This window comes from Vombatus ursinus, unplaced genomic scaffold (genome assembly GCF_900497805.2).
Source record: "Vombatus ursinus unplaced genomic scaffold, bare-nosed wombat genome assembly UNPS02014825.1, whole genome shotgun sequence".
Lineage (NCBI taxonomy): Eukaryota > Metazoa > Chordata > Mammalia > Diprotodontia > Vombatidae > Vombatus > Vombatus ursinus.
Window position 1 is genome coordinate 1,590,493 of NW_020954603.1, and position 72,089 is coordinate 1,662,581.

General features: G+C 42.6%; 1 protein-coding gene across 1 annotated transcript; it reads right to left on the minus strand.

Moving 5' to 3' along the window:
- Window positions 1-1,979: 1,979 nt before the first annotated feature.
- Window positions 1,980-31,896, minus strand: LOC114024849 (cytochrome P450 4B1-like). Its single transcript, XM_027838052.1, has 12 exons — window positions 31,658-31,896; window positions 19,345-19,486; window positions 18,919-18,963; window positions 18,383-18,510; window positions 16,913-17,037; window positions 16,474-16,625; window positions 14,633-14,736; window positions 11,442-11,632; window positions 8,980-9,113; window positions 6,294-6,358; window positions 3,771-3,853; window positions 1,980-2,261 (listed from the first exon to the last, which is right to left on the minus strand). Exons 1-12 carry the CDS (start codon window positions 31,847-31,849, stop codon window positions 2,093-2,095), a joined length of 1,530 nt encoding a protein of 509 aa, XP_027693853.1. The 5' UTR covers window positions 31,850-31,896; the 3' UTR covers window positions 1,980-2,092.
- Window positions 31,897-72,089: the final 40,193 nt, after the last annotated feature.

Consider the following 72,089-nt stretch of genomic DNA (forward strand, 5'->3'; position numbering starts at 1 on the left):
TTCCTAGGAGTTTTCCTTTGGGGATCTCTTTCAGGAGGAGATCGGTGGATTCTTTTAATTTCTGTTTTGCCCTCTGGTTCTGAAATATCAGGGCAGTTTTCCCGGATAATTTCTTTAAAGATGATGTCTAGCCTCTTTTTTTGATCCTGATTTTCAGATAGTCCAGTAATTTTTAGATTCTCTCTCCTGGATCTATTTTCCAGGTCAGTTGTTTTTCCAATGAGATATTTCACATTGTTTTCTAATGTTTCATTCTTTTGGATTTGTTTTACAGTGTCTTGATTTCTCATAAAGTCACTAGCTTCCAATTGCTCTATTCTAATTTTTAAGGAAGTATTTTCTTCAGTAATCTTTTGGACTTCCTTTTCCATTTGGCCAATTTGCTTTTTAGGGCATTCTTCTCCTCATTGGCTTTTTGGACCTCTTCTGCCATTTGGGTTAGCCTATTTTTTAAGGTGTTATTTTCTTCAGTGTTTTTTTGGGTCTCCTTTAGCAAGCTGTTGACTTGTTTTTCATGATTTTCTTGCATCACTCTCAGTTTTTCCTCTACTTCTCTTACTTGCTTCTCAAAATCCCTTTTGAGCTCTTCCAAGACCTGGGACTGATTCATATTTTTCTTGGAGGCTTTGGATGTAGGAGCTTTGACTTTGTTGTCTTCTTCTGGTTGTATGTTTTGATCTTCTTTGTCACCAAAGTAAGATAATATAGTCTGACTCTTTTTGCGCTGCTTACTCATGATCCCAGCCAATTACTTGAGTTTTAAACTCTTTGTTAAGGTAAGAGTCTGTTTCCAATGTGAAGAATATACTGTCCCAAGCTTCAGGGCTTTGTACAGCTGTTTTCAGAGATACTTCTAGGGACCTGAAAATTTTCAGTTCTTCCAAGGTGGTATGTTTCCTCTCCACCACCACAACAAGCTCTACCACGCCAGTGCTCCTCCTCGCCCCAGGACCACCCCTCAGAATTGTGACCCAGATCCAAGCACGGGCAAAGCAAGAGATTCCTGCCTCAGCACTGGCAAGGAGATCCCTGCAATCTCCCTCTGATCAGTCACTCAATTCCCTCTCAGTCTGTGGGCTGGAAGCTCAGGAAACAGTTGCGGTCCTGGGCCGTGCTCGAGACTGGTGGCTGAGACTTAGCTCCTCTCTCACCGCAGTCACAGACTTTTCCCACTGACCTTCCAAGTTGTCTTTGGTGTTTGCAGGTTGAGAAGTCTGGAAACCTCCACAGCTGCCTGCGATTCAGTCCTCTGAGGCCTGTGCACTCACGCCGAACTGTGCTCCTCTCCCCGCCTGGCGCAGTATGCCTTTCTGATCAACCATCCAGGTTATCTTGGGCTGGAAATTTGTTTTGCTCTGTCTTTTTGTGGGTTCTGCTGCTTTAGAATTTGTTTAGAGCCACTTTTTATAGGTATTTGGAGGAGTTTGGGGAGAGAGCTCAAGCAAGTCACTGCTTTCCCTCTGCCATCTTGGCTCCGCCCCCCCAGAAATATTTTTTGATGAAGAACTGTGAAAGACTTAGCTATTCTCCACAATACCATGATCCCAGAGAATCCTAAAGGACTCATGATGAAGCATACTATTTGCCTCCAGAGGAAGAACTGATATTGATTGAATACAGATGGGAGCAAGCTATTTTTCACTTTCTTTCTTTCATTTTTTCTTTTATTCAAGTCTTCTTGTACAAAATAACTAATATGGAAGTGTTTTACATGATTGCACATGTATTACCTATATCTGATTGCTTACTGTCTCAGGGAGAGGGGAGGAAAGGGAGAGAGAAAATTTAGAAATCAAAATTTTAAATAAAAATGTTAAAAAATTGAAAAACATATAGTATATATAGATCTAGCTAGTGTACCTCCTTAAAGACCACAAAGCTCCCCACTATTCCTCTATTTCCTTTCCTAAGTGCTCTGAATGCTTATATACACCCAACATATATTCTCTTAAATTCCTATGTCTGTCTTTCTTTCTGCTCTTGTGAGTTCCTATGGGGTAGGGATGGGTGGGCAGGAACTCTGCCTTTTCTTCCCCATCCACTGTCCCAAATTTCCCCTTGGAGGTCCAGGAAGGTGCTCTGGTCTCCATCACTAGGTCAGCCTCTTCAGGTGGAGGTGAATGCCATTCTTGGAACGCAGAACCAGCTGTAGCTGCTTGATGGGTGGCTGAGTGGGGCTTGGGGAGAATTCAAAGTGTAGCAGGCAGAGGGCTGTGACCACCTTCATCTCTGTCATGGCAAACTGCTGTCCAATGAAATTCCTGTAGTCCAAGTCAAGAGAAAAATAGCCTCAGTCCTAAGTTCAGAAAGGCAGGAACAAGCTCATGCCTGAAGAGTCTGGCTTCACGGGAGTCACAAGAGCTGGCAAAATACTCCATACCCACACACTCACACACACACACACACACACACAATCTCATTGGAGCTACTCAGCAATGTCATGATTTGCATCCTATAGGAATTATTATACCCATTTTAAGGGTGAGGAAGCCAAGACCCCATGGTCACCCACCTTAAAGGTATGATTTGAACTGACTCTAGTCCCACCCTTTATCCATGAAACTATAATACTACTTTAATAAAAACTGAAGAAGGTTGAATGAAAATGGGGTGGACACCTTCATGAAAAGAAGTCAGTGGGTGTAGCAGCAAAAGGGGAATTACACCCTGCTTTGGGGATGCAATCAGCCAGCCACTGAGTCAGTAAGTATTAAGTGCCTACTAAGTGCCAAGCATTGTACCAAGTGCTGGAGATACAGAGAGAGGTCAAAGATGGTTCCTGCCCTCAAGGATCTCCTGATCTAATAAGAGAGACAACATGCCAACACAAACAAGAAATATATGGTGATTCTCATAGAAATCAGCATCTGCCCTGACTAGGAACAGGGGGTCTAGACAGTAGCGATCCTCCTGCTCCCAAACTGGACCCCAACGTAATAACAGTAATAAGAGCTGGCATAGATAGAACCCTTTAAGGTTTACACAGTCCTTTATAAGTGTCATCTCATTAGAGCCAACCCTGTGAGGTAGGAGCTATTATTATCCCCATTTATACAGGTGAGGAAACTGAGACAGAGGTCAAATGACTTACCCAAGGTCACACAGCTAGTTTTGAACTCAGGGCTTCCTGATTTTACTGTACTGACCTAGATCAGAATATACTGCCTGGGTAGTCAAGTCAAGTCAAGTCAAGTAGTATTTCTTAAAAATCAACTAGATGTCAGGCACTGGTCTGGTGCTTAAACTGAGCACAGTGCCTGGAACAAAGCAAGGGCTTAATAAATGCTGGTTGACTTGACTTGACTTGTCTGGCTCAGCCCACTAAACTCCATTCCTTCACTTGTTCCTATAATCCAACCTTATTCTCCTCTCTGACATATCTCCACCTACATAAGGGTGGGAAGCAGGCTGATTGCAAAGCTGGCTTCTCTCCACCCTGCACTTCTGAAGGAAGGAAAAAAAGAACTTTTGGGGGAGAGACTTAGATGGCCTAATCTAGTTAGGTGATGTAGTGAATGGAACATGGAACCTAGAGTGATCCTGGACAATTCACTTAACCTCTTTCTGCCTCAGTTTCCTCAACTGTAAAATGGGGGTGATAATAGCATCTGCCTTCTAGGGTTGTTTCGAGGATCAAAAAAGATAATATTTGTAAAGTGCTTAGAACAGTACATAGTAAGTGCTTAATAAATGATTGTTCCTTTCTTCCTTCCTAATGCTGGGATTCCCTGCAATTTCCCACTTCCAGCACACTGAGGGTCATCACTGACCTGGGCCCAGCTGAGAAGGGCATGAAGGCAAAGGGATGACGTCCTGAGGAATTCTCGGGAGTGAAACGCTGGGGGTCAAATACCTGCAACAGAAGAGGGGAGTTGGCTTAGACATCTCCTTAGCACCCCAGTCCAGGGAACAGGAGGTGAAAGACTGAATCCCAGCTCTGACCCTGGAGAATCACCTCCTTGTGGATTTCAACACCTACTTATTAGGCACCTAATGTGTATAAAGCACTGTTTTAGAGGGAGAGGGGACAGAGAGATAATCGAAAGAGGAGGCAGAAGTGTTGGCTGACTTCTTCACTGCCAGTGACATCTGACAGATCTTGGGGAGGAGGAGACACATTACACCCATCAAAGGACAAATCACACAACCACTTTCTTTCTTTCTTTCTTTCTTTTTTTTGGCGAGGCAATGGGGTTAAGTGACTTGCCCAGGGTCACACAGCTAGTAATTGCTATGTGTCTGAGGCCAGATTTGAACTCATGTCTTCCTGAATCCAGGGCCGGTGCTCTATCCATTGTACCACCTAGCTGCCCCTATATGTCCACTTTCAAAAAAAGAAAGAGAGAAGGATTCACAAACTATAGTTTGTAGCGAGTTGACTTCTGTACCTGGTTAATTCTAGATTCTATTATCAAAGGGATGGTTGTTCAATGTCTAGAAAAGGAAGCAATGATCACAAAGAGCAACTTGATTTCAGCAAGATCTGACCCTTCCTTCCTTTCTTTTTCTCTTTTTTCTTCCCTCCCTTCTCCCTTCTTTCCTTCCTCCTCTTCCTCCCTCCCTCCTTCATTCCTTTCCTCCCTCCCTCCTTCCTTTCTCTTTCTTTTTCTTCCTTTCTTTCTTCCTTCTTTCCTTCCTTCCTCCCTTTCCTTCCTTTCTTTACTTCTTTTCCTTTCTTTCTCTTCTTTCCTACTTTCTTTCTCCCTCCTTCCCTTTCTTCATTTCTTTCTTCCTCTTCCTCCTTGTCATCCTCATCTTCATCCTTGTTTTCATCTCTCTTCTTCTTCTTCTTCTTCTTCTTCTCTTCCTCCTCCACTTCCTCCTCCTCCCTCTTCTTTTCAAGGTTACTAAATTGGTAGGTCAAAGGAATTCTGTAGACATTTAAATTTTATTGAGATCTTAGTAAATCATTTCTAAAGTGTCTCTGTTCTTATAACTAGATGAAGTTGGATGTGATTATAAGGCTGGGCCCAGAGTGAATTATCATTAGCTTGATGTTGACTTGGCAGGAGGCCTTCAATGTAGCATCTTGGGGGTTGATATTTGATCCTGGGTCATTTAACAGTTTTATTATAGATGAAGGCATAAATGGCATGATTTCCAAATTTGTGGATGATAAAACTTTGGGAGGGAAGGGTTAACACATTGAATGACTGAGAATAAAAAAAATCCTGATGGGGTAGAAAGTTAAGTTGAAGCTAGTAAGTTGAAATTCATGGGGGAAATTGCAAAGTCTTCCATGCAGACCAAACAAAGCAACTTCATAAGAACATCAAGGAGGGTTTTCTCAGCAAGAGTCTTCCTGAAAAATGCCTGTGTGTGCTTCAGTGCCTGGACACACTAGAGTAGGCATCTGGGCATCAGCAGTGTGCTGTGGCAGCCACACAAACTAAGGTGACCTTGGCCTACATTGCAATGCAAGACTGCCATGAATAAGGAGTTTACCCTCCACACTCTGCCCTGAACAAACCAGATACATACCATTCTGGGCATCTCATTTTAAGGACATTGGTCAACTGAAGAAATGTCCAGAGGAGAGTGACTGGGGTGGTGAAGGATCTAAGATCATGCCATATGAAGACCATTGAAAGGAAGTAAGCATATGCAGCCTGGAGTAGAGAAGATTCAGGGAAACATGAAAGCTGCCTTCAAGTATTAGAAGGGATGTCATATGGGAGGGAGGATTAGCCTTGGTCTGTTTGGTTCCAGATGGAATAACCAAGAGAAGACCTAGGCTCAAGGCTAGGAAGACCTTCCTGACAATGACTGCTGCCTCAAAGCAAAATGAGCAGCCTCAGGCCGGCTCCATTGGAGCATTCCTCTTGGGAAGTCAGCCTTCAAGCAGAGTCTATGTGGAAGCTTGTGAGAGATGGTGCAGAAGGGGTTTTCATTCAGATAGCAGTTGGATTTGAAGATCTCTGATCCTCTGTAGCTTGGGGGTTCTGTGGTTCTGATAGCTGAATGGACCTGAGTAGTGAGGTTTGGGAAAGCGTCCAAGCTCAGAGTGTCAGAGGAGATCTGGTGAATGGTTTGGGAAGAGATTGGGAAGTCAGCAGGAGGAGCAAAGCAAAGAGATACTTTCCTTTCCCTGGACTCGCTGCCTCTCAGTCTCTGCCCTGTCTCCCTGTATCCCTGGAGTGGCATTAGGAAATGGCAGCCTCCTTCAGTCCTTCTCCTTCCCCCCATCTTCCACCCTCTGCCTCTGCCTTGTCCAGAGACAAACATCTTCTCTGGGAACAGCCACCCTTGGTCTATGTGGAACCTCCCCTTAGGGACACAGAAAACAGAGGTACCTCAGGATCAGTCCAGACAGTGGGGTTCCTGTGGAGAGCATAAATGTGCAAAGAAACCAGGCTTCCTATAGAACAGGGAGAGAAGCAGAAGATTAGTGCCAACAATCTTGGTAATACCCTCACATGTGTCCGTCATTTAGCAGGCCAACCCCCCCAACCATTCCCTGCATACAATAGCCCCGTTGCCTACCTTCCCAAGCCATTTCCACTCCTCCTTTCTATGGAGGGAACCACCATGCATCCCCAGCATCTCCCAGGCTTGAAATATCAGCATCATCCCTTGGAGCTCTCCCTCCCTATCCCCATCCTCAAGCTTAGAAGTCTTCAAGTCTTGTTGATTCTACTTCCCCTTCTCTCTACTCACATAGCCACTCCCCTAACCTTATCATCTCTTCTTGACTGTTGCCTCCTAATTGTCTCCTTGCTTCTAATTTCTTTCCTCTCCCATCTATCTTCCTTCCCTTGCTGATAACACAAGTAAGGTCATGCTACTCCTCTGCTCAAAACCTTTCAATGACTCCCAGTTGTGAAATCTTTGACCTGGCATTCAAGGCCTTCCACAATCTGCCTCCCACCTCTCCTAGCTTTGTGTCATTCTGTTCCCCTTCATGTATTCTAGGTTTAGCTGAACTGGAGTACTCACTGTTCTGCCCCCCCAGACACTTGGACAAGCCATCCCCGAGGCCTGAGATGCATGCCTTCTTCAGGAGGAACCTCTTGGAATTCTTGTATTCTTTCAAAACTCAGCCCTGGTACTACTAACTCTGCGATCATCCCACCTCCCAGCCTCAGGTATTATGCTTTTTCATACCTTTATCTTCTGTCTAATATATTTTATTTCTGTGCATGTTGTTTTCCTCTGTAAAACAGAAGCTACATGAAGGCAGGGGCTGACTCCCATCTTGCCTTTGTACCCCTAGAACATAGTACAGTGCCTGGCATATACTAGGTGTTTAATAAATGCTCTTTGGATTGTGGGTTAGTTAGAACCTGTTATCACACAGGGCTGTGAGGGAGGAGTTATTGGCCCCTTTTTATGGGAGAGGAAATTGAAGCCCAGAGAAGATGTGGACTGTCCAAGTGTCATGGAATGAGCCGAGGGAATCAGAAATAGGAAACACCAGTTTCGATAGTCTTTGCCACAGACGCTATATTCAGTCAATCAGTCAGTCAGTTTATAAACATTTATTATTAAGCACCTACTATGTGTTAGGCACTGTGCTAAGCACTGGGGATACAAAGAAAGGCAAAAACACTATAGATTTTCTTCAATGACCTCACAGGCTAAATGGGAGACAACTTTCAAGCAATTATGTACATATAGAATAAGTGCTGTTGTACATACAGGATAAGTGTGGTTGTTGTTTGTCCTTTGTTCTCAAAGAGGATCATGACGTCAGGAAGGTGGTGCCATGACATGCAAGTGAATTGGATTTAAGTGAGGGAGGACTGGGCAAAGTCACCAGCCTGGAGCCATCTGGGTCCAGTGGCCAGATACGGATCAAGATGACTGGAGATGGCCCTGGATACAGTGGGGGACCCAGATGCAAAGTCAAGGTAAGTGGAAAGTAAGATCAGGGGGAGGCACTAGCAGAGGCGGGAGCAGGATTGGGAAACGCTTCTCAAAAAAGATAGGCTTCGAGCTGAGATGTGAAGGAAGCCAGGGGAGCTATGAGGTAGAAGTGAGAAAGGAGAGCACTTCAGGCATGGGGCACATCCGGGACAAAGACATAGAGGGGAGAGGGTCATACAGGGTCATACAGCTAGTAAGTGCCTGAGGAGTATCAGGGGTGTGCAGTAGCAAGTAAGCCAGTGTAATAGGAACAAATGTGTAGATGAGGGTCTAGTGTGAGACCGGAAAGATGGGAAGGGTTTGGGTTATGAATAGCTTTACATTCCAAATAGTGGATTTTATATTTGATCCTGAGGTAATAGGGAATTAAACCGAATAAAGTTATCAAGCATTTATTAAGGGCTTACTAGGTGCCAGGCACTATGCTAAGCTCTGAGGATACATATACGGGAAGAAAACAAAAAGCTTGTTACTGTATCTTTAAGATACTATGGAATTTTTGAGTATGAAGTCATTTTCTAGGTGTCTGTGCAAGCACTGAGACTTTGTTATTCAGGAAAGACTGCAAAATGACAGCTGAAAGGTGGACAGAAGAAAAGGACTAAGAAAAGTGAGTTAACACATGGTGTAAAGAAACATAAAGACAATTTTTGAGCAGAGATTTTTATATAAGCATCATGAGAAAATTAAGTAATAAGAATTGGCTTCCGGAAGTGAGAAGTCAGGAGCTGTAGTGGTGGTGAAAGGTGATCTTTTTTTTTTTTTTATAAATGATAGAATGTAAATAAATCATTTATCTTTGTTTTATTGCCACAGTCTCAACAAAAAGTAATAATGATAACAATCACTAGCTTATAGCACCTTAAGGTTTGCAAGGTTTATCCATATTATCTCATTTTATCCTCACAGCAACATTGAGAGGGATATGCATCCCCATTTTAGAGATGAGGAAAGTGAGGCACAGGAGAAGTCAGGTTCTTTGCTCAGGGTCACACAGTTAGTAAGTGCCTGAGGCTGGATTTGAACCTAGACCTTCTGGTGATAAAGTCAGCATTTTGTCCATTATGCCAGTACAGGCTATGACTCCTAGGGTCTGGGTCACCCTCAGCCTACCTTCAGGCAATGACCTTCCATCTGTGAAGGTGACAGGTTTGCTGAGCTGGCGGTAGACCTGGGGCACAGTGGGATACAGGCGGAAACTTTCTTTGATGCAATAGGTGAGGTAGGTCATTTTTGCAAGGTCTTCCCTGTGGAGTACATGGTTTCCCTTTTAAGAGGGGTTCAGAAAAGACAGAGGGCGCTGTAAAGAATCTCCCGCTCCAACTCTATAGCACCTTTTTGCTCCCTATAGCCCCATGTTCTAGCTTCCTTGGGGATTCAAGGCAGGGATGGGGATGCTCAGGGATGCTCAGGCTGGGACCCTTCCCAGTTATTCAGCCCCAGCCCTATCTCTATTGTTCCTCCCACCCCTCCACCCCTCTACCTCAGCCCCTAAGGTCTCCCGGCCCTCCTGGGTACACATTAGACTAAGTCTGACCTCTGTATTTGCTCAGGTCAATAATCCACCCCGAGTGCCTCCACCTTCTCTCTGCCTCCATATGTCCTGCCTGTTCTCCAGGACCCAGCCTGAAGCCTCTTGGTGGACACCTTCTCTGACCTTCCGAGCTTCCAGTCTATGAGTTTCTGACATCTTCACTTCCTGAGCCATCCAGGTCAGCCCCTGATCACACACTATCCCATCCCCTGTGGGTGAGCATTGCCCTCCCAGCCTAAGGGCTGCCTGAGCACAGGGGAGTTCTCCTCTGTACCTGCCTCCCCCATAGGGCTGGGAATTCAGGAGAGACTGGGAGAGCCTGGCTAACTGATACAGAGGGGTGGTTGCACTTTCATATTTCAAATTCAACAGACATTTATTAAGCACTTATTCTATCCAGGGCTCCACCTGCAAACACAAAGTTGACATGATTTAGTTCCTGCCTTCCAGCCTGGATTTTAAATTCAAGGACATGAAATGGGTAAAAATGCTCCTTGACTTTGGCCAGGTCTCTAACCTTCTCTGGGCCTTGGTTTCCCCATTTGTAAAGTGAAAGGGTTAGAGTAGATGATCTCTAGGGTTGGTATAGCTTGAAAACCGGTGACCTTAAGGAAATGACAATTTAATGTAGGTGAGGAGAGGGAAGGAAGGTGTAAGACGCCTTAAGAGAAAAAGTCAGTACACATTTGGGGTTCCAAAAGGGAATAAGGTGACAGGCCCAGGAGGTTCAAAGGCAAAGCTTTGGGGCCTTCTCAGTAGCTTAAATCAACAACTGGGGAAGCAAACATTTCAGTCCTTTAAGTTTTTTCCAAGCCCTCCACCAGTGCAGAGAAAGAAGAAATGACTTTGGATTTATAGAATCCAGGGTTCCGATGCTGCCTATGATTTACTACCTACACCTGTGTGACCTTGGGTAAGTCACTTCTCTCTGGGACTCAGCTTCCTCATCTGTAAAATGAGGGGGTTAGACTCAGTGGCCTTTAAGTTTCCATGCAATTCTAAAGCTAGGAGCCTTGTGCCTAAGCCCTTTTCCAGGCTACACTGGGAGGAGGGTGAAGGGAGATGAAACCAGAAGGAAGAGAAGGAGACAGGTACATTTCAGAATGTCAGAGCTGGGTGGGGGGAAGCCTAGATAGGGGTCACCTAGTTAAATACCCTCACTCTACAGATGGGAAAATGGAGGCCCAAAGGCGTTAAGCTCACGTGACAAGTTAGTGGCAGACCTGCTACTATGATTTGATCCCTGACCTAAGGCCAGGACAGTGTCCAGGCTTCCTGGGCAGTCTTCCCCCAAGGCAACACCCTCATTATTTGCTCTTGATTTCCTTTCACCTGAGTGTCCCAAGCCTAAGGCAGATCATTGCTGGCTTTCCATAGGGAGGCATACACCTCCTTCCTGCTGAAATTGAGGACTGTCCTCTGATGGCCCCTCATTGTGGCCCTGGGCAGAGTCAGGCCCAGCATGATGGATATAGAATTAGGGTTAGGGGGTCTAATGGGTCAGTGTCCAGTGGGACTAATTCAAGAGGGTTTGGGCCTGACCATCATCCTGCATTCTACTGGCCATGTTGTCTATTTGGAATCCACATATCTATCCTATCGGCTGGATAGGAATTAGTTGGAGCCAAGCTGAACTGCCATTGCTTCCCTGACTGCCAGGGAATTCTCCATGTCCACACATACCTGGCCCTGTGCCTGGAATGGGCCATTCTTCATTCTTGCCTATTAAAATCCTTCCCTTCCTCCAATTGAATTCAGTAGAATATAGATTAATTTCCTACCTGGTACAAAGCCCTTCTGGGTGCTGAGGGCACAGAAGACAGAAAGGAAAATCACTTGTCCTCAAGGCGTTTATATTTGAAATCTTCCTTCAAGGCACACCGTCTCCAAGAAGCCCTTACTGAGCCTCCATCTGCACCCCACCAGGGACCCCAGAGAGAATGGAGCAGGAGCAGGAGAAGGCTGGTTCCTGTAGCCCCTGGGACACTCCAAGCCAGAAGTGTGTGTGTGGGGTGGGGGGAGATGGGGAGGTTTCCCTCACCACTGGAAGGTGTCACGACCCTGTAGAATTTCCTGGATCTCCTTCCGGCAGAGGCGCTGGTGCTCTGGGTAGAGGGCCATACAGTACAGGAACCAGGAGATGCTGGTGGTGGTGGTGTCATGGCCTTCAAACATGAACGTGTCCACTTCAGCCCGTAGGTCCATGTCTGACAGGTTGGTCTTGTTCTCATCCTTCAGGGGCAGGGAAGGGATGGATGGAAGAGGAACACAGACAGAGCTCAATTTTCCATTTTATGAACTATTTGTACCTAAAAAGTTTCCTTCAAGGTCAGCTTCCTTTCAGGCCCCTCCTTCAGCTCTGGGATCCCTCCTCATCCCCTTCTTAGCCCCTTCCTCTCGATCTCCCTCAGTATCCCTGCACACCATCTCCAGAGACCCTCTCACAGACCTCCCACACTCAGGCCCTCAGTGAACTCGGCCTCAAGCTTGGCATGTCTGGCGTTTCCTCATTGCCTCACCAGGTCCCAAGTCCTGATTTCACCTCCACAACATCCCCACCTGGTTGCCCCCTCCTCTCCCTTCCCTCAGCCAGCCACCACCTTGTTTCTGGTCTCCTTATAACCTGCCTCCACTATTCTTGCCAAGGCTTCTGACTGATCTATCCCCTCCCACGCCCTAGTTACAAGCTACCTGGGCCACTTCACAGTGCCCCTCCCCCCTCCCAAGGCCCTTAAGTAGCCCTCCATTGTGTGGGGGATAAAGGACAAACTCCTGGCCCTGGCTTTCCCTGCCTTTCACAATCAGCCCCCAGTCAACATTTTTAGCTTTATTTTACATTTCCACATTTTTATGCCTATTTTTACAGGTAAGAAAACTGAGGCTCAGAATGGCCTAAGGCCATACAGCCAACAAGTATAGGAGTAAAGATGGAACATAGATCTCAGGAGACGTTGTCCAGTTTGTTTGTTTGCACCACACTGTGCTGCCTTTCTCCTGACTTCTTTATTCATTGAAATCTCTCCCTTCCTTCCATGCTCATCAAGTAACTCCTTGTGAGAAGCTTTTCTTGATCCCCTCCCTTTCCCAGGTAGCAGCAATCTTTCCCTTCATGAATCTCTTTCTTCAAAATCTGCCTTCTCACCTCCCATTCTCCCTTTCATCATAATTATCTCAGTACAGAGCTCTCCCTCCCCCAGCTACACAGTAAGCTCTTTCTGGGCAGGGACTATTTTGATTAACATCTTTGTGTGCCCAGGTCTGAGCACAGGATGCCAGCTTTACTTCTAAGAGTTGAGACTCCAGCAGGAGTCTTCCCTCCACATCTTAAAATTGTCTTCACTGGTCTTTAGTCACAAGTATTCAGCCCCTGCGGACAAACTTTCTGGAAAGGACCCTTTCCATTCATAGCCAGGATGGGCCTCAGACAAGAGACATAGGATTGTCATGAGGACAGAGGGCACCAAAGCTTGGCAGGACCTGCCAAGAGTGTGCCCTACTGGCAGAGACCTCAAGAGCTAAAGGCCCCTCCATCACAGGAGGGATCAAGTGGGGGAATTCCACACCATATACACTTCAATGACTGCTTACGAAATTGATCTAACATCCAATGGTGTCAAAGGGAATTGGGAAGTTATCACTGACTTCAACACTTAATAAAGTTGACATTTTATTTTGGTGGCCAGTGCCTCAACCACAGCTGATCACAATTAGCCCCGGGGCTCCTCCTATACCTGCTTTTGTATCCTCAGTGACTTTCACATTGCCTGGCACTTTGGGCCTTAATTCATGCTTTTTGACTGATTGGATGACCAATCCTGCCCATTTCCCATCATCATCTACCGGTAGACATCTTTTAGACCTCTTATAACGAACAAAGCATCTTCAGTCATGCACTTCAACCTACATACACTGACTATGTGCCCCGCTTTGCCATTTGAATTCTTTGGAGATAGTGGTCTTCCATGATTCACAGCTTTAGAAGAGTACCCAGAATGTTGGTGTTCAAGAAGGAGCTTAGTCTGGGAGAAGCTTGGCATCCTTTGGAAGCCCTGGGCACTTTCTAAGTGTGCTCCACTCCTTTACTTCTGGCTCCTGTTCCCTTCTTGACCCAGCTCTTTATTCATCCAGAGGGCCTGTCCCCAAATATATGTGTTAGTGGGTTAACTTAGCTGCCAATACAAATGCTTACCATAGTCTGCACAAGAGTCACTGTTCATTTGACCACTATCTCTCAGAATACTTCAATGCTCAACCCAGGTACCAACTCTTTTTTATAGCATTTGCTGGTCCTCCCAGGTGATAGGTCTCCCTCCCTACTCTAATTACCTTGTATTTACTTAGGATCACCAATATGGGACTGGAAAAGACCTTTTTGGAGTCTTATGTGCATGTAGGTTCCCATTAGTGGAATGTAAGTTTCTTGACCGCATGGTCTGTTTCATTTTCACCATTGCATCTCTAGCCCTAGTCAAGGGCCCTACTTCTATGAAGGGTTTGCTGAGTTTGAATTGGTTTTTCCCTATGTATATTAGACAGATGGTCCCTTCTCCACTCCCTATATAAACACAACAAGGAGGCTCTTTACTATTCCAGTCATGATGCTCTTAGTACAACCCATAACCTGTCATCTGCAGTCAATCATCTGCAACCTGGACTGACTGGAGAACTTTGCTGTTTATAGGGAATCCTTCCCCGCTTTGGAATCTGGGAAGAATCTTCTTCACGCCAGTGGAAGACCCTTGGTGAGCCGCCACCTCTTTATTTTATGCCTTACTTAATATTAGTCACCAGAGAATCATTGGATAAAGTTAACAATGTTAACAAAGTTAACAATCTAATATTGTGTAGGAAGTGGGGTGGAGGGTGGGCTAGATGAGCTGACTCCTGAAGTCTCTTCTGGGTTTGAAGCTCTCCATTTCCAAAAATTCTTTCTAGCTTTCCAGGAGCTGAAAGTCAATGAGGTGATAGGGCACCATTTAGGCTTATTTTGATAAAAGGTTTTGAAGGCAGAGAAAGGTCCAGAGATGAGAATTCTGCCCATTGAGAATAGGCTGAGAGGGATAGTGGGAAGCTGGGGTATAATGAAGGCCTGAATGTCAAGGGAAGGGGAGAGGACAGAGACAGGAACATTGGAGAGGAAAAGGTTCAGAGCTGGCACGGAGAAAATCCCTGAGGGCAAATATTGGCTCCTTCCTCCAGATGGTCCTTCCCACAGAGGCCTCCCTGACTCACCTTGACTCCAAGCAGAATGTCCAGGAAATCCAAATGTCTCTTCTTTTGTATCTTCTCCAGTTCCTCCCCCTTCAGGGCAGCTTTTCTTTCCCTAATCACTTTGTCTGTGTCAGGGAATTATAAAATCACAAAATGTTAATCCCAGAAGGAACTTTATAGACAACATAGTCCAACTCCCCATTTCTAATTTCATAGAGGAGAAACTAAGGCCTAGAGAGGGAAAGTGACTGGCTGACAGTCACATAGCACATCAACGGCAAAGCAAAATTAGAATGTGGTCTCCTGAAAGTGCCCACCCTGGACACCTTCCACTATAGCAACTTGTCACCTCAGACTTAACGTTATTGATGCCCAGCCCCAATCAATTTCCCACTAGTAGCCATATGTCCAACCTTGGTCCAATATCTACATTAGCTTCCTAGAATTCCAATCTCTGGAATTACTGATTAGGAGAAAAAGAGTTTATAGAATGAAAGGATCATGAGGTTTAGAGAAGCCAGGGGGAGTTGGGAGGGGATTCTTTCCTGAGAAACTAATTCCTTAGAGGAGTTCTTTCAAAGTGGCTGACTGAGTAGAAATGATTATGCCCAGCTCTCATTTAGCATCTCAAAACAGTAAACACTTCTTGGGAAAGGGAAGTGTTGGGGAAAAAAAAAGGTAGGGGAAAGAATGAAACCTTTATTGGAAAAATCTTACAGAAAATCTGAGATTGAGTAACTGAGTAGGTCATAAAAGAGGCCTCAGTGTATGGAATAAATACTGTGGAGAAAATAAAGCTAGAAGAACTCTCTGCAAGGAAATAAAAAGATGATAACAATCAGCCCGCTTGGGCAGAGGGAGGAGATTCCCTCAGAAAGTTGTTTGGAAAGTTAGTCAAAGACACATGGAAAGGTATGGTATTGATGAAAATGAGAATAAGATATTAGAAGGGAGAATGCAGGAAAACAAAGAGCAGAATCAACAGGGTAGAAATTAGTGGTAAATTGTGTCAAAGCAGTGAGCTCTCATTGAGAAGTGGAGAGAGAGTTCATGGAACACAGCGAGTACTCCCACCACCAGGTCCAGGAAAACTCCATCCTTGAAGGATGTCATTGCTGAGTCCTGGTCAGTGATCACCAAAAGACCCTGGAGAACTTAAGGGGTGCTACAGACCTAGAAATGAGTAAAAACTATGATTTTTTTTAAAGGGGAGAAGGTGGAGCCTGTAAAATGTAAACTGATGAGGACTTGACTTTGATTCCATACAAAGTTGTAGAGTGGGTATATTATTAAAGAGTTGGCTTGTGAACATTTAGAAAAGGAAGCTGTGATCACCCAGAATCAGCCTGGCCTCAGCAGAAGCACATTAATTTCCTTTTCTTTCCTGGTCCCTTGACTGGCCAATCAGGAAAATGCTGCAGATTTTTTTTTTTTTTACTTAGATTTTAGCAAAGTATTTTACAAAATATCATCTAATCTCCTTGTTGATGAGGTAGAGAACTCTAGGGGATAAGTGGCATTTGCCAGTTAGAAACTGATTAAATGATTGGAACAAATACCTAATCAGGAATTTAGCTCACCTGGAAGGAGGTCTCTAGTGGAGAGCTCCATTGATCTGAGCCTGGCCCTCTGCTGTTAAATATTTGTATCAGTGATTTGGACAAAGACATAGACAGAATAATTGTCAACTTTACAGGTGGCATAAATTTTTGAATTACAGCTAATACTATGGATTATATAATCTAAGAAGGTCTTGACAGGTTAGAAAAATACTGATGCCCAGACTGGCCCGGATCTAAGATTGTAAATATTAGCAGGTACAAATGCAGAGTTCCACGCCTGAGTTCCAAATATCAACCTACCTGTGTGGTCATGGGCAATTTTGCAGGCCCTCAGAAAGTTACGCCCATGGGGTGTGAGCCAATAGAGGAAGTCATTATGGTAGTAGAAGGTCTGGATTCGTTCTTGCATCATCAGGGCAAGGTTGGTACTAGCCAGGTAATAGTCGGTGCCACTGAAAGTGCCAGGGAGGAGAGGAAGTGAAATGGGGACAGAGAGTTGTGGGGAAACCTGATAATGGCCATTTTGTCCCCTCCCCCTGGGACCAGCTCCTCATAAGGGCCCAGGACAGTACTAGAGACCTAGCTCAGAGTCTCACCTCTCCCAGAATCTCTGCCCTGACCACTCCAGTTCTCACTGACATCTGTCTGCAGTAGGTCTGTGCCTACGTGAATTTATGTGTGTATCCCACAGGTTCCTGAGGGTCAGGGTAGGGACAGCTTCCCCAGAATATACTCTGACCTCTGTGTTTGGCCTTTGTGTGTCTTCCCAAAGATGCATTTCATCAGGCTGTCCAGAGCCATGAAGCCCATATCATTGAAGATCTCCACGCATGTATTCACACAAACCTTCTCCTTCCACTTTTCCTGTGGAGATGGGAGATCAGGGCCCTTTCTTTAGCCCCAGACCACACGCCTACAATGAGGTGGTATCTTTGGCAGTTTCCCTCTTTCTTGACCCTCCCCAAGTCACCAATGTCTTTCCCCCTGTTTTCTCCAGGAGTGTGATCTACTCACTCACCCCCTCCGCACTGACCTGACTTGAGCCCCATCCTCAGAAGCTCTGGGCTAGATGTAAAAGGTTTTGGGGGAGGCTAATCCAGTGAGGATTAATGGCTAAGAACATTGGAGGCCCTCCTGGATGCCCTAGGACAAGAAGGGTAAGGGAGAGGGATTGGCTTTGTTGTTTAGGGAATGCATCTATATTTCCTTCAGTGTAGGGAACTACCAGGTGTGGAAACTCCCTCTCCCAATGCAGGTGAGCACCTTCTCTGCAGCTTACAATGTTAGGGAGCAGGCTAGAGTGCTAAGTTAAGTTAATGAAGTTAACATTACAGCCACAATGTTTCATAGACATGACCTGAACTCGGGTCTCACTGACTTTGATGCCAGCTCTGTCAAAACTATCTACCCCATACTAACCATGTTCCAATGGTGCAATTTTAGACACTGAGATAGCAGCTGGGAAAGACACAAGAATCACATGCCATAAAGCTGGAAGGGGCCTGAGAGACCATGTGGCCCAAATCCTTTCTTCCCCAGATAAAGAAACTGAGGCTCAGAGAGAAAGCTGGTAGTGTAGGTAATGAACAGCAGGTTCAGGCAATGCACCCACATTGTCTTATGTCAGATTCAATCATTGTTCTTTCCATAGCAGCAAGCTGTTTGGGAGATGACAGTGAAGCTCTTTGGCCCAGTGGGCAGGGAGCTAGTCTTTAGAGCCAAGCTTCTGACACCCACCAGCTGTGTGACCCTGGGCAAGTCACTTAATCTCTCAGTGCTCTGTGCAAAAGACTCTAACTTTCAGAGGAGGTACTGATCTGGATTGGTAAAGAAGTCTTCCTATACCAATCAAATCCCAGATCCAATCCTTTTTCCTATCCCTGCTGCCAGTCAGCTGTCCCTTAGCTATAGAAATGAGAGGGCAGTCATGGCTTGGGGCACCAGAACAGAGTCCATCCCTTCCCCCTCACCTAGGGGATGCTAAACCAGGAGTATGACTGCAGTTCAAGGTTGCATCCCTACAATGAAAGTTTTGGATCTCCCAGGAGGAAGAGGAGAGATACAAGGAGAAGGTGCGGGCCAGGATGAGGAAGGAGGCTACTTCTCCCTAATGATCTAGGCAGAAGGGCCTCATTAGGGTTTTTGCCAAAGCCCATTCTGGGGAGATGAAGGTGCATCCAGGGCAGGGACAGTGGAGAGGATCTCTTACCAGCATTGCATGGGTGGATTCTGCAAACAGGCTCACATAAGACTTCAGCACCTCATTGTGGAAGGCAGGCGTGAGCAATTTGCGGTGTTGGAACCACTTGGGCCCATCCAGGACCAGCAGCCCCTTCCCTGTAGTGGGGGTGAAGGTGGGTAGATGTATAATTAGGTAGAGTGGAAGCTCTTCTTAGCCCCCCTTCTCTTCCTCCTCTTCCCCCTTGCCAGACCTGGGCCGAGACCCCCAGGACCTGACTCCCTGGCACTCTCTGAGAGCACATGGTGACCCCTTAGCAACTCCCAAGCAATGTAACCAAAGTGGAGTGCTGAAGAATGGCCATGGAACCAGGTTTCATGGAGGTGACACTGAGGATGAGATTCAGAGGGGACTGAGAGCCTGGCTATGTGATGGGTAGGGAGTGGCTATGGTGAGAGCCCCCTTGCTCTCAACCTTGCATCCTCCCAACCATCTTTCAGCCCACAGATGATGTGTAGGTATGGGTGTATGTATGTTTGTCTGTGGGGGGGCGGGGACATACTTACCAATCCAAGGTAAGAAGAAACTGTATATATCCCAGGCCTTAGGGTCTTCAAGGAAAAGAAAGATGTAAGATTAGGCAAGTTTTCCTGTCCCTGGAGTTGCCAGAACAGGCAATGGGGAGAATCTTCCCACCCCTTCTCAAAACCTAGTAGTTTAGGGGCTCAAGGATTCTAAGCTCAAAAGAAAGACTTATAGAACAGGGCCCCTTCTTGCCCTCTCAAGTTCTTCCTCACAGACCTCCTCCCCTTTTCCTCCACTCCCTACCACACTCTCAGATCACCAATTTTCATTCTCTTGTATATAAGGTTCTCTATTGCTTAGGACACAATACCCTTCCCCATCCCATCCCCATACCCATTCCCACTCAATCCCCATTTTCCCCACTCAGACAGTAACCAATAGGAGGCTGAGATCAGTAGCTCCCTCACCTCCTCGGCTATACACAGCCTTGGCATAGTCAGGGTCGTAGATGTTCAGAAAACCAACAAATCTCCCAAACCACAGAGGGTGGGCAGAGGGATAAGTATTGGCCCAGGATATCATCTTGTCCAGGCCTCCTCCCTCTTCGATCTGATTGGTGGGGAGAAGAATGGGAGAAAAGTTAATGGTGATAGTCATGGTGGGGTTGCAGAGAAGGAAAGATGGGGATTCCATTGACCTTGGAAGCTTCCCCATCCATATAATGTCAGAATGTCAGTCCTTTCAGCTTCTACTTGAGATTAGGTAATCATGATGGTAAATAAAGGAGGACGGATGGAAGAAGAGATGAGGAAGGGGAGAGAGGTGAGTAAGAAATGGTAGAAGAAATAGAGGAGAGGTTGGAGGAAGAGTCAAGGGGAGAAAAGTTGTAAGGAAAAAAGAGGTGAGAGAAAAATAAAAGGAGAGGAGATGAGGAAAGAGAGAGAGGAGAGATGAGGGAAGAGTGAGGGGAAGGAATATTGGGCAGAGGAATAGTTAAGATAAAAATCAAAGGGGAAGATGTGGGAAGATCTGAGGAAGAAAGGAAAGGGGAGAAGAGGGAAGAGACAGGTAAGAGAGAAATGAAATTAGGTAGGAGAGCATCTTCTTGTCCTCATCTTATTCCAGAGGAATAAAACTTTCATAGACATTGTTCTGGGACCTGATACTCCTTGAATTCTAGGGCTAAGTGGAGAGGGAAGCTGGGATGGTTTGCTTTTGAGAGAGAGCAAAATTCCAGGCAGAGGGCTGAGGTAAGAAGTAGGGTGGGATAGGGTGGGTTCGGGAACAACAGACTCTTAAGGCAGGCTATACTCAAGATTTAGTTCAAAGACAGGCTTGTGACAGGACCAGTTTGTGGGAGGGGGGATTGAGAAGTCAGGGGTACAATTAGTTGATAATAGGGTTGGAAACTGAAGTCAGGGAAGAAGGGCTGAGGTAGGATCTCGAAACAACATCTCTGAAAGCCCTCATTGTGTCTGATGGTAGTTGATGGCTGCTAGGGTAAGTGTCAGAATTTGAATCCAGTGCCTCCTGATGCCAGCTCTGGTGCCTTATCCACTAGGCTATAGAGAAGGAGATGGGTCTCTAGCTGGTCCTTGAGACTGATGATACTGGAAGAGATGAGGAGGACAAAAAAGGCCCTCCAGGCAAGAGAACCGAGTAAAGGTACGACGGCAGGAATGAACTGGATATGGAGATAGGCAGCAAGACATCTGGCATGGTGGGAACAGAGAATGAGTGGAGACAGCAGTGGTGCACATGTTGGGAGTGGAAAGTTGTGAAGGGCCTTAAATGCCAAACTAAGGCTCTTTTACTTCCCATAGCCCTGGAGTGGGAAGGAATGATGGGAAAGCAGATATGACAATCAATGATTAAGCAGAGCTTTGACTGAAAGTCCAAGGAAGCCACTTACGGTTAAGATACTAGGATTAGGAGCTACTAGAGAGGGGTCCTAAGAAGGGTGGCAGTCAGAAGTTAGCAAACTGAGCAATTAGAGTAGATGCCAATGAGGCCAAAATTCTTTATGCCATCCTCTCCAGGCCAGTGAGCTTTGCTCTATTTCACAGGCCATAGATTGAGCCCCAACCCTGGCCTTAACCCGGGGCTATGCACATAACCACTGGAATCTCCATTCCTCCATTTGTGAAATATAGATACTGGTAGTTGGTAATGCCAGGCTTTTGTGAGGGTAAAATGAGATTAATCAAGTCAAGTGCCCAGTATTTGGAAAGTACTATATTGAAGCAAGGTTTCATTCCTGCTGCTGTTGCTGCTGTCATTTTTAGAGCTGTCCAGCAATGGTATCTCTTGTTCCAGGAGGTCCTGAATTCCTTGCCACTGAGCACTTAAAGGTTGGAAGATTTTTAGAGGACCCTGGCATGGGCAGTATCTGGACCTAAATGCCTTCTGTCTCCTGGACTCTCTTTTTATGCTGCCCAGAACAACAATGTGGGTTGCCACCAGGAGCTAGGGCATCCAGGGATGATCAGAGGAGGAAGAGTTGATTGGGAGCAGATGAGGACTCTGTTGAAAGTGCCAGGGGGCTTACTTGTTGACCTCACCTAACCATCTGAGAGGTCTGCTCTCCTCTCAGGGCCTAGGGTAGTGGAGGCATAATGGAACACATCCAGGGCTTTCAAATCTTGAACCTATGAGTCATTTATTTGTGATTATTTCACATGGGTACAGATAATCTTGTAATGAAAAAACCTAAAAAGACATGCCAAGGATTATGAAGTCTTGGGGCATAAAAATTCAGACCCCAGGAGGTGTGGATGGAGTTTTCATCACTATTGTTAAAGAGAAGCAAATTGGGAGAGAGAACCAGCATACCAAGGAAGTGGAGCCTAGGGATGGTTTGCAGATTTTTGGACCACAGAGGAAGTGTACCTGACAAGGACCAAGAAAGGATTTGCCTGGACTCTGTAATGTGATCTAAACAAAAAAGAGAGGAAGTGGACAAAAAGCACCCTTATTTATCTGCCAAACCTGATTCCATAGAGAGCAAGAGGCCCAACAGAGGAGATTAGGGAAAAGGAAGCCAAAGAAGTCAGAGAACTCTGTTCCAAGAAAAGAGCCATCACCAAAACCCATGGTCTTCTCCAGCTCTATAAGAAATGCACCAAGTAGGAGTAATCAACTGAGTGAAGTGGCGATGCAAGAAGGTCCATTTGGCTTCTCAGTTACCACTGAGATGTGGTGGGATGGGACATCCAATGGCAATATGGACACACACACATACTGTTGTTTGTTGTTGTTCAATCACTTTAGTCACGTCTGACTCTTTTCAACCTGATTTGGGGTTTTCTTGGCAAAGATACTGGAGTGGTTTGCCATTTCCTTCTCCAGCTTACTTTACAGATGAAGAAACTGACTTAAGTGACTTGCCCAAGGTCACACACCTATTAAGTGTCTGAGGCCAGATTTGAATCCTGGAAGAAGAGTCTTCCTGAATCCTATATGTTGTGCCACCTAGCTGTCCTATGTATATATTAACTTCATTCAACAGAAAGCATAATAGATTAAAAACAAAAACAAAAGAAGTGGGTAGCATTGTGTATTACAATTTTACTCATGTGAGGTAATTCAGGAATCCAAGGGAGGAAATGTGGTGGAGAATATTTGGGCAAGGGTTAAAGGAGGGATGAACAGGAGAAAAATGTTGTTAAAGAGCTCTACTTTAGACCACATGGGCCAAAGGTGGAAGAGAAAACCAGACAATTTGAGAGCCAATCCTGGCACTGAACAGTGATAGAATAGTGATGGAGAATTCCAGCTCTCTGGTCATCTGCTGGCACTCTCCCTTCCTCTGCCAGAAACAAAGTAGATGATCATTTGGGGACTTAGATTGATAATAATCTTATTCCTTAGAAGCTATAGGAAGTGAGTCCCCAATGAACAATAGGAGTAGTTCACAGAACAGGAAGTGCCATCATTACTGGTCACTTTGGTGCCAGCCTTGGTCCTATCACTTCCTGGCACCCTCACTGTGCAGTGATCTACTATTCCTCAGCTCAGTTCAGGGACTGCCTCTGTGGAGCCTTCCCTGATCTCTGCCCCAGCTAAAAAATAACATCCCTCCAGCGATTTCCTGAGAACATTAGTGCTTGATCTCCTGAAAATAGCGCATCCAGGCACATTTGTTATTCCATCTCAACTGGTTCCTCATGGCTGCATGCCAGTCTTTTCATTCTTTCCCATCAATCAATCAATAAAAATTTATTAAGCACCTATTATATGCTGGAAAAAGTCTTATTTTTATAAAATCCTCACAGTGGCTGGTCTAAACCTCTATTTAAGGCACCTACAAGGGCCCCTTTCTTCCCCCTAGCAGAGGATCTTACTTTCTACTGTACAAACAGAATACTTTTCTAACCAAACTACTCAAGAATAGTACAAGGATTATTACCCCTATTTTTAAAGTAAAGAAACTGAGGACTGGAGAGGATAAATAGTTGTCCCATTGTTGTGGTCCTGGGAATTGGTGCCAGTGTTGGACCTAGGAATGTTATTCTAGGATATTAATAATCTGTGGGATTCTGAGGTCTTCTGACCAAGAGCTCTTTCTGGCATTCTTTCCTGCCAAACTGCAGTTCTCAGACCCAAGTTTGGAAAGAATAAAAAGAAAGGACAATCACCATAACAACCTATTATTATCAAGAACAGGAAGAAAGGGAGCTGTCCTTTGGAACTGTCCTTTTCCCAGGCTGTTAGGCTGCCGTAGGGAGAACTAATTTAGCTTTAGGATAAGATGTTTTAAGAAAGGAGAGAGGAGGGGTAAGATATGGAGGGTGGAAACACTGTTCCCCTGGTACCTAAGCTTTTTTCTTGTCTTAGACTTCTTTTGTCTGGCTTTGTGTTTGCTAAAACATTGTTTTAAGTCCTTAAGTGACTCTCTTATGTTTGATCAAAGTAGGCACAAGGTAGGAGAGGCTCTCCCAGGGTCTCAAAGAGGCCAGGGTGAAGGCAACTGGTGTTAGCTTTGGTATAAGGTTGCCATGGCCTCTGGATTGAGAGGACAAAGGCCTCAAGGCTAAAAGTTCACCAGGTTAGAGAAAGGCTGGGGTTGGAGTGTGGTGGACACCTTGTGTGGGAGTAAGGGAGCTTTGGAGGCACAAGGCTTCACAGGTCCTATCTGTGGGCTCAGTGTGGAATTAGGGGCAGGGCATGGTCTAGGAGCCAGATGGAACCTCAATGTCTAGCAAAGATCACAGTGTCAGGTACATACACAGTATCTCTGTGTCCTCTAAAGATATATACACATATGTATCTATGTTTATACATAAAATTACATGCAAAATAGCTATAATTTACATAATCCTTTCAAGTTTACAAAGTAATATAGATGTTAATTCATTTGATCCTCATAACAATCTTGAGACAGGTTATATTATTATCCCCATTTTACAAATGAGGAAACTGAGGCATATTGAGGCTGAGTGAAATGCCAAGGGTCATATGGCTAGGATATGGCTAAAGCTAGATTTGAACTTCGGTCTTCCTGACTCTAGGCTCAGTGCTCTATCCATTGTACCATCTATGTATGTAAAAGTTTACAAAGTACTTTTTAAAAACTCCATTTTTACCTCTTACACTTACACATTTAGAAAAAGAGAGAGAAGAGATGGGAAGGCGGAGAGACAAATAAACAGACAGGGTATCCCTATTTCACCCAGACTAGAAATACAGCAGCCACCCATGATCAGAGCCTGCCTGCTGATCAGCACCAAAGCCTTGACCTACTCTATTTCTGACCTGGGTCAGTTCCCTTCCTTAGGTAACCAAGGACTCCCTTCTCCCAGGGGGTCACCATATTGATGTCACACAATGATTTAGCTTAACTGAAGTTCCAAGCTCAAGTGAGCCACTGGCCTCAGCCTCCCCAGTAGCAGGGACTATGGGCATTCACCACCATACCCTGACTTTTCCTGTAAGTTTAAAAAATGTTTTGTCCCTACCTTTTTTCACATCTGACACTATTCCCCAGTAGAAGTCTTCCTTGTAGCAAACATGTACAGTTTAGCAAAACCAATCAACACACTGGTCATGCATAAGAATGCCTCTTTCTCCCCATTCTCCATCTCTAGCCCATTTTCTCTGTCAAGAGTTGGGAAAGATTTTTTTTTTTTTTACAAAGGTGGGATCAATACTGCTCAGGGCTTTTAGAACACAATTTTCTTCAAGTCTGGCTTATTACTGGAGGTTCCCGGGTCCCTGTCAACTCTGCGATTTTGTAATCTGTTATATGTTAATCACAAATGATCTCTTAATTATTTGCCAAACCTGATAGTCTTTTTTCAGTCTTCATTCTTCTTGTTCTTCTCCTTCCTCTCTGACTACTCCTCATTTTCCCTTGTTGGAGCATCATCCATGTCCTTTTCTCTAATTGTGCATGTTCCCCAAAGCTTCTCTCTCTCTCTCTCTCTCTCTCTCTCTCTCTCTCTCTCTCTCTCTCTCTCTCCCTCTCTCTCTGTCACCCTTTTTTTCTCTCTCTCCTCCCCACTTCCTTTCTCTATGTCTCCTTCTGTCTCTGTCTCTCTTTCTCTGTCTACCTCTTTTCTTGACTTTTAGGCCCTGTGGCCCTAAGGATCAGGTTTCAGGTTTTAATCTGTTTTCTTTGTCCCTTCCAGTTCTAGGTTGAGGCAGTAGAGTCTCCAGACCTGGGAGCTTGAGCTGTGGTGACTTTGGAGGTAGGATTTCAGGCAAGATGTTACTGCCAGCCCAGCAAGCAGCCCCAAGAAGCAAAAGGACCAGGACTGGACCCTAGAGGAGTTTGGACCTGGACCTTGGTGAGAATGTGCTGCATAGGAATTGAGCTAAATTGTGAACGTAATACCCCTCCCTTTCCAGAGCCAGAGGTGGTATAAAGTAGGGATTATGTCCCCTCCAGGTGTTGGGGAGGGACGTTTATAAGTTTTTCTTGTTATTCATTCTAAGTAAATATTCGTTTTTAAAAGCTACTCTTTCTTTCTAGTGGTTAAATGGTACTGAGGTACAGAGGACCTCCTAAAATGTGGAGAAGCCAAGTTGTGGGAGTTTGAGCTAAAGGCAAAGAGACTGGACAGCCCAGGTCCCCTTAAGGATACCGGAGAACCCTGAGAGAGGGTGCAATATAACATACCTGGCCTTTTGGAGGTGGGGTTTGGGATAGACATTGTTACATGGGAGGAAATTGAACACATCTGACCTTCAGGGACTGTGAAGGGTGGACGGTAGGAAGGAAGCAGGACAGTTAGTTAGGATAACACACCCAACCTCTGCTTGGAGACTCCCAGGAGGGGCAGTTCACCCTCCCTTGAGTCAGCCCCTCCAACGTCGGGTAGCTCAGATTGCGGTTATTTGGCATCGTCCCATCCACCGCAAACCAAGGCTTCTCCTTTCTTTCATCCTCCTTTTTCTCCCAGTAGGGTGAAAACAAAACAAAACAAACAAAAACTTTGGTTATTTTTTGATTTGCTCTGCTTGAACCGGGAGCATTGAGGGAATGTTGTAGGAGTAACTTTTGGGTTTGATGGCAGGAAGAACATACTCATAAATACATCTCTTTCCAGGGGGAATGAGCTGCCTTATGTTTGCCCCCTTCTCTTCTCTGACACTGAAAGCTACATCTTCCACATCTTCCACAATGCACCAGTAGAAGGGGGTTGGGCTTCTTCCTACCAGAATCACAGAACACTAATGTGGTGGGGGGAGGAGATCTCAGAGGCACCTGGTCCAACCTTACCTGAAAAAGGATCCACTCTCCAGCCTGCCTGTGAAGTTATTTAGTCTTTGCTTGAGCCCTCCAGAGAGGAGAAATCCACTACCTCCTGAGTTAGCCAGTCTGTCAGTCAGTCAACAAACATTTGTTAAGGGACCTACTATGTGCTAGACACTGTACTAAGTTCTGGGGATACAAAGAAAGACAATGGACAGTCCCTGCTCTCAAGGAGCTCATAATTGAATGGGAGAGACAACCTGCAAACAAAATACAAACAAGATACAGGCAGGATATATTGGAGATTGTTGTCCATCCTTCATTCTTGAAGAGGACCAATGACAACACCAGGTGATAGCTTGACTTTCCAGTGAACTGGAGTTAAGTGAGGCAGAGTTACACAGAGTCATTAGACTTACTCTCTCTGGCTGATAATAGGCATGCTTATCATGATAAGCGGCATGATAATCAACAGAAGGAAGGCATTAACATTAAGGGCGATCAGAAAGGGCTTCCCGTATAAGGTGGAGTTTTAGCAGAGACTTGAAGGAAGCTGAGACATGGAGATGAGGAGGGAGGGCATTCCAGGCTTGGGGGACAGCCAGAGAAAATGCCCAAAGTCAAGAGGTGGAGTGTGTTATACAAGGAACAGCCAGAAGGCCAGGATTGCTGACTCTGAGAGTTTATAGAGATATAAGGTATTGTTTGGGGAATTTTCAGGCTCCTTGCTAGCTACTGCCCAAATAAACCAGAGCAGTAGACAGACAGACAGGCAAATTGTAGTTTATTTATCCACTTAAAAATGTGGCACATACATCAGTAGGTAATGGTCATGTGTGTCTCACAGCTCTGCAGATGACATGTACACACATATATTTATACATAATATATTAAATGTGCAGCTATGTATGTCTAGATATGTGTATAAATGATAGAAAGAGATATATTCTCCCCTCCTGAGTGACATGAATCAGAGGGAATAACAGAAGGCTTGTTTTTTTTTTTTTAAATATGAGGTAGTTGGGGTTAAGTGACTTGCCCAGAGTCACACAGCTAGTGAGTGTTATGTGTCTGAGGCCAAGTTTGAACTCAGGTCTTCCTGACTCCAGGGCTGGTGTACTATCTACTGCACCACCTAGCTGCCCCAAGGCTGGTGTTTCTTACAAAGCAGTTTGGGATAAGAATACTTAGGAAAAGGTACTTATTAGGATACTTAATGTATCCTTAAGCACAGCCATTTATAACAGACCAAAGAAAAGAGTATCTTCTTTATTAATCAGTTAGTTAAATAGCATTTGTTAAACTACTACCACGTGGTTTATTAGAGAGGATAAAGGGAGGGCTGCTCAGCGGTCCTTTCCATCGGACATCTCTGCCTCTCCTGGATTCCTTCCCTCTTCCCTTGATCAAGGAAAGGTGTTTTTCTCCAGAAGGGTCTTGTGAAAATACAGGAATATCAAGATAGGAGGGAGGGCTATGGGGAGGGCTATTTTCCCTCATCTTCACATGGGACAATTTGTTAGATGGGATCTAAGTCCCCTTGAGAGAGGAGGAGAAGAGGAATAATCCCTAGTCTTGTCCTCTGAGATTCCCCCTAGACCCTTCCAGTGAGTTTGAAGTTACACAGGGAGGGAAGACCAGGACACAGGAAAACCTAGGCCAACCAGGGTCTCAGGAGTCAGATGAGTGTGTATTTTTCAGAGTGAGCCTTAGAAGAATTCAGAGAACTGAGAAATCAGCCTATGGAGGTGAGACTAATGGGAAGTGGGGGTGGCACTTCCTGGAGGCAGTGCAGTGGGAGCTAATTGCTGATTAGAAAAAGACAGAGATTGGGGGGATATTAAGTATTTTGAAAAGAATCTCAGGAAGTTTCAAGTGTGAAGATGGGGAAAGGTGGTGAATTAATCTCAGTTCCAGAGTAATCAGCTTTCCTGCCCAGCTAGGGACCTGCATTTCTAGTTTGGAGAGATTTTACTATGTCTTCCCCCATCTCATTCAGAAGACCTCAGGAAAAGGGAGGGAATCCTTCATTTAGAACTCTTCCCTACTCCAGGATTTTTCTGGAGTTCAGTAAGGGTTTAGAGCAGCTAGCTGGTAAGTTACAAAATCAGGGATGAAGGCTGAATCCTAACTCTAGACAGAGAGTGAGTCTAAATCCTTGTCCCAGGCTGAGCCCTAACTCAGGACAGAGATTGAGCTCCAGCTCTGGTCCTAGGCTGAACCCTAATTCTGGATAGAGGTTGAACCCAAGCTTAGTCCCAGGCCAGGGCTTAACTTTGGACAAAGATTGAACCCTGAGCCTGCTACCAGAGGAGCCCTCACTGTACAACAACTGAACCCTGTGAGGGAGATGCTATAAGAACTAGTCCTATTTTAAAAGTAAGGAAATGGAGGTCAAACAAGGTGAAGTCACGTGTCCCAGGTCCCTCAGTAGGTGTGGAACTTGAAGTCGTGTCTTCCTGACTTGAGGTCCAGCACATCATCACATTGCCAGCCCAAACCAAAGGCATGAAGGGCTAGGAGAACAGCTGCTGACTTTCTAGCTTCTGAGGCTGATAGGGCTGGAGTGAAGCGGGCTCTGGAGAGCTGAGGTGTCATCTCTCAAGTCTGTACTTCCAGCTACCTCTCCAGGCAAGGGACCTCTGATGCCAACACCAGTTGCTTCCCATTACTCCCTGCCCGGTACCCCATAGGACACCCAGGTCAGCTGATAATCCCCGAAGTGAGACCTTCTGTCAGTCAACATGTCATCGGGTGGTCCCGGCTCTGGCTTGGGCTCCACAGTAAGGGAGAAAGGAAAGAAGCGACCTTGGAGCTTCCCCTCAATCTGGAGGAAGAGGCAAAGCTCAGAATGACAGAAGGTCAGAACGGGGAGGGGGGGAACACAAAGGGCTAGTCACTCAATTCCCTCATTTTACAGATAAACCAACTAAGGCCAGCATTGGAAGGATCTTGAGAGGCATCTAGACCAACCTGTACATGATCAAGAATCTTCTTTACAACACATGGACAGATGGCCACCCAGCCTCTGCTTTGCGAAGGGTGAGCCACTACCTCCTGATGCAGCGCATTCTGCTCTGTGCTTTTTCTGACATCGAGTCTCAACTTGCACATCTACTTCCCCCCACTGCTCCTGATTCCACCTTCTGGGACCAAACAGATCAAATCCCATCCCTTCTCTACACAAGGACATACCATTCCAAAGAGCTGAGGCAAGCCATAAGAATGATTCCAAATATGGAAAAATGAATTTGGAAAGTATTAATGTTATTGCGCTGAAGACCTGGGCTCCCATTTGGTGATGGTCCTCCATATCTAGGCCATCTTAGCACACTACTCTTTGGTTCTTCTCCCCTCATCCGTTCCCAATACACTTTCCTTCTCTGGGAATCTTATCTCTGGGAATTATCTATCTCTGGGAATATTAATTAAGCCAACACTGTGATTCCTGGAAAGGATGTTTCAATTAATTGTTCTGTGACTCCAGTCATAATCCCTGTGACTTTCCAGACAAAAATTCCCTTCCATGGACACCACTCTGAGAGAAATTAATGTTAATGTTGTGTCATTTGATTGCTAATAATAAACTGTAATATTCCCTTCTCTGTCAAAAGACTAGCTTGGAAAGAGGTCCCTGCCTGCCTGGAGAATGTCATAGGCATTTTAGCTTTTTTCTAGGTATTCTGCTCAAGGCATCTAGGCAGGACCTCACTTCCAGCCTCAGAAATTTACTAGCTATGTGGCCCTGGGCAAGTCACTTAACCCCGTTTGCCTCTGTTTCCTCATGTGTAAGAAGAGCTGGAGAAGGAAATGGCAAACCACTCCAGTATCTTTGCCAAGAAAACCCCAGACAGGGTCATGAAGAGTTGGACATGATTGAAATGACTTATCAGCAGAAACAAATTGAGTCCTCTGGCTCAGTAATCACAAATAAAAGAGTGATCAGAGTTGGAAGGAAAAATGTTAGGTACAATGGAAAGGGAATTAGATTTTGAGTCAAAGATCTAGGTTTCAAATCCCAGCTCAGCTACTTACCACCCACTGTGACCTTGGGCAAATAACTTACACTTTCTGAGCCTCTTTCCTCATTTGTGAAATGAGGGTGTTGACTTAGTACATAGCCAAGATCCCCTCTGGGTCTAAATCTAAGATCCTTACCAGGGAAGGTTTTCCAGGTGAGGTAGATTTTGACCTCTGCTTTATAGGTGAGAAGATTGTAGGAGGGAGACAAAAAGAAAGACACAGAGAAGGAAGTGGAATGAAGTTGTCTTCAGGGAAGGGAAGATTGGGTTGAAGTATGCCCTTACTTCTCTTGCCTCCCTCTCCTCTATTTCTTCTTTCTCTTCCCTCCTTTTCACCTTCTTCTTTCTCTATATCTTGCTCAGGATCATTCTTTTCCCTTCTTTCTCCCCATACCCTTCCTTTCTTCTCCCTTTCTGCCTCTCCCCCACCCTATTTTGGCTCTCTCTCTTTGATATAACCAAAGAGCCAGTGAGTAGGGAGCCCGTTATGCTCACTGTCTCTACTTCCTTCTTCCTCTGCCTCTTTCTCCCCATCCATCTCCCTCCCCCTTTTCCTCTCTCAGTTTTCCCCTCTCTTTCCTTCTCTCTGCCTGCCTGTAGAACGAGAAACAATGCGTGAAAATGGAAGAGATCAGTTTCTGTTGACTCTTAGGGAAAGCTTCCTAATTACGGAGCTGTCCAAACATGCTGTGGGCAGCTTCATGGAGTTAGTGAGGGTTTCCAGAAGGCTTAACCACTTGCTGGGGTTGTCGGAGAGAAGATTCTCCCCTAAATCAGACAAAATGACCTTTGAACTCCCTTTCCAAATCTAAGATTCAGTGATTCTGCATCAAACTCCCCCTATCTCTCTCCTCATCTTCTCCATCTCCCCTGTGTCTTTCTGCTGTCCTGAACTCATGCTGCATTGCTTCCTTACCTGCCCCAAAGCCAGAAGAGCAGTGGTCTCCTCCCTTCACTAACAACCTCTTTCTTCTTCTTCATCCCCAGACTCTCTTCCTCAAACTCTCCTCTTTCTTCTCTCCCTCTCCCTTTGTGCTCACCTGGCTAGGGGCCCAACCGTACCTCTTTAGCATGCCCGAAGAACCAATGGATAGGTGGCCCAGGGAAGCTGTCCAGAGCTCGGAGCAGTTTCTGCCTCCTGGCCAGCAGCCGGGTCAGCTGGAGAAGACCCAGGGCCAGGACCAGAGCAGTTGACCACAACCACAGCCTGTGGAGGCTCACAGGGAGCCATGAGGATAGCCACGAGAACACCATGGATGGTGTGGGGAGTTCTGCTTTGATCACTAACAGTACCACTGCCTGAGCAGCCTCTCTCCCTTATACACCAGGTTTGGGAACTGGGCCAACCCCCGCCCAAGCCACACTCCAAGGAGACAGGTTAAACACAAGCTGGATACCCAACAAAGGAAGGAACACCCATGGGGTGGGGAGGGACCAGATTGGAGATAATTTCATTCTGTTGCCTCTAAGAATTTTCTAGAACTCAGGACCAGAAGGGAGAGCAAGCAACGTCTCAAAGATACCATTTGATTTCCATTCATATACTTCAACATATAAACAGGTATACATATATGTAAATGTGATAATACATATACAATACATACATATGCGTGTGCACAAATACAAAGGCATGCACATAAATGTGTATATTTCTAATATCTCTCCCATAAATAACTTTAAATTTTACCTGATAAATAAGAACTTTGCAAATCTTAAGACACTACATACATGATAGTTACTACTATTATTAACTTATACTTTGGAGGTCCATGTTCAAAGAGTGAGGGCTCTGGCGAATGGATTACCTGTGTGTTTATAACAGTGGGGGGCACTCATTGGGGCAATGCTGGGTCCCAGGCAGAGATATCAAGGACAACAGAAAGGGGTAAAGGTTGGGGGAAGAGTGACAGTATTGGGGAGTCTAATATCTATGATTGAGAATCCCTGGATGCTTTGCTCTTTCCCTCCAACCTGGCTTTCTGGGTTGACTAGATCTGAAGGAGAGTATTAGCCCTGGATAAGAAGTAGGTAGGCTCCTTTGAATGGGAAACTGAGGCACAGAGCAAGCAGATGAGAAGGTTCTAGTTCCCGAACTTATTCACCCAAATGAACATTCTTGCCTTTTTTTTTCTCCTTCATCCCCCACATACAGTAAGTTGACAAAAGGTTGATTCTATCCCAATGTCCCTCACAACCAACTCCTTCTCTCCCCTCATGCAATGTATTCTAGGTCCTTATCACCTAACTTTTAGACTATGACAATAGCCTCCTACTTGGCTTCCCTACCTCTCCCAATGCATACTCCACGCAGCTGCCAAAGAGATATTTCCAAGGTACAGGGTTGTTCAAGAGGCTTTCTATGCTAGAAAAAATACCAAATTGGCAGACTGGCATTAAGATCCTACTGAGGCTGGATCCTATCTACCACCTCTTTTGGATTAGTGCAGGCAAGCAGCTTTCATAGCTTTTCCCCAAGTTTGTCATGCTACCTCCCTTGTAGAAGCTGGTTCTGATGTCCAGAATTTGTCATCTTTTTATCTCTGTTTTTTTATTGTCCATAGATTCGTTCAAGGTTCAGCTCAGGGGCTACCTCCTATTTCCATGGGACCTAGTTCTGAGCAATAACTTCCTTAACTTTTTCTGTTTGTCTGCTAGGACCCAGATCCATTTAGGACTCCGATCTCTGATTCTCTCCTGGCCAGTGTATTATGTTGGGGGGTGGGGAATGAGGGAAGTTCCAAATAGCTGTAAGGGAACTCAGAAGTGCGTAATCTAGCCAATATCTAGCCAATTGCTACCCACAACACTAGGCTGAGTTTGGATTTAATTCCAAAAGTGGTAGGAAAATGCAGATGGTTCGGCCATCGATGAGCTTTTGAACAGGAGGGGCTGGTGCTCTCTCAGAATAGAGTAGCATAGAGGCATAGAGTAGCACCAAAGTAACTTGAAGACTCTGTGTTTGCTGAAATAAAGACAACACTGAGTATTAGATCTAGAGATCAGAACACTCAGGTCCAGATCTGGCTCTGACCCCACCTATCCATGTGACTCTGAGTAAGTCTCTTAAGGTCTCTAAGTAGCATAATACATAAAATGCTAATACATAAAATAGATACATTCATATTAGTGCTATCTTTTCCAAGAGGGGAGTAAACCAGAGGGAGAAGACATGATTTCAATCCTGGCAACAGCATCACCCTCATCCAAACTCTGCTGATCACTAGCTACCTATATGACCTGAGGAAATTCACTTTCTCTGCCTGGGTTTCAGTTTCCCTGTTTGTAAAATTAAGGGCTGGACCAGATAGCCACTGTATCTCAGAACACTGACATTCTCTTCTCTGAGTCCTAAAGGCGTTCCTAAATAATAGTCTATTGTATAGTGATTGTTGACTAGATGCTTAAGTAATCAATATCTATATCTTCTGGACAGTTAGGTGGCACAGTGAATAGAGTGCTAGGTCTGGAGTCAGGAAGACTCATCTTCCTGAGTTCAAATCTGGCCTCAGACACTTACTAGCTGTGTGATCTTGGGCAAGTCACTTAACCCTGTTTGCCTCAATTTCCTCATCTGTAAAATGAGCTAGAGAAGGAAATGGCAAACCAATATCTTTCCAGTATCTTTGCCAAGAAAACCCCAAATGGGGTCACAAAGAGTCAGACACAACTTAAATGACTGAACAACAACAACAACATCTATGTCTTCCATTGACATCTTCCCCTAATGCCTAGCAACATCATATAGGTGACTGTGGGCTCCCAAAGGTAGTGTTAGAACCATTGAGGCTCTATTAGTACTTACCAAGCTGGACAGGCTTCACTGATGGGTTGTAAACTGTCATCTGGTCACCAACCTGGCTACATTTGGAGAAATTCATCTTTGAGTGGGCAAGCCTCAATGACCATTGGCTTCGTCAAGATCTGCTGGATCTTGTGGAGGGGTCAAGATCTGCTCTTGTGAAAGAAGGGTACTGTTGGTGATAGTTGTAATAATCTTCCCATTCCACCCCGCCTAAAGTAAACAACAAAATATTGCAACTGTAAAAATTTTTGTCCAGTGGGAACATCTCTACTGACTCAGCCAATTAATCAGAAACATCAAACTACTGTACAATTTATCTTGTCTTATGAATTGTTTACGAAATAGTACATTTCTACATGGGCCTTCAAGTATTTGGCAGCTTAGAGGCAAGAGTAGCTCCAGCCAAATCTCTGAGATTAAATTGCTGACGGAGAGGGTAAGAATAGCTTCTGTCTTTCTCCCTTCCACACCTGTGAACTTCAGAAGGTCAGAGTATTTGGGCTTCTCTTTGGAGTCCTAGCAGTATCTCTGAAACAGCAGCAATGTCTTTTTTGTGAGTAAGGACAAACTAGATACCCTAAGAAAGAACAGCTTCCAGGCTGTAGAAGGAGCCCAGAGAAGGGGAGAAAAGAATTAGGTTTTAAGTTACTCCCTTTGCCAAATATTCTAAGCCTTGCTTGGATTCTGTAAGTGCTTATGGGAGAGCATGCTCTGTTTGGGGAGATGTTTTGTACCAACTCTCCTTACTATACCACCTTAGTAAATGCCAATTTCTTAAAGTTAATTGAGTCTTGCTGGTTAATTGACATAAATTGATAGTTATTGGGAGAAATGGCCACTGGTAAGAACTCATGAGCTGTAGTACTAGAATCTTCTCCCCAGGATCTTCAGGCACCCCCAAAGCCTGAGAAGAAATGTAGTAATTCTCACCTGGGGACACTAACTGCCAGGGGGAGAAGGAGGAGAGTGGGAGAATGGCTCGAGAGCACCTGTTACATGGAGAATTTGCATCAAAGAAGAATAAAGTAAACAAAAGAATTTCTTTCCCAATTTTCAGCCACAATCCTCCTTGATCCCTGGCAGTGGAACATGGAATCCTGGTGTCTGTTGTCCTTATTGTCAAGTCCCTGACTGGCATCAGCTCATTCCATTCCCAGATCAACTCCACCTCTTCACCAGCAATCCAGCACCATACCGTGACCTTCTTCCATACTGCCATCTCACTTCCACTTCCCTTTTAGTTACTATTGTTTGATGTCTTTGATTTGTTGACTGAGCCAATAGAGTTGTTCCCACTTGATGAAAGTGTCTGCAGTCACAATATTTTTTAAAATTTACTTTAGCTGGGGCAAGGGGATTGGATTACACTTATCACCTACATGTTTCACTGCCTGGTGTCAGATATCAAGGTTGATTTTTGCTCCAATATTTTCATTTCTGTCTTGGTGTTCCCACAATTCAAACTCTATTTGCTGTTTCTACAAATCCTTGAGGTTTTAAAGTTAAACATGTCTTGTGTATCAGGAGACCCATGAGGGGCTGTGGACAAGTACTTTTCTTAGGGACTGTGGAAGAGTGGAGATGAGCCATAACTCCCACTAAGCCAGAGGAAGTAGGAGGTGAAGATACGAGGGCTAGGGCAAGGCTGAAATGGTTAAGGGAACTACTTGGATCAGACACAGTGGGGAGAATCACATAAAGCATGGGTCTTTTGAGTCAGTAGGCACCAAGTTGAGAGGCATGTTAAACGGAAATAAGTTCATTAAACCAGGTATGGAGCCAGTCAAGCATGACTAGATCAGGGGAATTTTTACCTTAAGTCCTTAACCTCTGAAACACCTTAGGTTTTCGTTTTTGCTTGGTAACTTACCATACTTCATTTTCAAGTATAGAACATAAGCTCAAGTGAATAGCATAAGCTCTTCAATGTGACAGATGGCAGCCCCTACCACCACATCTTAGCAGGCTCTTGACACATTGCTGCCATCTCATTTTCATCACTTTCTTTGACATCATCATATTTATCCTCAAAACTCTTTCTGCTTAGTGATTTTGTTGGTGATGCTACCTTCTCTACCAATGAAGGTCACAATTCAACTATAATTAATTAGTCAGTAATGGAGAGTGGCTCTGATTTTAGAAGTCTACTGAAAATCACCCCCTTAACCTTCAGGTAAAAAAACCAAGCTGTTTTAAGTGAAAACTGTTCCATAATTTTTATGGCAAGAGGCCATCCTAATTGTTGCCTGGACAAAATTTCTAGGTGAACATTTCTACGGATTTTCTCCATGGTTCCCTGTATCAAAGGTAATCCCTTTGAAGATCAAGGCACATTTCTTCTGGATCTATTTATCAAAGAACACCCAAAATTTCCCCTAACAAATCCTGGTCCCTGAAGGGACAATCTAAATGGAATTCCAAACTCCAATAGTAGGACAAGTAGCCTCAAGTGAGACTAAATAAAACAGGATCAGGTATTCCAAGCAAGTTTGAAGTTCCCAAGAAAAGGGATTATACAATTGGGATTGTATAACTGGCCATCCTAGGCTGATAGGCAAGTCTTATCCTATGGACCTGAAATCCTTAAGGACTCAGATAAGCTCTCTGGTATCATGTCAAAAATAAAGCAAGCAGGAGGCAGCTAGGTGGCATAGTGGATAGAGCACCAGCCCTGGAGTCAGGAGGATCTGAGTTCAAGTCTGACCTCAGACACTTACTGGCTAGCTGTGTGACCCCCATTGCCTCCAAAATAAAAAAAAAATAAAGCAAGCAGCTGTGAGGAGAAAATAGGAACCACAATTATTTTGCAACCTCTTGATGGACTAATTTCCCAATCACTTGGGGGCCTCATAGTAGAAAGTCCTCAACCTTTATTGAAGCAGTGATAAAACATAACAAGATATGTAAGGAGAGTGTAGAGTGGATGATATAATTTATTGTTGTAGGCTTTCTAATTTTTATAGATACATTTAATTCATTAATCTTCTTTATTTCTATTATGTTGATGTATGTTTGTAAGAATGTGGTTTTCCCCCTGAGGACTGCTTTAGCTGCATCCCAGAAATTTTGGGATGTTGTTTTATCATTATAATTTTCTTTTACATGGTTGCTATTTGTTTCTATGATTTGTTCTTTTATCCACTCATTATTTAAAATTTCATTGTTAAGCCTCCATCTAGGTCTGTATCTTTTGTTTGTCGTCCCCAGACTCATTTGTATTGTTATCGCACCATAATTCACAAAAGATGTATTGACTATTTCTGACTTTTTACATTTGTTTACAGTATTTCTGTGCTCTAGCAGATGGTTAGTTTTTGTATAAGTTCCATGTGGTGTAGAGAAATATATGTATTCTTTTGCTGCAGCATTTAAAAGATGCCATAAATCTTTTAACTCTAGTTTCTTTAGAAAATTGTTCAGTTTCTTATTTTCCCCTTTGTTTATCTTTCTGTTAGACTTACATAAAACAGAGAGGAGCTATTGCGTTACTGTCTGTCTTCTTATAGCCCGAATAACATTTCCTTTATAAAATTGGATGCTAAGGCATTTGGATTGTATAAGTTGGTTGCTGTTTATGTTTCCTTTCAGAATAACATTGTTTCCTTGTTTATCCCTTTTTATTTTTTTAATGTTTGTGTTTGATTTGTCAGGTAGCATGATTGCAACTCCTGCTTTTCTGATTCACTTGAAGCATAGTAAAAAATATCTTTCCATTCCCTCAATTTTATTTTGTGTACATGTTTTTAAAATGTGGTCCTTGTAAGCAACAGATTGTAGAGTTTTGTTTTGTTACCCGTTCTGTCACCCTTTTCCATTTTATTAGATTGTTTATTCCATTCACATTTAAAGTTACAAGATTTAACCTGATATTTACCTCCATCTATCACTAATATTAGTTTTTTTAGCTATGATTTTTTCCTCTTCTTTTGTAAACACTGTTATAAAAATATATTCCTATGGTTACTTTACCTTCATCTTTTTTTAAGGTGGCCCTGTTTCTATTGGCACTCTTCTCCTTACTCTTGATCTCCTCCCCTCATTTGTTATCCCTTTCCCTTTGGGGTTTTGCTTATTAGTTCCTTTTCATCTCCTGATTTTACCTAGTTATAATTCTTCCCACCTTTGTATTCTCTCAATTAGTCGAGTGGATTCCCTCTTTCTCTTCTGCTCTTCAATTAATTCTGTTTATAAGGTTTTTTTTCCCTAAGATTTCATTTTTGCACCCTTTTCCAAAAAGGATTTCTCTCACTCTATTCATTATCCATTTTCTCTTTCTGTCCATTCTAGCCCCTCATTCTCTGATTCATGACTGCTAGAATTATCTAGTGTCTCTCTTTTCTCTGCATTTCTCATGTAATCAAGGCTTCCAAGGTGTCCATTATAGGATCTCTCTTCTAAGTGATTTCTGCCACTGCCTTGTAGAACTTAATTTCCTTGTAGGTAGGGTATTACCAATTTCTGTTCATAATGTCTCAGGCCTACTTCTTCACAGTTACCTCCATCAAACTTCCACCTTCACCTCTGTCAACTTTTGTATATTCAGAAAGAAGTTTCTTACTGCTCTCTCTGATGTTACTCTGTTGTTGCTACTGACCTTGGCTGCTTCATTTGATCACTCCAAAGAGCAAGGGACAATCCAGGAGAAAATTACATGTTCCATGTTATCAGAGAGAAAGATTCCTAGGCAGCATGGAGGAAATCATTAGTAAAGGAACGCAGGAAGGAAATTGGCCAACTAGTGGAAGTAGATCAGTGACAAGAGGCAATAATGAGGCAGAGCATGAAGAGAAGAGAAAATGGGGTGCGGCATTGAACCATAGGAATCAAAGAATCACAGACTATCAAATTTGTAAGGGGTCTCAGAGGGCACGTAATCTAACTCATACCTGAACAAGTATGCAATATATGGAGTGTTCAGGGAGGACTAGCACCTTTGGTATGAGGACTTGTTGAGCCCTTTTCAGGGCTGCTCATCCACTTTTGGTGTTTTCTTGGCACTCAGTTCTCACCTATGGCTCTAAGAAGTTGTAGCGTGTTCAGCTGCCACACCTCAATAAAACTGTCTTGACAGACAGGCTAATCCAGGTTAGCTATTTGTTCAGCTATTTGTAAAGCCTCATCAAATAACTATTTTGCTTTCTTGCTCTTCTTTTTCTTTGGAATGTTTCTCATTGCTGCCTCCTGTACAAGATTGCAAACCTCTGCCCATAATTCTTCAGGCACTCTATCTACCAGATCTAATCCCTCAAATCTATTCATCACTTTCACTTCATATTCATAAGGGATCTTACTTAGGTCATGCCTACATGGTCTGATGGTTTTCCCTACTTTCTTCAATGCTAGTTTGAATTTTGTAATAAGAAACTCATGATCTGAGCCACAGTCAGCTCCAGGTCTTGTTTTAACTGACTTTGTAGTGCTTTTCCACCTTTGACTGAAAAGTATATAATCAATGTGATCTCTATATTGACCATCTGGTGATGTCCATATGTAAAATCACCTTTTTGGTAGTTGAAAACCAGTGTTTGTTTTGACCACTGAGTTATCTTGACAAAACTCTATTAATCTCTGCTCTACTTCATTTTTGTACACCAAGGCTAAACTTGCTTGTCATTCTAATTATCTTTTGATTCCCTACGTAAGCACTCTAATTCCCTATGATGAATGCGACATCTTTTTTGGGTTTTATTTCTAGAAGATGTTGTAGGTCTTCATAGGACTGATCAGCTTTGGCTTCTTCAGCATCAGTGGTTGGAGCACAGACTTGTGTTACTGTGATGTTCAACAGTTTGCGTTGGATCCGAACAGATATCATTCTGTTATTTTTTATACTATATCCCCAGTACTGCTTTTCTCACCCTTTTATTGACTATGAGGGCTACTCCATTTCTTCGAAGGGATTTTTGCTCGCAATAGTATATGTAGTCATCACCAGAATTAAATTCACCCATTCCTATCCATTTAAGTTCACTGACACCTAAGATATCAATGTTTAACCTTTCCATCTTCTGCTTGACCACATCCAGCTTACTCTGGTTCATAGATTCTACATTCTAGGTTCCTATGCCATAATGGTCTTTACAGCATCAGACTTTCCTTTCCATCAGCAGACACATCTGCAGCTGAGCTTCCTTTCAGCTTTGGCCCAGCTACTTCATTCTTTCTGGAACTTCTTGTATTTGTCGTCTTTCTCTTCCCCATCACTGTGTTGCATACCTTCTTACCTGAGGGGCTCATCTTCCAATGTTACCTCTTTTATCATTTTAATACTGTCCATGTTTTCTTGGCAAAGATATTGGAGTGGTTTGTCATTTCCTTCTATAATGTTAGGAAAGATTGAAGGCAAAAGGAGAAGGGGACAGTAAGACAATGAGATGGATAGTGTCATGGAAACAAGGAACATAAACTGGGACAGACTTTGACAGATAATGGATGATAGAAGAGCCTGAGGTGCTGTATGCCATAGGGTCATGAAGAGGCAGATATGACTGAATGATTGAAAAACAACTACAACAACTGCCTCTTTTGATGCAGCTCAAGTTTGCATTATAATTCCTTATTGTAATATCTCATTGTTTAGTAATAATGAATTTAGTATGATGAATAATGAATAATGAATATACCCAGATATTTTTCTTTTAAATAAAAAACTGTCATCCAAGGATGCCTCCTCCATCTTGCACTTGTTTTTTTTTAAATTTTTATGATTATTTTTATTTATTTTTTTGTTTTCAACATTTACTTCCACAAGATTTTGAGTTCCAAATTTTCACCCCATTTTGCCCCTCCCCCACCCCAAGATGGCATGCATTCTGAATACCCTTTCCCCTAATCTGCCTTCCCTTCTATCTCCCCCCCCTTCTCTTATCCCCTTCCTCTTCAATTTTCCTGTAGGGCAGTTTGGATTTCTGTACCCCATTTCCTGTATTTCTTATTTCCCAGTTGCATATGAAAACACTTTTTTTGTGTTTTTAAAACTTTGGGTTCCAAATTTTCTCCCTTCCTCCCTCCCCACCAACCCTCATTGATAAGGCAAGCAAATAAATATAGGTTATATATGTGCAGTTATGCAAAGCACTTCCATAGTAGACATGCTGTGAAAAACAAACTCTATTTCTGTTAATTTTATCCCACTCCCCCATTTATTCTATTCTTTCTTTTGACTCTGACCCTCCTCAGAAGTATTTGCTTCTGATTACCCCCTTTCCCAATCTGCCCTCCTCTCTATCATCCCCCTACTCTCTTGTCCTCTCCCTACTATTTTCCTGAAGGGTAAGACAGATTTCCATGCCCAATTGAGTGTGTATGTTATTCCCTCCTTAAGTCAAATCCTATGAGAATAAGATTCATTCATTCCCTCTCACCTTCTCCCATTTCCCCTCCACTGTAAGAGCCTTTTCTTTTCTGTTGTTTTTTTTTTGTGTGGGATAATTTACCCCATTCTACCTCTCCCTTTCTCCTTCTCCTAGCATATTCCTCTCTCACCCCTTAATTTTATTCTCCAGATATGACCCCTTCATTTTCAACTCATCCTGTGCCCTCTATCTATCTATCTATCTATCTATCTATCTATCTATCTATCTATCTATCTACACACATATAATTTTTTCCCTCCAACTACCCTAATACCGACAAAGGTCTCATGAGTTACGAATATCATCTTTCCATGCAGGAATGTAAACAGTTCAACCATAATAAGTCTCTTATGATTTTCTCTTTCCTGTTTACCTCTTCATGTTCCACTTGAGTCTTGTATTTGAAAATCAAATTTTCTATTCAGCTCTGGTCTTTTCATCAAGAATGCCTGAAAGCCCTCTATTTCACTGAATGACCATTTTTTCCCCTGCAGAATTATACTCAGTTTTGCTGGGTAGGTGATTCTTGGTTGTAATCCTATCTCCTTTGCCCTCCAGAATATTATATTCCATGCCCTGCGGTCCTTAATGTAGAAGCAGCTAAATCTTATGTTATCCTGATTGTATTTCTACAATACTTGAATTGTTTCTTTCTGGCTGCTTGTAATATTTTCTCCTTGACCTGGGAACTCTGGAATTTGGCTACAATATTTCTAGTAGTTTCCCTTTGGGGATCTCTTTCAGGCAGTGATCGATGGATTCTTTCAATTTCTATTTTGCCCTCTGGTTCTAAAATATCAGGGCAGTTTTCCTGGATAATTTCTTGAAAGATGACATCTAGGCTCTTTTTTTTTGATCATGGCTTTCAGATAGTCCAATAATTTTAAAATTCTCTCTCCTGGATCTATTTTCCAGCTCAATTGTTTTTCCAATGAGATATTTCACATTGTTGTCTAATTTTTCATTCTTTTGGATTTGTTTTACAGTGTCTTGATTTCTCATAAAGTCACTAGCTTCCAATTGCTCTATTCTAATTTTTAAGGAAGTATTTTCTTCAGTAATCTTTTGGACTTCCTTTTCCATTTGGCCAATTTTGTTTTTTAGGGCATTCTTCTCCTCATTGGCTTTTTGGACCTCTTTTGCCATTTGGGTTAGGCTATTTTTTAAGGCGTTATTTTCTTCAGTATTTTTTGGGTCTCCTTCAGCAAGCTGTTGACTTGTTTTTCATGATTTTCTTGCAAAACTCTCAGTTTTTCCTCTACTTCTCTTACTTGCTTCTCAAAATCCCCTTTGAACTCTTCCAAGGCCTGGGACTGATTCATATTCTTCTTGGAGGCTTTGGATGTAGGAGCTTTGACTTTGTTGTCTTCTTCTGGTTGTATGTTTTGATCTTCTTTGTCACCAGAGTAAGATAATATAGTCTGATTATTTTTGTGCTTCTTACTCAGCATCCCAGCCAATTACTTATGTTTTAAACTCTTTGTTAAGATAAAAGTCTGTTTCCAATGTGGAGAATGTACTGTCCTAAGTTTCAGGGCTTTGTACAGCTGTTTTCAGAGATACTTCTAAGGACCTGAAAATTTTCAGTTCTTCCAAGGTGCTATGATAAGAGGCGAGGTGTTTTCTCTCCACCGCCATAAGAAGCTTCACCACACCAGCATTCCTCCTCGTCCCAGGACTGCCCCTCAGAGCTGTGACCCAGATCCAAGCACCAGTAAAGCAAGAGATTCCTGCCTCAGCACTGGCAAAGAGATCTCTGCAATCCCCCTCTGATCAGCCACTCGATTACCCCTCAGTCTGTGGGCCAGAAGCTCAGGAAATAGCTGCAGCCCTGGGGGTGGTTGAACCCTAGGTCCTTCTCTCCCCGCGGTCACAGACTTTTCCCACTGACCTTCCAAGTTGTCTTTGGTGTTCATGGGTTGAGCAGTCTGGAAACTGCCACAGTTTCCCGCCATTCAGTCCTCTGAGGCCTGCTCCAGGGTTGCTGCGGCCTGCACGCCCAAGCTGCACTGCGCTCCTCTCCCTGCCCGACACAATATACCTTTTTGAGCAACCATCCAGGTTATCTTGGACTGGAAATTTGTTTCACATTGTCTTTTTGTGGGTTCTGCTGCTTTAGAATTTGTTTAGAGCCATTTTTTATAGGTATTTGGAGGGGTTTGAGGGAGAGCTCAAACAAGTCACTGCTTTCCCTCCACCATCTTGGCTCCGCCTTCCATTTTGTGCTTGTTGAAACTGATTTTTTGAACCCAGTGTAAGACTGTCCATTTATCCTGATGATATTTCACTTTGGTAAATTGGGCCAAATGCTTTAGCCTATCTAGATCTTTTTGAATATTGATTCTATTGTCCAGGGTGTCATCAATCCCTCTGAACTTTATGTCATGTACAAATCTGAAGAGCATGCTATCTATGCCCTTATTCTAGTCACTGATTAAGTACAAATCCTTGGGGCACTATGCTGGAGACCTCCTTCTAAGCATGTGAGGGAAACATCTCTTCCCCAATTGGTCCTTTTAGAATCAGACCCAGGTTGGACCTCAGAAACACACTCTAATTCTGTGAACTACCCTAAAACCAACTCACACTGGGGCCCCTGGCCTCTTAGCTCAACATCTCCAGGTTTATCTCTGGCTTGCTCTTACTTCACATAAGGACACACCAGCAAGCAGAGACTTACAAGGGAGCTCCGTTGTCCCAAGGACATGAAAGACCAGATTATCTTCTTTTGCGTCAATGTCCAGGATATTGGTGCAGAAGGAAGCATAAAGATTCCCCTTACAGGGGGAAGGGAATTTATCCACTGAGTGGTGTAGGTCCTTTCCAGGTAAATCAGATCAATTCAATCCAATCCCAATCAGTGAACCTTTACTAAGCATTGACTATGAATGCAGTGCTGGGCTGATCACTGGCGGCAGGAAGCCAAAACAGACCCCACATCCATAGGAATCCAATACTCTATTGGAGGGCTACAACTTGATGTGCATCTACAAACAAATACAATGTAGTTTGAGAAGGAAGAGGGCATTGACAACTTCGGATAAGACAGAAGGCTTCCTCTAAGAGGTGATCTCTGCACTGACCCATGAGGGAAGATAAAGGTCCTGGAAAAGGAGACAAGAAAGGAGTGCAAGAGGAAGGAAGGAAAAAAACATATGAATGATTAAAAAAAAACATTTATCGAGTGACAAGCACTGTGCAACGTGCTGAGGGTAGACAAAATAAAAACAAAGACAATCTCTACCTTCAAGGAACTTATATTCTATTGGTAGAGTCAACACACCTAAGGGAGTGGAGGAGAGGAGAGGAGAGGACACAGGATGGTCAGTGTGGCTGTAGAGGATTAGCGTGACAGCCCTTCCTCGCCCTCCACCCCCATCCAAGAATAGCAGAGTTGATTTGCTAACTGATTTCTGGTTCCAGAACTGGAACGTGATCATACAATTAGGACACCAAAGTGATTGTGGGGCCTAGGGGAGGTGGCCAAAGAGGAAGCAGTAAAGGAATACATGACGGCTTGGACTGTCTTTAAAAAAAAGTGGTCCTGTAAAGGTGTTACTTATTTTCAGAATGGAAGCACAGGGCCAAAATTCCTCTATGGCAAGGATTCTTAACCTAAGGCCTCAGGAGCCTGGGTTTTTTATTTTGTTGTTGTTGTTGTTTTTTAGAAGCAATTGAGGTTAAGTAGCTTGCCCAGGGCCACATAGCTAGTAAGTGTCTGAAGCTGGATTTGAACTCAGGTCCTCTGACTTCCGGGCTGGTGCTCTATCCACTGTGCCATGTAGCTGTCCCCTTTAAAAAATACATTTTAGTAATTGTATTTCAGTATAATTGGTTTGCTTAGTAATCCTTTATATTTTATATTTTCATTTAAAAAAGCAATTCTGTGAAGAAGTCTACAGGCTTCACTGAACTTCCCAGTAATAGGAGAGGAGGGAGCTCATAAACTATATGAGCCATGAGCTTGAAACTAATGTCCAAGTTAATAAACATTTGTTTTTGGTTTTTGTTTTTTTTGCTTTTTGGTGAGGCATTTGGGGTTAAGTGACTTGCCCAGGGTCACACAGCTAGTAAGTGTCATGTGTCTGAAACTGGATTTGAACTCAGGTCCTCCTGACTCCAAGGCCAGAGCTCTATCCACTGTGCCACCTAGCTGCCCCTAAACATTTGACTTTTGATAGAATCTGAATGACTCCTTCAGATGTGAGAATTTGTTTTTGGTTTTTGTTTTTGTTTTTATTTTTGTGCCAGCTTAAGAACAAAAGCTGGCACTGATGTGATACTTTAAATCCAGGGTCCCATTGGAGTCTCACTATCGCCCTGTCAGGCAGGCAGTACAGGTGTTATCTCCACCTTTCAGATAAGAAAACTGCAGTTCTGAGATGTCTGGTAACTTGCCCAGGGTCACAAGCGTCCAGGTTCAGCTCTCTGCCCACTGTGCCCATGGGAAAGATGAGCGCCGGTGCCTTTGATTGGTGGAGGTTCTGATTAGGAGACGGTGAATGCATTTTTCCCCTGGTGGCCTCTGGTATGAGGAAATGGCGGTGGAGGGAGGGAGGGCAGAAGATAAGGTTACTTTTTAATGAAACCAGAAAGGCTGGGTAACCACAGCATTCAGTAAGAGGTAGCACTGGGGCCAAATAGGGAAGTGAGGAGAAGAAGAGTGTAGAGGGTTTGATCAAATGGCTGGGGCTATCAATACACATGATAAAATTGTGACATTTTCTATGTCCCTGTTGCAACTGGATTGTGCCAGGCTGCTGTGGCTATAGGCTGAATTAGATGTCTAGTTGCCTAGTACAACTATCTCTAAAGTGGGGGCTATGACACAACTTCAAGGAGTGTTTTATTTTCCAATAAGAGGGTAGACGGGTGTGCATCCCACTCTCCCCAAGATAGTCAATCCAAGGCCTATCTCCAGCAAAGCTCCAATGCCCTCCTCCTCCATTATCAAAGACTTCCCTACTACACTATTTCCTACCTTTGGTCTTCTGTGGATACCCTGGGCATCAGCCCCAAGGACAATTTGAACCTAAACTTGACCCAGACATTACCAGGAGCTGCAGAGGCAAAATTCCAGCCTCTTCCTCAATAATCTCCTGCCCTGACCCCCAGGTCACTTCATGGTTGTGAAGGCTCTAGTCTGCCACTATGGCCAGTGGCGAAGAGCCGCCTCATGGTAATAACCCTCCCCACCCTCAACATTTTTTTTTCCAGTGGGAAAGACCTAAATGCAGGATTAGTAGAGGTGGATGAGCAATAATCTGAAACACAGATCTCATTACATTATCTTTCCCCTCAAATACTCCCTTCTTCCAAACTTCTCTACTTCTGTCCAGGATGCCACCATTTCCCCCAATCACCCATATTCTTGAACTCTTCCTTACCCTTGACCCAACTGAAATGGTTCTCTTCAAGTTACTAATGATCACTTAAAAAATAAGGTTTTTTTTAATCAACAAAAATTTGCCTTTTCTTCCTCCTTATCTCTGTATAGTCAAACAAACAAATTCTCCCGTTAGTCATTTCCAAAAAAAAATCTCAGTCTTCACTCTGGGTCTAGCATTTCTCTGTCAGGAGGTGTATTACACATTCTATCATGAGTCTTCTAGAACTATGATTGGTCATTGGTTTGATCAAGGATTTAAAATTTTTTTCTAAATATATATTTTCCAGATGATCATATATTTCTTCTTTATATATGTTTAATATAAATTTTCTAGCTCTATAAACTAATGTTAGTAATTTGACTGTTATAACACTGAATAAGTAAATTAATTTTGGTATTGTCATTTTTATTATATTTGATTGGCATGAACAATTAATGAACATGAACAATTAATATTTCTCTAATTATTTAGATCTATCTTAATTTGTATAAAGAATGTTTTATAGTTGCATTCTTATTGTTCCTGTGTGAACCTTGATAAGGAGCCTTGTAAGTATTTTATACTTTCTATAGTTAACTTAAATGTAATCTCTCTTTCTATCTCTTCCTACTAGATTTTGTTGGTAATATATGTAAATGTTGATGATTTCTGTGGGTTTATTTTGTATTCTGCAAATTTGCTGGATGGTTGGTTTAATGACCTTTTAATTGCCAAATCTGTTGACCTTTTCTCAGTCCTTATTTTGATACTGTGCACCATCCTCTCCTTATAAACACTTACTCCCTCATCTCTGAGTTGTTATGATTCTGCTCTCCTGGCTTTTTTATGTGTCTGGCAATTCCTTCAAGTCTTCTTTGCTGGATTATCATTACACACACAACACACTCCCTCAGCACATGCCCTAACAGTCCCTGGGGACTGAGTACATTTCTTCTTTTTTTTCTACATCCTCTCATTTTTGGAACTGCTCCAGGAGATGACATTTCTGACAATCCTCTATCGTCCTTCATTAGATGTTATAAACCAGTTTATAGTCTTTGGTCACTGTTCTCCATTAGCAAGTGAGTTGCTAAGGAACTTCTGGGCTTCCTTTTTTATTGGGGCAATTGATTTACATTGGTCAAAAGTCTCTATAAATGTATCTGTCCCTTTATATTCTAATTCAAATGCCAAAGTGGGCACTGGCACCATTTCCTGACTCACCTTGGAGTGAGGGACCAGGCATTCCTGATCTCCCAAAACAAGCCCCGTATCATTCTCAGTTAGTCAGAAAGCCTTCTGGGGACACTGTAAGCTTATGGTGCTCCAGCCACAAAACTTTTCCTTCTCCCCATGTCTCACTTGGGGAAGGGAAAGAAAGATCTGTAATATAAAGTTTCCCTGTCCCTTCAAAAAACAGAACACTTCTGCCTACCTGCAAATGTTTAAAGAGTTTTCCCTTCCTTTACACGTGTTATAAAAGCAAATTTCCTTGATAAGGGAATAAGTAAAGGAAAGAAAAGGGAATACACACTGATTAAGCACCTATTACATGCCAGGCACCATGCTAAGTGCTTTTTAGAACTACAATCTTATTTGATCCTCACAATAACCCTGGCAGGTAGGTGCTATTTTGATTCCCATTTTGCAGCTGAGGAAACTAAGACAGATAGAGGTTAAGCAGAGGGAAAAGATCTGCTACTATTTCCTTGCCCATGGGCAAGTCTTTTAGCTCTTCTGGATGTTTCCCATCTGGAGAGGAGATCTCTGAGGCATATGAGAGGGATCTGCAAGCATTTTAAGGGCTCTCTCCAAGAAGGAGGATTCAACATGATATGCTGGTTCCCATCTCAGGTGGCAGAATGAGAATCAGTGGATGGAAGTTTCAAATTAAGGTTTAATATAATGAAAAAATGTCCTATTCGAGCTGTCCAAAAGTCAAATGTGCTACCCTGAGAAGTGGTGACTACCCCATTATAGGCTGTCTTCAAGAAGAAGCTTGAGGACTATGTACTGGGGGAAAAGATTCTTTTCCCAGTGTAGAGGAGTTGGTCTTTCACCAGTCCTGAAGCTCAGAAATCTCATGATGTAAATAGAAAGTAATGGGTTGAAAACAAGGTGTTAAACTGCCGGTGATCATTTGGCCACACCCATGATGAACAAGTTTGTCCTTCTTTGAATTAGGGGGAATCCTGTCTGGGCCAATGTTTGGCCATCACCCTTAAAAGACAGGTAGACAGAACAGTGCAGGAGATGGAAGATTTGGGAAAACCCAGGCCAGAAGAAGCTTTGTGTAGTGTGACCCCTGAGCTTTGACCAGAGGGAAGGAGGCGGGAGGAGAAAGATTTCTCTTCTTCCCCCTTTCCCCATCCATTTTGCAGTCAAACTACTCTTCCCCTAGTAAGACACATCCCAACCTCATCAGTTCAAGAGGGTCAGTTAGAGACAGATCTGAAACAAATATAGGGGGACTAGGACACATTCTTCAGTCAGGCACGGAAAGAGAGAGGCAGTCACTTGAGAGAGGAGAAGGAATTCAAACTGTCCCAAAGTATCCTCAGAATGGAGATAATGATTCTCCTTCAGGAACACAAGAGAGCCTGAGGCACATTGTAATGAGGAGAGTTTTGAGTTAAAGAAAATCAGGGGTCATACTCAGTCTGGAGAAGAGAGGGATAGCTAACACGGGGCAGATGGGGCGTGGCCCCAAGGCACTGACGTTCAGAAGGGCAGACTTCTTCCTAGCTGCGACTTTTATCCTTTCTCACCTCTCGGCACTTCACTGGTATTATCATACGGCACACCTGCCCTCATACTGATCCTCTGTTCTGACCTGAGAGGTGAGAAGGGGGATTCTTGGATATACAATAATGGACTTCTTTGAGCTAAGAGAAAGCCTATGCAGGTGATGTTGGACAAGAAGCTACTTTGAATTGAAATGTGAAAGGGAAAAGGAATTCACTGGTATCCTATACCCTGACATTTCCCCTGCCATGGCAGATGCTAGCTTTATCATTACCACATCAGGCCACATGGGTAAAGCCAGGAATAGCTTGTAACCCATGTTGGCACTGGGGGCTGTAGGGACAGCCTGATGCTTACCAGATTTCCATATTCTGAGTAGGACTGGAGAGGTTTAGCAGAATGAACAGGAAGTCTGGAACCAAACAGAACCATGGTATTGGAGTTCCTGCCATACTTACAGAAATGAACAAGTCTAACTTAGGGGTAGTGCAGACTGTGGGGGGGGGGGATGGTGGAAAAAACCCAAACGAATGACTCTTTTACTCAGCTCAGGTGGGAACTTAGTTGAAAACAGGACTTATTGGCTTGGCTTTCTTTCTTGGGCTGGGAGTCAAGAGAGAAAGATAGATTCTGGCAGAGAGAGAGTTTTGGCCTTTGTGAAGGGTTGGGTTAAATGAAATGTGTGACCTGTGTTTGTTAGATTCAAGGAATGCTTCAGCTTTTTCTCATACCTTTTATTTAATCTGACTATATATTAATGCCTTGGAAAGAAATCAGTCCTTAACCTCAATTGCCTTGCCAAAAAAAAGAAAGAAAGAAGTCAATCAATGAAGCTTCTAGCAGGGATAGAATGAAAAGCAGAGCTTAAGTAAGATGGGAACTGAACCGTGATCTGATTGCTGCACCCACCTTTCCCCACCTTGGGTAGGAGAATCAATATCACAGTTCACAGTGGGGGAGCCAATGGGTGGTTGGCATCCTATTGCTTTAGTATGCAAATTAAGTCAGGGGGAGCTTGGCAGTTACCCCACAGCATACACCCTTTTCACCTGTGGGTCCAAGCACATTCACAGCATATACTCTGCTCCTGACTCCTAAACGATGGTCAGACGCTGAACACAGTGAACCCCCAGGGGTCACAAGTGAGATGTCACCTTCCCATGATGCCCCTGATCACTAATGACCTTCCCCTTTGAGTAGAAGCAAAGAAAAAAAGGAAAAATATCATCTGTCACTATTATTCTGATCAACACCTTATTTAATCGGTGACCAAACAGCAGCTACATTTACATTCACACATTTTTATCTTAATTTAAAAAAAAAACACTTCAGGCCTGAGGACAAGCTTATGCAGGGCCTCTGTGCATCTGAATTCAGCAGAGAGTAATATGAGGGCCCCAGGCACCTTGGCAGGGCCACCAAGGATAAAGAAGGGCAGGATGTTGGGGACAAACATTTTTCCCTTTCCCTTTGGTTCAATTTTGTGCTCTTTTGTTTACTAGGGCTAAACAGTGCTAAGTAAAGAAGATTGGTTGGGAGGCGTGGAAGGATGTTGAGGAGGAGGAGAAAGGGGGGGTCAGCACAAAGCCCATAAGAGGGCAGAGCATCAAGGAGCCCACTTATGCAGATAGGGTTTCAGCAGATACTTAAGGAGGGTCTACCTCCCCATTACACTAAGGGTCCAAGTCCAAGGGGGATCCAGGCCCCTGTCCTTACAGAGTTCTTAGTGGACATCCCAGGGAATACACTCCATATGTCGATATTTGTAAACCTCTACGTGGAGCATGTAAGTGGTGAAGTGGATAGAGCACCAATCCTGGAATCAGGAAGACCTGAGTTCAAATCTGACCTCAGACATTATTTACTAGCAGTGTGACCCTGGGCAAGTCACTTAACCTCTTCTCACTCAGTTTCCCCAACTGTAATGGAGATAATAACAGCACCTACCTTGCAGAGTTGTTGTAAGGAACAAATGAAATATTTGAAAAGTGATTAGTGCAGTGCCTGGTATATAAGTAGGTGCTATATGAATGCATGAGACAGTTAGATGGCGCAGTAGATAGAGCACTGGACCTGGAGTCAGCTTCCCGAGTTCATGTGACCTCGGGCAAGTGAAGTTCACCTAAGTTTCCTCATCTGTAAAATGAGCTGGAGAAGGAAATGGAAAAATACTCCAATATCTCTGCCAAGAAAATCCCAAATAGAGTCACGAAGAGTCAGACATGACTGAAACGGCTCAACAACAATAACATATAAATGCTTATTCCCATTCTCTTCTCTCTCCTCTAGTCTGGAGTAGGGGGACAATGGGACATTGCTTTAGGGCCCTTACCCTTAGGGAAGACAGAGCCTCTGAAGTCAAGGATTGTCTACTCTCAAAGATAGATATGGCTCCATTTCTGTGGGTGTTCTTAGTGTTGGGGGGGTGGTCTCATACAGTCATTGCCTTGGGGTACCACCCAATCTGAGGTGGATATAGCCCCCCCATCTTCAATTTAATCTCTTTCTAAAAATACAGCAAATGAGAACATGGCATAATGTCAGAGCTAAAAGCGCCCCCTTCCCCACATATGCTCCTAATCCTACCAGTACTTGGACAAAAATCCCCATATCTGCCTCCTACCTGCCTAGGGGTTCCAGTGAGAGTAGGATCATCACTTCTTAAGGCACAGGGCCTGGAACATTGTATTGGGAAAGGACCCTCCATAGTCACCCAATAGTTATGAAACCCTCTCACCCTTAGTTTCTTTTCCTGCAAAATGGAGGGGGGAGATACTTACATGACAAACCTTAGCATGTTGTTATGACGATATTGTTGTGAGAACCTTCAAGTGTTTATAAATTTGAGCTATTATTCAGGCAGAAACAACAGCCACTGACCAGCACCTATCAGTCAGAATGTGCTAGCTTTCAGTGCCCACCATTGGCTATCCTGACTCTAAGTTCCTACAAATACTTGCTGTGTGTAATTCTACTTTTTTAAAGCCAATCAGTCCCATCCCCATCTCCAACTATAGCCCCTTTTTCTTCCATCCTAGGCCACCCTCCACAGACACATGCTAGATTATAAGCCTCTGGAGGGGTTTTTTGACCTCATCATGCCATCTAGGATTTCACTGTACACCTGGGCACTGGCGCCCACATCCTCACGCCCACACCCACACCCACATCCCAATTTTGACTTTAGGAGTTTTTCTCCCTTTTAATCTTAGGAGTTTTAATGGCTCAGGCCCCATCGTGACTGGACATAATGGGCTCATTGAAGCACCAATGCCTCCTAGATGCTCACCTGCTTGTCCTCCTCTGGGATCCACTATCTCACCCTCTCTTGCTGCTACTTTTGTCTTTTCCCTACATGCCCTTGATTTCCATCCAGAGCCTCAAGAAGTCATCTTCAGGCGTTTGGTTGCTCCAGGCCTCGAGGGTGGCCAAAAGAATGATCATGGCTCCTAGGCAGCTTCTGACAGCTTCATTTGCCCAGGCTGACTTCCTCGTGTTTCTGTAGATCTGGGTCAAAGGAGGAATTGATGGATCAGGAGTGAGATCCACTTCCCTTCTGTGCCTGCTCTGTGGATTTATTCCCAGTTCACATGTGTAGGAGGGAGAGGAGGCAAGCCACTTGGGAGCCACCCGATACATGCATAGCTTAGGGGCTCAAGGAATGTTGCTGTGGAGGATGGATGCTGCTGCTGGTCTGGGTGGCAGGGAGTGAGGCGAAGAAGAGGATGCACATAGCCAAGACCCTTGATCTGAGAGAGACGTAGCCCTAGAGTTAGGCAACTACTCACTTTAGAGAGGGGCGAAGGCCTGTTCTGCCTAGTGCCAGTCTGGGTCAGCAGCCCTAGGCTTTATTGGCTCTGTCCCTAACTTGATCTGTTACCTTGGGCAAGTTACTTTTTCAATATGATCCTCAGTTTCCCCTTGGTGACATAATTGTATTCTCTGTCCTCCTTTCCTCATAGAGCTCTTTTGGACCCCTATGACATGAGGAGTGCAGTGCTAGGGGATGGGAGAGGTGATAGTACAGACTCTCTTCACACATGATAAGGGAGGGACAAGACAAAGGTCTTAGTGGGTGGAGATTGAAGGAGAAGGTCAGTTGAAGGGAAGGATTCAAGGATGACTTCTTGAGATACATGGCATTCTTACTGGCCTTAGTAATCAGAGTATATTTCAGCTGATAAACTCGTGATCCAATTCCCTGTATGAGTGGCTGCTTAGGATCTTATCTGAGAGCCAAATCCCACGTTGACTAAGAGATTAGCATGTTCGATTTGGAGTTAAAACACTTCTCAAGTGACCTGTGGAGGCTAGATGACTCTAAAAGCTGGCTACACCCCTAAGATGAGGGCTTTTGGAGGGGGTAAAATATGATAGGTGTATATGGAAAAAGAATGACACCAAGTTACTTAACATAAGTAACGCTTATACTCACGGCGCAGTCCTCTTTCATGTTTTGTTCCATTCAAGGGTTAGGTATTTTATTTGTTTTTGTCAATTTGCTTCTTCCTGCTCTCATCTCTACCATTACTCCCTATTCTTCAGTATGAGTGTTTCATGTCTATCAACGGCATTAAAAGAATTTTTAAATTCCACTCTGCAAGAACTTTTCCTGATTAATTCTAGCATCTGCCTCCCCCACCCCAGATTACCTCCAATTTATCCTGTAGTTTGTACAACATTGTTTACATGCTGTTTCCTCCATTGGACTGTGAGTACCTCGTGGTTAGGGGCCATTTTGTTTTTCTTTATACCTCCAGTTCTTGGCGCAATGGTTGGCACATAGCAGGTGCTTAGTAAGTGTTGTTGGCTTGATGAAGCCATAGATAATGGATTCAACTTTCCGGGTTAAATCCCCATAGCCTGTAGAGTCAAGAGCTTCTGGACTTCTCTATTGGGGGAGGAGCCCATCCTCCAGACAGACACCAGAAGGAGGATACAGATCCCAACATAGCTTCCACTTGGATGGGATTTAAGAACGTTTTAGAGTTGAGATGGGCTTGGATTTAGACAAATGTGTTCTTTCCTTTAATAAATAAATACATATGTCTGTGCTCGTGTGTTTGGGTGCCTGCATGTATATGTGTGTATGTATGTAAATGTGTGTGTCTTTGGGTTTCTGTGTGTATTTCTTTGTGTATCTGTGTGCATGTGTGTGTGAGATTAGGGTACCGTATTATAGAAAAAGCTTCCCTGCTTGGGAAAGCCACTAGTTTTGTTTTAGAGCTGGAATTCTTCCAAAGTCATTAGGCCACATCTCAAAGGGTTCCAAAGTGGAAACTCTCTGGATTTGTCTGCAATGTATGGGAACCATCAGGCAATTCAATCCAAGTCACAGCAGAAAGGGGCATAAAGAACATAGAAAACTGCCTATGATATAGGATAGAACATGATGAGGGATCAGGAAAGGAGCAAAGAGAGGACTGAAGTGGGCAAAGCTTTGTCCAATTCACTCTGTGGCCAATATTAAACTGTCTTGGGGAGCAAGGTTATGCTAGGGTGGAAACTGAAATGGATGACTCTGAGGGGTCATCTCAGTACAAGCTCTGCAGAGAAGACAGGCCTCCATGTTGGTAGGGTCTATCCCCTAGTATCCCTAGAGATAATGAATTTCTTCATATTTATGGGACAACTCAGACCTGTCCTGGGCCGGCAAACAAAAGGTACTTTTGAAATCTGTGTGTGAACCTTGATTAACCCTCCCTTGTGGTTGGAGAAGTTTTGTTCACACTCACCATGGAAGGTTGAGGAAGGGAAATGCTGACCACTGGCTACCGCCTATCCTCCCCCTCCCCAATCCTACCTTGAATCATAGACCCGGAAAGAACAGAATTTCAGGATCACAGAATTTGTAAGGCTATCAGTGGCCGTATTGTCTAATGCACACAGTCTACTTAATTTGAACCTCAAGAGAGGGAATGTATCTTACCTCACAGAATTACAGAATCAGAGAGTTGGAAGGGATCTCAGAGGCCTCTATTCTAATTCTGATAAGGATTCCCCATTATAAGATACTCTCCAAGCTTTTGGCTGGAGACCTCCAAGGAGGGGCAAATCACCATGATGGGGCAGCTCCTCCCACTTTGGAACAACTCTCATTGTGAGGAAACTTTTGAAATCAAACACATATTTGTCTCTTTTCAATTTCTTTAAATACTTGAAGACAGTTATGCCTCTCATGAGTCTTCTCTTCTCCGGGCTAAATTTCCCCAGTTCCTTTAACCAGTCAACATATGGCATGGTCTCCAGGCCCTTTACCATCCTGATTGCCTTCCTCTGGACATTCTCCAACTTATCAGTGTCAGTGTTCAGTTGCTTCAGTCATACTTGACTCTTCATGACCCCATTTGGGATTTTCCTTGGCAAAGATACTAGATCAGTTTGCCATTTCCTTCTCCAGCTCATTTTACAGGTGAGGAAACTGAGGCAAATAGGGTGAAGTGACTTGCCCAGGGTCACACAGCTAGTAAGTGTCTGAGGCCAGATTTGAACTCAGGAAGATGAGTCTTCCTGACTCCAAGCCTGGTATTCTATGCACTATGGCACCACTTAGCTGACCTATGTTCTTGCTAAATTTTGACATCTGGAACCAAGCCTAATTCTCCAGAATGAGGTCTAACCAGGGAAACTGGTTAGAGAAACTGTCATCTTCTTGTTCCTGGAAGTTTTATTTCTCAACACTGCCCAAAGTTACATTTGTTTTTGGCTGCCATATTATCCTGCTGACTCATAATGAGTTTGCAGTCCATTAAAATATAATTATGTTTTAGACAAGCTACTATCTAGCCATGTTTGCTTTTTTTAAATCAAGTGTAAGAAATCATATCTATCCTCATTTAATTTTGTCTCGTTAGTTGCTGCCCAGAGTCTTATCCTGTTAATATATTTTTAGTTCTCAGTTGTAGTTTCCTGTTATCTCCCAGTTGTTAGTTATGCATCGAAGCTTTATGTCATAAGAAAATCTGATGAGCATGTCATCAATAAATTTTACCCAGCCAAATTATTACCCAGTACAAGTTGATTTGAGCAACCCTAAACAGCACAGGGTAAACCACAGATCCCTGGGGCACTCTACTAGAGACGTGCCACATGTACATTCAATTATTAATGGCTACTCTCTAATTTGTATTTCCTTCAGTGCCCAACACAGTATGCAGAGGAGCACATTAGATCCAGAATAATTTTAAAATATTTACTGAGGGAAAGACTATTTTGGGACATTTCATTCAACCCCTTTTGCTCCTAGAGCAAATAATCCTATCTCCCCCCCACCAAGACTACCACCTTCCTCTGCCTGGATGAATTAATAAGGATTTTGGGGTGCCTAGTGCATTCCCAGGCTAAGAAGCTTCCTCCTGGAGTCAAACTGGTGATCAAATCATGGGCTGTCAGAGCTGGGAGAGATTTTAGAATGCAGAATGGAAAATATCAGAACTGAGAGGGTCCTTAGAATGGAGAACACAGAATATCAGCCGGGAGGAGGCCTTAGAACAAAGAATATCATAGCTAGGACAGCCTTTAGACAAAAGAACATCAGAGCTAGGAGGGACCTTAGAACAGAATATCAAAGCTGGGAGGGATCTTAGAACAAAGGACGTCAGAACTGGGAGCTTAGAACAGAAAATATTAGAGCTAGGAGGGAGCTTAGAACAGAGAATAGTAGAGCTGGGAGGGGGCTTAGAACAGAGAACATCAGAACTGGGAGGGAACTTAGAATAGAGAATGTCAGAGTTGGAAGAGATCTTAGAATAGTGGGCATCAGAGGGCAAACAGCAGACCAAGACTAATGGGAACCTTCCCCTTTCAGATTCCACAGAATCCTGGAGGGAGTAGAACACACCGGTGGGAACTCTTCCTTTTCATGTTGTCCAAATCCCACTGGGCTCTTCCCATTCCACGCAGATTTCCTATGACATCCTCATCCTGTTTTCCCTTTTTAGCTCAACATCAACCCTCTCCAGGGTAGGAAATATGGAGCTCCCACTCCACTTCAGTCCTCACCACTTTCCATTTCCCAGTAGTCAATGGCCCAAGCCCTACCAGCTCCCCTGGCTCAGAAAGAACACGGCTTCTTACACTGCTTAGTGAGTAGGGAGTCACAGGCTGGAGAATTCTAATAAGATGGTCTCCCACCAGGTCTTACCCTTTCTCTTGAAAATGAAACTTTAAAGATCAAATGGCTTGACATACACCTTGCCACAGCATCCTAACTCAGAGTTCTGGGCCTTTCCATCATCCTCGTAGATACGTTGTCTCCTAGTGTGTCCTTCAAAGTTGTGACTGCCCTGCTTTTCCCTTTGCTTTCTTAGTTCTTAGCATAATGCTTGGCCCATAGCAAGCACTAAACAAATGTCTTTTCATTCATTTACTTATCAACTACAGTTAGAGTGGGAAATGATCTTCAAGAGTAGAAGAAAGAATGTTGGAGCTGCCCAGTAGCTTCATAGACTCCTAAGATCATAGATTTAAAGTTGGAAGGAGCTATAGGGGGGTATCTCATGCAATCCCTTCCTTTTACAAATGATGAAACTAAGGCCTATGTAGGTTAAATAACCTGCCCAAGGTCACAGGAGAGTACATGGCACAGGTAGGATTTGAACTCAAGCGCTCCGACTCAAGTCCAGTACTCTTTTGACTGCACCATAGTCGACTCAGAATGCAGAACTGGGATGGGCCTTACAGAGAACGTCAGTGCTGGAAGGCATCTGGGAACACAAAATATAGGACTGAAGAGTTGGGAGGGGCCTTAGAGATCTCTAGTCCAAATTCCTCACTTCATAGCTGGAGAAAATGTGACATTAAGGTAAAGAGGAGCAAAGAGAGCACCTTAAGGTCACAGAGGGAATTAATGGCAGAATTGGGGCTACGCTCGTTTCCTTGGCACTACGATCCCCAAGCATGGGGTTGGACTGTCTTTCCCTAGGATCTTACTCAAATGATTTGTCATCAATTGCATTGGACGTGAGTGCCCTGGGCCTTTGGAAAGAGGATTATATGAGACTATCAAAGACCAAGGACCGGAGGGAGGCACTGCCCCTACCTACTATCCCAGGCTGGGAAAAAGACAGCCCAAGTCACTGAAAGAGTTGTGAGCTTGTAATTAAGTGAAAAGTTTGACAACAAGGAAGCCATGGAGTTAAAACACAATGAGTAGGAATTCATAGGCAGGTAGAGAAGACTGAATGGGAGAGGTAAGAATTCACCTTCTTTTCAAGAACACATGAAATTATTCCCCAAACTGATTCTATTCTAGCTCATAGAGATGGCCTCATACATCTTAAAAGGCAGAAATTTCACACACTGAGCTTTTAGATCATAAGGCAATAAAATGAGAATTAACTAACAGTAACATTAGAAGGGGCAGCTCGATGGCACTATGGTGCATAGAGGAACAGGCCTGGAGTCTGGAAGACTCATCTTTCTGAGTTCAAATCCAGCCTCAGACACTTACTAGCTGTGTGAGCCTGGGCAAGGCACTTCACCCTCTTTGCCTGAGTTTCCTCATCTGCAAAATGAGCTGGAGAAGAAAATGGCAAAGCACTCTAGTATCTTTGCCAAGAAAACCCCAAATGTGGTCATGAAGAGTTGGATGTGACTAAAAATGACTGAACAATAAACGTACCAGTAGATATTAAATACATCTTGGCAGAGGTTTGGTTTTTTGCTATAATTTGTATTTATGTTTATCTCTAGCTAACTTCTGGCCTCTTTATGGTTGAGGCAAAAGTTCAGATTACCAGATACTTTGGGGCAAAGAAATGAATAGAAAATGTTATGGTTGTAGTTAATTGGCAAACACCAGAGGGGAACGGCAAGCCTTTCCATGGAATTACTTTCAGTCCTTGAAGAAGTGTGTAAAACCAGTAGCTTCATCATTCTGAGTCTTTCAGTCTGAGATGCCTGTAGAAACCTCAGAAAGTAACCAATATTTTTAAAACACCAAAAAGTCATTATTTGAAGATATTAATGAGCTATTCTGTTTAGTTTTGCTTTTAGGTACTAGGCAGAACATTGTTGTGTCACAAAATGTTATCACTATCAATCCACTGGGAAACCATAAACACTGCTTCAGGACTCCCAACTAGTACCTAAGTGGTGAAACTGGTTTTCTCTCCCTATACTATTCTTGGTAGTTTTTAAACCTATATATATACTTACTTATGTAAATATTAGAACTGTGGACAGATTATAGGCAGAGTCCCATTAGAAGCTCTGGGCAGATAATGAATCATGAGTTTGAAATCCACTAAGAATGCTCGTCATCCTTTTTTCCCTTCTTAGAAAACTATAAACTAGGTCTTTTTGGAAGCAGTAGGTTGGGAAACCACATAAGGCACTCCTTATTCTTTTATCTTTCTAGAATTGATGAGATAGATCCATTTACTGTGCTTCGGTATCCTGGAATAGGATCTTACTCTAATAACTAAGTCAGAAATGAGAAATGAAATATGTAAAAATAGACATTCTGTTCCACAAGACACCTGTCTACTGTATGTACGTGCCTCGAGGCAAGAACCTTGCAAATTCTTGAGCAGTTATAATTTATATATCAGGGGTGATTTGGCTGAACAATGACTCAAGCAAATTTCAGAAGAAGAATACTTTAGCACAAGATACTGATTTTAAAGTGGAACTTTGTATTTCACAGGACTAAAAGAGTTAAGAGCAATGCTGAGATTTAAATAAATAGAATCAAAGATTAGCAGAATATGACTTAGAATTCAGTAGAAACAACCAGACATAATCCCAGGTGTAGAAGTGGTCATTGATGCACGCAAAGCAAGAAAAGTCAGTATCTGGAGTTTATAATGCACTGAAAGTTTGCCATATGTTTCTCTTGCACTCAACCAGTCTTTGACAATGAAATTGGGAATTTTACATGTCCCCTGTCTCTCCTGGATTGTTTTTTAAGTGCCATGATCCCTGCTATAGGGTAAAAAACAAAAAAACCTGCCCCCAGGATGATTCCTCAAGACCCTTCTCCAGAAGGTCACAAATTCCCACACTTTAACTTTTATATGATGAGGCCTATGTTTATTATTAAAGAATCCATTGTCTTTTGGTAGGGTAGAGGTACCTCTACCCCTGCCCCAACAGTTAGTGACTTCCAGAAAAAATTCAGAAATTTTAGCCAGCTATATCAATCGTTCTTGATTATATGACTTGGTGTACCTCAGGATATGTTCACATTTATGTGTGTATGCACCTGTGTGTGTGTGCACCTATGTGTGTATGTGTATGTGTGTAATTCTAAGCTCATGGCTCTACAAGGAGCCCAGCAAAGAGATAATACTATGTCTAAAGGGAACCTCTCAAACTCCCCATGAGTTGTGAAAATAAACTATAAGCAACTGCCCTTTGGTCACATGAGCTCTCTAAGTATGAGTGCACTCTGCACTTGAGGGAGGTCATTTTACAGATTTAGTAGAGTAGGAAGTGGGGGGAGGGTATTTTGTACCAACTATTTCTTACTATGCACTCTTAGTAAAGGCCCTTCTCAAAAAGTTACTTAAGATTACCTGATCAAATTGATTTTCAATAGATAGTCTGTCAAGGAGAAAGCACAACTGTGGGTTTGAGCTCATGGCATGGGAGAAAGCCATTCTGTTCCTTCTCAGGGGTTGCCTAGAACCATGAGGAGGCCTTGCAGCCAGCCTATCTCTGGTAGCTTCATTCATCAGTAAGAGTGGAAGTTGGGATAAATATCTTCAGAGTTTATATAGGCTAATTACTGAAGGTATTTGTGTGTGTGTGTGTGTGTGTAAGAGATGTATTCTACACCCTTATTTCAATAATTATTGATAGTATGAGAGGCAATGTGCTTTTTAGTGGCTAGATAAAGGCCTAGTTTCGGAACAGGTAAAGTATAGATAGGATATGCTCATCATATTTTCAGGAGACGCAAAGCTAAGAAGGAAGGATAGCTAATAGAATAGATAACTAGATGATAAAGTCAAAAACCAAAAGGATCTTGGCAGGCAAGATCACTGAGCTTAATCTGATGGGATGAAATGCAATAGGAATAAATGCAAAGTCTGGCACTTGGGTACAAAAAATCAACCCCACAAATACAATATGAGAGAGGCATGGTTACGTAAGCTTTTTTTTTTTAAGATCTGAAAGTTTTAGTGGACCAGAAACTCAGCATGAATCAGAAGAATGATACAGTAGGTAGAAAAGCTAATATCATCTTGAGCTAAGGGCTATAGAATCCAGGACAAGGGGCCTTACTTTAATAAGGAGTGAGGATCTGATGGTCCCACTTTGCTCTGCCCTCACTAGGCTTCATCTGCAGTACTGTATTCAGTTCTGGATGCCAATGTTAAAAAAAAAGAAGAAATGGATAAACTTGAAATCGTCCAGTGGAGAACAACCATCATGGTAAAGGCTTTGAGTCCTTGTCAAGCGATGATCAGTTGAATGAGATAGGATTTGAATTTTCTTTTATAGTTCTAGAGGACAGAACCAGGAGCAATGGAAAGAAGCTCTAAAAGTTTGATGTCAGGAAAAACTTCCTAACAATTAGATCCATCTCCAAATGGAATGGGCAGCCTGGAGAGGTGATGAACCCTCCCACCTTGGAGGATCTAAAGCAAAAGCCGGACAATCACTTGTTGGGTGTGTTATAGTGGGAATTGCTTTCATTTGGGGGTTGGAGTGAATGGCTGCTGAAATCTCTTACAACTTTCAAATTCTGTGATCCTCTGAAGACCTGAGTTTAAGACCTGCCTCTGACACATACTATCTGTGTGACTCCAGGCAAATCATTTACCTTCTCAATGTTTTAGGCAATTCTTTAAGACTATAAATAAGAGGGAAGGTGCATTGCCACAGAGAGTGTCTGCCTCTTTATGCTGAGTTCCTTATATCAGGTCCAGTCTCATATCATGTATGTGTATGCATGCATGCATATGTGTATGCATTTCCCAAAAGTCTTAGTACATTTAAGCTTTAATAACTTCAGAGCATAAATGCAATTCATTATTAGAATCTGTTTAAATTTGCTTCTCCATTTCACTGTGAATACTTTAGCATGCTAAGAAGTTGCAATAGGATTTAAGAAGTGAAAAGAAAACTACCAGCTATTGTCACTGCCTGACAATGCTTTTACATGAACTGCTGCTCCAGCACTGTGTCACAATATTCAAAATATAATCAATCAACCAGTCAATCAACAAGCACTTCTTATGTGCCTGGTTCTGAGCTAGGGACTGAGCATACAAAGACAAAAGCAAAATAGTGGCTGTCCTTAAGGAGCCTACATTAAGTTTGGAGAGTAATAATACACTAAAGTCAATGAGGCTCTCATACATTCTTGCAAAGTTCAGTGTTCTCCTACTCATGATAATTACAGAATTAAACCATGATTTAGAGTCTCAGGTTAATTGAAATATTGTAATTGATTATTCTTTGGATGTCTAATAGAACTCACTTTTAAATCCTCCAGGCATATTACCTACAGCAGATTTATGGCTCGTTTATTACTAGTTCAATTTCTTTTTCTTAAATTGAGTTAAGTCCTCTATTTCTTGGCAAGTTAATCTGGGAATTTTATACTTTTATAATTATTTATCTATTTTATTTAGGTTATTGGTCTTATTGGCATAAACTCAGATGAAATAGTTTCTAATGATTTCCTTTATTTTTTCCTCATTTTGGGGAGAATTTGATTTTTTAATTCTTCCTGGCAATAACTTGGTTTTTCTCTTTCTTTTTAAATCAAATTAGCCAATGACAAATCTACTTAAAAAAACACTTTCTATTTTAATATATTAATTAAATAGTTCTTTTGCTTCAATTTGTCAATCTCTTCATTGATTTTAAAGAAATAGGTTTTGATGTTTAATTGGGGATTTTTCAATCTGCTCATTTTTTTCATTTTTTAGTTGCATGCATTCCAATTTATTGATCTGTTCTTTCACTCTTTTGTTGATAAAAAGTTCTTAATATATCATTTCCCCCCTAAGGATTGCTTTGACTGAACCCCACAAATTTTGGCATGTTGTCTCACTGTGGACATTATCTTTTTTTAATAGTATTTTATTTTTCCAAATTGCATGTTTAACATTCATTTAAACATTTTTTGAGTTCCCAAATTTTCTACCTCCCTCTTTCCTCTCCCCCCTCCCTAAAAAGGTAAGAATTTTAAATAGATTATATATGTGCAATCATTTCAAACATGTTTCCATGTTAGTCATGTTGTGAAAGAAGAAACAGACCAAAAGAAAAAAAAAACATGAAAAAGGTAAAGTGAAAATAATGTGCTTTGATCTGCATTCAGACTCCATCAGTTCTTCCTCTGAATGTGAATAGCATTTTTCATCATAAGTCCTTTGGAATTGCCTTGTATCATTGTATTGCTGAGAAAAGCTAAGATATTCATAGCTGATCATTGCACAGTGTTGCTGTTATTATGTACAATGTTCTCCTGGTTCTGTTTACTTCACTTTGCATCAGTTCATGTAAATCTTTCCAGGTTTTTCTGAAATCCACCTGATTGTCATTTCTTATACTAAATAATAATCCATCACTATCATATACTACAACTTGCTCAGTCCATCCCCCATTGATGGACATCCCCTCAATTTACAATTCTTTGCCACCACAAAAAGAGTTGCTATAAATATCTTTGTACATGTGAATCCTTTTCACTTTTTTATGATTTCTTTGGGATAAACATAGTAATAGTATTTCTGGATCAAAAGGTATGCACAGTTTGATTGCCCTTTGGTCATAGTTCCAAATTGCTCTCCAGAATGGATTGGTTCATAACTCCACCAATAGTGGAGTCCCAATTTTCCCATATCCTCGCCAACATTTATCATTTTCCTTTTCACATTAGCCAATTGGTAAGTATGAGGTGGTACTTTGGAGTTATTTTAATTTGTAGTTCTCTAATCAATAATGATTTAGATTATTTTTTCATATGACTATAGATAGTTTTGATTTCTTTATCTGAAAATTGCCTGTTCATATCCTTTGACCATTTATCAGTTGGTGAATGACTTGTATTCTTATGAATTTGACTCAGTTTATATTTTAAAGAAGAGGCCTTTACCAGAGAAATTTGCTATAAAAATTATTTTTTCTGTTTTCCTTCTAACCTTGGTTGCATTGGTTTTGTTTGTGGAAAGACTTTTAAATTTAATATAATCAAAATTATCCATTTTACATCTCATAATGTTTTCTATCTCTTGTTTGATCAAAAAATTTCCCCTTCTCTATAGACCTGAGAGATAAACTATTCCTTGCTTTCCTGATTTGCTTATGGTATCAACCTTTATGTCTAAATCACATACCCATTTTGATGTGGTCATCTTTAATGAAATCATCTATTATTTCTATGATTTGTTCTTTGACCCACCAATTCTTTAAGATTGAACTATTTAGTCTCCGCTTCTATTTTAATTGTTTCTTTAGTGGTTCTTTATTGAACATAATTTTTTTATTGAGTTGTGGTCCATAAAAGATGTATTTAATAGTTCTGCTGGTCTCTATTTGTTTGTGAAACTTTTAGACCCTAATTCATGGGTAGTTTTGTAAAATCACCATGCATACTTGAGAAAAATGAATATTCCTTTCTATTCTCATTCAATAATCACTAGAAGTATGTTACATATAGCTTTTTCTAAAATTCTTTTCAGGATCTTAACATCTTTCTTGTCAATTGTTTTCATTAGGTCTGAAAGAGGTACATTGAAGTCCTCTACTGTAATAATTTCACATTTTATTTCTCCCAATAATTCACTTAGCTTTTCTTTTAAGTATTTAAATGCTATACTATGCAGTATAAGTGTTAAATATTAATGTTAATTCATTGTCTATGGTTCCCTTCAGCATAATGTAATTTTCTTGTTTATCTCTTTTACTAAAATTTATTTTTCTAATGCCTTGTCTATGATCATGATTGGTAGCCACCTGCACTTTTTATTCCAACTAAAGCATAATAGATTTTGATCTAGCTCCTCATTTTAACTGTTTATTTTCATGTTTCGAGTATGTTTCTTGTAAACAAGGTAGTGTCATACTCTATTTGCTAATCCAATCTGCTATTCTCTTCCATTTTATTGGTGAATTCATGCCATTCAATTCACATTTGTGATTGTTAGTTACCGATTTCTCTCCATCATATTGTATTATACTTTTTTTTTTCCATTTGCTCTCTACCTCCCCTTTGCAAAGAAGAGGATATTGAGCAAGGAGTGTGCTCAGTACCAGTGCTTAATGTTTGATACAATCTGCTTCTGCTTCCTCATATCTCTTCTCTTCTCCTGCCTAGATACCAATCACAAATTCTTACCCTTTATTTTCTTTTAAATACCTTTTCCTCATCTATCCTCTATTGTTAGAGTTGATTTTGTTTATGATTAATCTTTCCCTGAATCTAATCTTTCTCTTATTCCTCTCTCTACCTTCCCTGCTGTTTCCCTATTGAGTGAAATATATTTCTGCACCGAATTGCCTATGTGTGCATTTTATCCTACTTGTTCAGTTTGGGTGAAAGTTAGGATTAAACATTTCCCACTTCCCTCCTTGTTTGAATAGTTTTCTACTTATGCACTCCAAATAAATAAGACTATTGTCCCCTAGTCTGTCTGCTCCCTTGCCCCATAATGTATTCCTTTCACCCTCCCTTTCCTTCTTCTTTTAAGATCATCAAAGCATAACAAACCAACTTCCAGGTCTTCTGTCTTCACTCACCCTGTGACTACTGATGCAATTATGTTTCTGAGGTGACCTTTGTATGAGCTCCTCATATTAGGATGGAAAAACTTCATCCTTACTTAGTTATTTCCAATTGCTCACTTTTATTTACTTTATTACTTTTCCCTCTTGATTTCCGTGTTTGTATTTCAAAGTTTCTACTGAACTCTTCTCTTTTTGTCAGACATGCTTAGAAGTCCTCCATTTCATTAAAGGTCCATTTCCTCTACCACTCCTTCACATGGAACTATACTCAATGTTTCTGTTTAAGTTACTCTTAGCTGAAGATCTGTATCTTCTGCTTTTTGAAATATAATATTCCACGGTCTTTGTTTATTTATTGTATTGACTATTCAGTTCTTGAATTCTTTCTGGCTGCTTGAAATATTTTTTCTTGGACATGGAAGCATGTGATTTTTGCTATAATGTTTCTGGGAGTCTTCATTTTGGGATTTCTTTCAGGTAAATTGATAAATTTTTTCTATTTTCACTTTATCCTCTGGTTCTAGGAGATCTGGGCAGTTTCCTTTCATGATTTCTTGAAATATGATGTTTGGGTTCTTTTTGTTAGCCTTGGTTTTCAGGTGGTTCAGTGGTTCTTAAATTATCTCTCCTTGATCTATTTTTCAGACCAATTTTTTAAAACATGAGATAATTCATAATTTCTGACCTTTACTAGCTGTGTCACCCTGGGTAAATCACTTAACCTCTGCCTGCCTCAGTTACCTCCACTATAAAATGGGGATAATAAACAGCACGTACCTCCCAGGGCTGTTGTGAGGATTGATTGAGATCATATTTATAAAGTGCCTGGTACATGTTGGACATTTAGTAACTGCTTGTTTCCTTCCTTCTGTCCTTCCTCTTTGCCCTCCTCACACTGTGTCCTAGGACTGGGACCCCATTCTGTTTTCTTTGCCTGTGGCATTCCTACCCATACATTTAAGCCACCTCCTTCAGGAAGGCTCTCTTGGTCCCCTTCCCCTGAAGACCTCACAGGACACTTTATTTGTTCATCTCTGGGGTACTTCTCATACAGTTTTTTGTGTGTTTCAGTTTTCTTTTGGCAAAGGATTGAGAAGAGTAGGACCCAGTTTTATCTAAACTTTGCATCTTCTGCTTCTGCCACTAGAAAGTTCTGCACAAAACAGGCACTTAAATAAATGTTAGTGGACTATTTCTTTGCACATTGCACATATCTTCAGCCTTTTTTTTTTTTTTGGTTAGGCAATGGGGTTAAGTGACTTGCCCAGGGTCACACAGCTAGTGAGTATTATATGTCTGAGGTCAGATTTGAACTCAGGTCTTCCTGAATCCAGGGCCGGTGCTCTATCCATTGCACCACCTAGCTGCCCCTGTCCATTATAATTTTTAAGTAGTCTGTTGTGTAGATAAGATTTGTACTTCTTGTGACAAGCTGTTTAAGCTCCTTCTAAACTTTTCCTCCTTACCTCTCATTTCTTTTCTAATTTTTTCTCTAGTGCTCTAATTTCACTAATAAAATAATTTAAAGCTCTTAAAATTTTTTTTGCTTTATTTCTTTTAGTATTTTTAGTTGAATTTTTATTCAAGTTATGTTTTTCTTTTAGGCTTTGCTTGGAGACATTTTGGAATCATTCTCTTCTTCTAGTTTTGTGTCCTGGATCCTGAATCACCATAATAGCTCTTTCTTTGTTTACTCATTCTTCCAGCCTTCCTTCCAAAATTAGGACTTTGTATTAGGCCCAGGCACCATGAAATTCCAAAGGGGATGTCTAAATATTGCTTGGTTCTCTTTTGTATTTGTTTGTGTCTTGATACTCTGGGTATTGAGTATTTTGTTTTTTAACGATCTCAGACTGCAGACCTGTAAGCTTTCAGTGAGTCAAAAGCTGTCTGATCCAGGGTAAAGTCAGAGTGCTGCCCTCCTGGTCTGAGTTTTGTGAGTTTCTTACCCGGGTTTGGTTCTGAAAAGTGAGAAGAGCCAGGAGCAAAAGGTATACAATTACAACAGTATTATAATGACAAATAACTATGAAAGACTTAGGAACTCTGATCGACACAATGACCAACCACAATTCCAAAGGACTCATGATGAAACATGCTTCCCACCTCCAGATAGAGAGAGGTATAGGACCAGATTGCAGGGTAAATTATGTATATGTATGTATATATGTACACACATACATGCATTGCCATATACACATGTATGTATATATGTACACACATATGTATATATACATATATAAAACACGTTCCAATAAGGAAATTTATTTTACTTGACTATATATGTTTGTAGAATGTTTTCCTTTTCATGCTTTTCCCATGGAAGAGAAGGAATGAGAAGAGAGGAAAAGGTGAGAGGAAGAGAATTTGTTCCTGAAAATAAAATAAAACAAATTTTTTAATAAGAGAAATCATTGATAACTTTGGAGAGAGCTGTTTTGGTTGGGTGATGAGATCCTTATCCAGATGCAGAGGCTTAAGAAGTGAGTGAAAGGTAAGGAAATGGAAATACTAAGTATAGATTTTTTTTCAAAGAGTTTGGGTGAAAGAGTAAGGAAGGATATAGGATGATAATTAATAGAAACAATGGTATTTAGTGATGGATTTTTAAGGATGAGTGAATAGGCATGTTTGTAATTAATCGGGAAGGAGCTGGTAGGGAGAGACAGAGACTGAAGGAGAAATGGGATGATAATGAGGGCACTCTGCTCACATTAAATCATTTGACTGGTCTTAGTAAGGGCCATTGCAGTCCTGAACAACTAATCAATCAACATTTATTAAGTGTCAACTGTGTGCTAGGCACTAAGCTAGGCAATAGAGATTAAAAAGCAGAAGTGAAACATTGAGTTTCCCCTAACAGGGGAAGATAGCAGGTAAATAAATCATGACACAATTTAATACCCTTAAAAACACAGTAATAATCTACCTTTAAAGCCTAATTTATACACTCCACTCATCCACCTTCCAGCCTAGCCAACCTGGCCTTCTTATGCACACAAAATTGTCCAATGAGAATTTATATTTAATCCTTGCCCAAGCTGGAATTTACGGGGTAGGTAAAAGACATGATCAAACCTGCACTTTGAGAAAATAACTTTATCAGCTTCATGGAAAATGCATTAGAGTGGGAAGATATTTGAGTTGGGGAAACTTGCTAGGACACTTTTGTAATAGTCCAGGTGAGAAATGATGAGGACCTGGACTTGGGTGGAGGCTGGGGAAGCCCTTATCACTTTTCTTAATGATGTCATCATTTTATTTCTGTCTGGTGTTTGCTTTGACGTGTAATGAAAGTATTGTTGTCTGTGATGTGTAAATGCAAAGTGGGTCTTTTTTTTATTAGGCAATCCGGGTTAAGTGACTTGCCCAGGGGCACACAGCTAGTAAGTGTCAATGTTTGGTCTGAGGCCGGATTTGAACTCAGATCCTCCTGACTCCAGGGCCGGTGCTCTATCCGCTGCACCACCGAGCTGCCCCCAAAGTGGAGCTTTTGAAGGAAACAAAAAGGAGTTAAGAATTAGAACAATAAAAAGAGCTTATAACTGCTGCAACTAGTTGGTAGAATCTCTTGGGATTGTGAATTTAGTCTATTCATTATCTATGATCTCACTTTGATTCCAGTAAAAGTGTCAATAACAATGAATCACCAATTTATCATATAAAGGAAAATGTTACCAGACTTCAAAACGTGATAAGAAGATATCAGTTGTGCTGTCATTTCATTGTGTAAGCAATACCGACTGTCCTTTCTTTGCCCATAACCTATCAAATGTCAATGTATCTGAGGAGACCAAGAGAGGCCTCTGTTGTTATTGCTGTTCAGTCAAGTCCAGCTGTTTGTGACTCTATTTGGGATTTTCTTGTTAAAGATACTAGAGCGGTTTGCCATTTCCTTCTCCAGCTCATTTTACAGATGAGGAAACTGAGGCAAAAAGGGTGAAGTGACTTGCCTGCACAGCTAGTAAGTGTCTGAACTCATTTGAACTCATGAACATGAGTCTTCCTGATTCCAAGCCCAGGGCTCTACCCATCATGCCACCTAGCTGCCCCAAGGGAGGCCTACTTCTCTGCTCTATGGTGGAACTCTATAGTGGAGGCCAATTAACACTCATTAGAGATCTCTTGTCAGACACAGGCCACAGGACTGGGGGCACATCAGACCTTGAAGGAAGCCCCTGCTAACCTTTTTATCCACTTAATTCTTTGGGTCCTAGGACATGTTGGGAACGGTGCAGAAGGGATTCTTGGCCAGGTCCTAATTCAACCAAAAATTTCTAAGGCCCCCTCCAATGGTGAGACTTCATGATCTTCTAAGTTTGTAAAGTACTTTATAAAGATGACCCTATGTGATGGGAGGTAGATGCTATTATTATCCCCATTTTGCAGATGAGGAAACTGAGGCAGAGGTTAAATGATTTTCCCAGGGTCACACAGCTAGTAAATGTCTGAGGCCAGATTTGAACTTGGGGCTTCCTGGCCTTAGGCCCAATGCTCTATCTAGTATGCCTCCTAGCTGCTTACAAAATTATTTGGATCTCTATTTCTGATTGTAAGCATGTGTGCCTGGATGTGTTATGTACCACAACACATGTAAATGAATTGTGAGAATGTATTATGTTAGAGCCAGAGCTTTCCTTTTCTATTAAGTTGGCATATTTATTTTATATTTAAAACTAAGTAACTGTATATTTCCTTCCACATATCAGGGAAAAAACCTCCTCCCTATTACAACTGCCTGAAATTTAAACGCGGGACAAACTCATCACATTCTCCCCAGGGGTTTCCAAGCAGAGACTGGATGCCTATACACTGGGAGTAGGATGGAAGGAACTCTTGGTAAGGTGCAAGTCAGGCTGGAAACTTCAAAGAGCCCTAACCACTCTGAGAGGCTGGAATCCTATGAGACTGCCCTCTTTCCCAGGAGATAATGTGTGTGTGTGTGTGTGTGTGTGTGTGTGTGTGTGTGTGTATGAGAGAGAGAGAGAGAGAGAGAGAGAGAGAATGTATGTGAGTATATTTGTGTGTGAGTGTGTATGAGGGGATGTGTGTAAATATGTGTGTGAGTGTGACTGTATGTGTTGTGCTTAGACAATTCAGTTTGATTTTATTCTATTTAACAAACATTTCCTGAAAGCAGATTGCCCATTCCCATACTTGGCACTAGAGGAGAGGCAAAGATAACTAAGATTATTTGCTGCCATTATGGAGTTTATGGTCTTGGAGAAGAAGAAGGTTTAGAAACATAAATCCCTTATACTTTGGAACACGATGGTCATGAGGTCTAAATTGGGAAATGTTCTTTCTCAGCTTTGCTAAGGTCAAGGTGAAAATACCCTGTTTACACAAGGTGAGTTCTCCAGGAGGGATGGGGGAACAGAGCGAATTCTACTAGAGAGTGTGGGCGCAGCTGGCAGGACTCCAGTCCATACACCCCTCCCAAGTCATGGGGGAGGGGTCACAGCATCTTCTCATTTTTCTCAGTGCCCCTTTCCAGACAGAACGAACACTTCCAAGACCTAAGTAAGGCAGGG

Bases quoted from the DNA above. Each gene is read 5' to 3' on its own strand.
- LOC114024849 (XM_027838052.1), bottom strand. From the start codon at position 31,849: ATGGTGTTCTCGTGGCTATCCTCATGGCTCCCTGTGAGCCTCCACAGG. The intron at 18,511-18,918 runs GTAAGTATGTCC...CCCCCACTACAG, and splicing joins TTTCTTCTTACCTTGGATTG to GGAAGGGGCTGCTGGTCCTG. The intron at 9,114-11,441 runs GTGAGGGAAACC...TGTACTCCACAG, and splicing joins GGTCGTGACACCTTCCAGTG to GGAAGACCTTGCAAAAATGA.